General features: G+C 44.3%; 1 protein-coding gene across 1 annotated transcript; it reads right to left on the bottom strand.

Annotated features, from left to right (window-relative positions):
- Positions 1-12571: 12571 nt before the first annotated feature.
- On the bottom strand, positions 12572-63009 carry RGS5 (regulator of G protein signaling 5). The gene is made up of 5 exons (XM_060644467.3): positions 62862-63009; positions 36201-36311; positions 29239-29300; positions 19642-19808; positions 12572-17975 (listed from the first exon to the last, which is right to left on the bottom strand). The coding sequence occupies exons 1-5, from the start codon at positions 62903-62905 to the stop codon at positions 17814-17816; spliced, it is 546 nt and encodes a 181-aa protein (XP_060500450.1). The 5' UTR covers positions 62906-63009; the 3' UTR covers positions 12572-17813.
- Positions 63010-72089: the final 9080 nt, after the last annotated feature.

Raw genomic sequence — 72089 nt, 5'->3', positions numbered from 1 at the left:
TTATTTTTGAGACAGAGAGAGAGCATGAGCCTGGAAGGGGCAGAGAGAGAGGGAGCCACAGAATCCGAAGCAGGCTCCAGGCTCTGAACTGTCAGCACAGAGCCCGATACGGGCTCGAACTCACAAACTGTGAGATCATGACCTGAGCCAAGGTCGGACGCTTAACTGACTGAGCCACCCAGGTACCCCTTTCAGGAGTTATTCTTAAACTACATTAATCAAAGTAGAATGGATTATTAGCCTAGTGACATATGCAAATTGATCAAATTAGAATCCAGAAATAAATGCATGGTCCTGTGGTTAATGATTTTTTACTAAGTCATCAAAGGAATTCAGTGGGAAAAGGAAAGAATTTTCAACAAGTGTTGCTTGAAAGATTGGAAGTTCTCATGGGGAAAATAATGAACCTGACTCCCTACCTCAAACCACACCTGAACAATCTAGAATTATAACATTTCAGCTATTATGAAAAAGCGTTTCGCTAGTGAGATTCTTTGGATTTTTGAGGCCACGTATACTTTATTTGGGCATGTTACATAAATCTTTTCACTGAGTAACCCCCAAACCTACCAGTTTTGAATGGAGCCTAAAATAAAAGGCAGTTCTGTAATAAGTCTAGGTTGCTATGAATTCCAGGAATGAAGGTTCAGAGTCATCCCATATGGCTGAGACCCATAACTAATTGGAGTGCTTGTTGAGGGCAATGGAAATGTGGAGCGGAGAGTGGAAGAATGTAGTTACAAAGGCCAACTACAACCATGTGACTATCTTAGCTATCTTGGGTTCCTCTTGGGCCATATGACCCAGCAGCTTTGATGGTACTTGAAATGTCAGCGGTAGATAGAGATGCCGTTTGGAGCATTTGTTAGGCCCTTATGAGTGAATGGCAGAGAAGATGTTTGGGTTTGGATGCAGTCATGCCATCATCTGCACAAAACATTTTAGTTTGCTGCAAGGCCTTAGTAGACAATGAATGCTTGGCCCTGGCCACAACATTACCATGTGAACTAAGCTTCCCGTCATGACTTGGGAATTATCTGACCCCCCCAACCCGTAAAATTAGATGTGCATAGCAGCACTTCATCGTCAAATGGAAGTGACACATGAGCTAGCGCTCAAGCAGGCCCTGAAGGCACAAAAAAGGAACATGAGGAAGCAGCCTAAATGCTCAAGGCCCTTCTCCTAATACATTATCTTCTCGCCCTCTTAGCCCACATCGCTTTTCTCTTGGAGCTCTACCAATGACCAGTTGACGAAGGAAGAAAAAACTTGAGCCTGACTTACAGATGGTTCTGCATAATGTAAAAGTAACCCCCCCCCCCAACATGAGCATGGGCACTGGAGAATAAATATGACTCAAGGAGATGTGCATGGGAGCCAAGCTGACCAGGGGTGAAATCTAGTGGTTTTGCCATGTCTCACCTTGGTCAGGGTGAGCTACGTTTCTCAGAACTCCCTTCCCTGTGTGTTTCTGGGTAGAGGGGGCTCCGAGAGAGATCCTGTGTGGAAGGATGGAAGCAGAGAAGCAGCCACAGTGGCTCACACACATGGACGCTTATCTGCCGGCCTCCCTGTTTGGCTGAGACAGCAGGTGGGCCTGAAATTGCTATGCCAACCCCTGTAACAGGTGAAATAAAATGGAGTCACTTATGTCAAGGGGTTTTAAAACGGAGCCGAGAGGCCATTAAGGAGGTGCGTGTCCTCACCTGATGGAACCGTGAACTTTTGAACCGTGTCAAGTGGCAAATATTGCAAGGACTCTACACGGGCATCTGCAACTCGCTAGACCGGCAGACTTTTGCTTAGTGCGAGCCCTGGGGATCAATTACGTTTAGCCAAGATTGGTTTTCTGCCACCAACACCAATCAAAATTCTTTGCAAACAACATATACGAGCGTTCCCCCTTTGTCTTTAAGAACCCCTGGCTTTTGCTCCCGAGGAGGACACAATTTGGGTTGCTCCCCAAATCTGTGCTCCCCAAATTCTGAGATCCCAAATAGAGTAAAACCTTGGCTTGCGAGTAACTTGTTCTGCTAGTGTTCCACAAGAGGAGCAAACATTTCTGATACATTTTAACTTGATAAACAAGCGATGTCTTGCAACGCAAGTAGCACATGATGCCGAACGTGACATGATCACAACTGAGCCAATGGTTCTCTCTCTCTCTCTCTCTCTCTCTCTCTCTCGCTGCGGGTTGTGGGTGATCGTCTCCATGCTCAGATGCTCCGTCTCAGGCTGCGATGTTTGGCAGAAATCAGTGACTTTTCAGAACGTTGGAAGGTGCCCACAACTGGCACTTGTGTATTTTTTGTCACTTCAGAGCACCTATGGACAGTTCTTTGCTTTTCCATCCAAGAGTAAGCTTAAGAATGCTTTGCTTCCTGCTAGGTCGGGCTGCCTGCCGATATAGACCCTTTCCTTTGCTGCCCTATTGCCAGTTACATTAAATAGAGAATATGACAAGAGTTTATTAATACTGTGCTGTAGTCAACACCCGTGCGAGCGTATACAATGGCCCCCACCCAGAAAAGGATTCCGCTGAGCCAATAGATAGCAGTGACTCCATTAGTGGTAGTGAAAGTCGTCCTACACAATAATCCTCCTCTCTCGTCTCCCTCACACCAGCCATGAAGATTTTCAAAGGTAAGTGCAGGTTTATTAGTTTGTTTTTCTTTATATTTTGTATTTTTGTTATTATTTTGTATTATATTACAGTATTATAATCATTTTTGTGACTATTTTTGGGTCGTGGAACAAATCCTCTGAGTTTCCATTATTTCTTATGGGGAAATTCGCTTTGATGCACAAGTGCTTTAGATTATGAGCATGTTTCTGGAATGAATTATACATTCATGCCAAGGTTTTACTGTAAATGCTTTCATTTCAGTCTTCCCGGTTTTCTCCCCAGATCCTCCTTCTGCCTCGCTCCACTTGCTGAGTCAGGTGCTGGTATTTACCCTGTGACGAAAGGGCCTGGCTCCCACGGGACACCCTCACCACCTGGACCAGAAGCACAGGTTCCCGTCTTTCCCTGTGGACTTCTGCTTAAGTGTGTGGGATCAGCTTGATTTCATTCTCCTCCATTTTACATCCATGTCTAATCCCTAATACGACAACAACAAAATCCCCAACTCTGTTCTGTGCCATATATCTTATCTCATTATAGTGAAAAACAAAAGACTAACACAATCTGCCATCTGAGGTGCCAATTTCCGGGAATGACTGATGTAAACTTATTCCTGAATTACAGGAACATTTTAATTCTCTATAGGAGTTTTTGTGTAATAGGATTCGCCTTATCCAATGACATGGCTTTGAACTTCTAGTGCAACTTGGGGAAAATTTTGCCATAAAATTGGTAGACAATGATACAAATCCTTGAGCCAGTTGTCTGGGAGGAGCGGGTTGCCAATTATTACCTTCTCAAAGCCCACAGAAAGCAGTACAAGAGTTTCTAAACCTTCCTTTAGTTGTGACTTCGTGGCCAGAACGGGGTGAGGGGTGGTGTGGGGCAAAAGTGTTTTGATCTGCTGCCATTTACTCTGCACCAGGGGAATCCTTCTTAGCCAGGACTGTTTCCTGAAGACCCAGAATTGCGAGCAGTGTGTGACTGCTGAAGGTTTGTGATTAATGAACATCAAACTCCATGTTCTAGGGGGCAGGAGGTCACAAATCACGAATCCTAGAACTCAGCTTGGTTTTTAGCGTTGACGTGACTCAGCAGAACTCCACTCTGCACTGGACGTGTGGGAGGCTCGGGCAAGGGCATCCCAGGAGGTGCCGCTTTGAGCAGGGGGCGTGGAAGCGTATGCATCTTGGACCTGGAATCGTGACATGTGTGTGTGTCTCTTCCTTTCCGCTGGTAGGACCTGGGCAGATCACTGAATGTCCCTGGGCTGCTTCCTCAACTGTAAAATGGGGATAATTGTGACGGCTTTTCCTGCCTCACTAAGTTGCGGTGGAGATCAAGTGGACTTCACTTTTGTCATTCATTCATTCATTCATTCGTTCCACAAATATCTTTCGAGAATACAATGTAGCAGAAGCACTGTCCTGCCCTACCTCCTTGGGTTACGTAATTGAACAAGACCCGAGTTCATAGTCTAGATGGACACAAGAAACACCGCCACCTTGGGCAAGTCACTAACTCCCTCTTTTCTCAACAAGTACCTCGTGCTCATTTCTTGGGGTTATTGTGGTAATGGACAGAGAGTATGTGCCAAAACGTGTATCTTTTGGTACAAAGAATTATTATTTTCCCGTTATTACTTATGTTTATTAGTATGTTATTATTATTTTAGGGAGAAAGGACTAAGCAAAAGAAATGCATCTTATTTTGGAGGGAGTGTGGTCAGAACGTCTCCGTTCGTGAATGACCCTCCAGCTAAGTCTCGAAGGCTCACCCGGGTCAGAATGAGGCAAGGTTCTGCAGGCACGGAGGAGGGGTGGCACTTGGTAGTGAGGAGGACTGGGGTGGCTGTCTACGGTGCGGCATGTGGTCGCCGAACTCCTTCAGGGAGAAGATGAAAGGGTAGTGTGGTAGCAGAACACGATCACACTCTCCCACTGTGCTGTACCACACAGAGCTGGGATTCCTTCTGTCAATTTTTTTTAACGTTTACATTTATTTTTAAGAGAGAGAGAGGGGGAGACAGAGCATGAGCAGGGAAGGTGCAGAGAGAGAGGGAGACACAGAATCTGAAACAGGCTCCAGGCTCGGAGGTGTCGGCACAGAGCCGGATGCGGGGCTCAAACTCGTCAACCGCCAGATGGTGACCTGAGCCGAAGTCGGACGCTCAACCGACTGAGCCACCCAGGCGCCCCTCAGGTTCCTTCTAGAGCCCACATTTGTGATGCCTAGCATGCCACTCATCACCTTCTTTTGGAATTCTGTTTATGCAGTGCATCCCCCAACTAGATCCCAAACCCTTTGGGGACCAGGGACTAGGTTTAATTCATGTTTATATTCCTAACAGCAGAGGACTGGCACACAGGACTCAGTAAATACATGTATCTTGAACAACTGTCATGACTGCTGCAATCAAGTTCAGAACAAAGTGTTAACGTGCAGAGAACCAGGAAGCCCCTGACTTTGCCTGAAGTGCAACCGAAGGCTTCATAAGCAATGATGTTCGGAAGGATCAGGTCAGGATCTTTGTATTTATCCTATTAGGCTATCATGTTCTTTTATTCTTAAATGTTTTAGTTATTTTTGAGAGAGAGCGTGAGTGGGGGAAGGGCAGGGTGGGGGGGACAGGGGGTCTGAAGCGGGCTCTGCGCTGATAGCAGTGAGCCCGATGCGGGGCTCAAACTCACAAACCGTAGGATCGTGACCTGAGCCTAAGTCAGACACTTAACCGACTGAGCTACCCAGGCGTCCCGAGACCATCACTTACTAAGAGAAAATTTCTTAGACACTATGTGACTTGTTCGGGTGATCCTTCAGGATCTAGAAAATTCAGGTGTTTGGACTTTGATGCTTAGGAATCAATGTTGCTACAGCGGCTGTCGCCTTACTAGGGTTATACAAACCTGGTCTGTCGGCTGAATTACAGCTTAGCTGGAGTACATCTATTTTCTGAGCCCCAAACCGGAACACGTGGTCTGATGAGCGTACTTTTGGGGAAAGACCAAGTAGGGTATTTGGAATGGCAGCTGTCTTAGAAGATCTCTGTGACCTTGGGTTGCTAGATTCTTCCTTCCTTGTGTTTAAAAAAAATATGAATTCTTGGGGCACTTGGGTGGCTCAGTCAGTTAAGCGGCCGACTTCAGCCCAGGTCATGATCTCGCGGTCTATGATTTCGAGCCCCGCATCGGGCTCTGTGCTGACAGCTCAGAGCCAGGGGCCTGCTTCAGATTCTGTGTCTCCCTCTCTCTCTGACCCTCCCCCATGTGTGCTCTGTCTCTCTCTGTCTCAAAAATAAATAAATGTAAAAATATATATATATATGAATTCTTCAGGGCCCCAGGGGTGATGGTCTGTGGTTGATAAGAGAGGACTGGGGCAGGCAGGGTTCGCTGGGATTCCACAGCGGTGTGGCTTAACAGCACAAACCAGATGTTCCAGGGGAAGGGACACGGAGGCTGTGCCCTGCGCGTGGCGCCCCATGCCTCTGAAGACGTGAAGGAGAAAATCCGGGCCTCCTTTGGGGTAAGACGACCTGGACTGAAGTTAAAGGGAGAAGAAAGAAAATCAAGGGAGGGAAGGAAAAGGAAGACACAAATCCGTAGCCACCTTGCATCCTCTCTTGGCCCCTTTCTGGCTGCGTGGCCTTGAGCTCATCGCTGAATGTCTCTGAGTGTTAGTTCTTCATAAGACCAAATGGAGCAGGGCACCTCCTGGCTCAGTCGGTTAAGCCTCCGATTCCCAATTTCTGCTCAGGTCATGATCTCACAGTTTCGTGGGTTCGAGTCCTGCATCAGGCTCTGTGCAGAGTCCACTTGGGATTCTCTCTCTCTCCCTCTCTCTCTCTCTCTCCCTCTCTCTCTCTCTCTGCCCCTCCCATTCACTCATACACTCTCTCTTTCTCTCAAAATAAATAAACTTTAAAAAGAAGAACCAATGGGGAAGAAATTCTTGCATCATAAAATTACGAAAATTACGTGGGTATCTGCCAAAAATAGAAACAAATTATATTTGGAGTAAGAAGGAAGCTATATTATAAAAATTAGAAAGAAGTAGCAGAAGAGTTACAAGATAGCAAAGAAGAAGAATTAAAAAAAATATTTAAGGAATAAATCCAGGCATAAATGGTATAATTTAATCCCAAAATAGGATAGTGAGACACCAGAGACAGAATAGGTACAAAGATTCTGAGGGGAAAGAGATCAGAAGTGAGAAGCTAATGTAATCACACACGTGGAAACGAATTGAAAGTTTAAAGGAAAATAACAGATGGGAGAAGTCGCCAAAGCAATCGAACCAGACGCAGGACGAGCCAGTATCAGGCCCTCCCTGTGGACACGAAAGTATACAACCTCAGATACCAGTCAAGGATCGCAGGTTGGGGGAAAAGCCACAGAGGACCCAGCTGGCCGTGGTCAAACACCTTTTTCAACAAAGAAACCAGGCCGAGGCTTTGTAAATAGGCCAGACCACAGACTGAAGGAAAACCCTGCATCCTTCTCGTCTTCTCAGATAAGCTGTGACTTTATGAGGGTTAACGAAGAAACGAATTTTAAAAGAAAGATCACATTTCCCGGCACATAGATACACATTCCTCCGTGAATCTTCAATAAAGAGCCCACAGGCATTATTCAAGGTCATTTGCTCTTTGACCAAGCCTGACAAGATGCTTCAGTGTCGAGTTTGTTAACAGCGTACTGCAGTCTGGAATTAAAAAAAGGACCTCCAGGGACCAAAGCCGGAAGACCCATATCCTAGGCTCAGCTCTGCTGATGTTAACAGTGTGACCTTGACACGTCCTTTATATCTCATGAGGCTCAGACTTATCATATGTGAAGTGAATGTTTTAATCCTACCTACTTGGACCACCTCATGGGGTTATGAGGACATTCAGGTGAAATAAGGTAAGAAAAAGCTATACAAACATGAGTTAGTATTAGGTCATCGAGAAGACTGTGGTACTAAAGAAACCAGAATAGCTCAAGTAGATATTTGGTAGACCAGTTAACTGAACCTGATTCTGTGTCACTTGGCTAAATTATAGTCTAGACTCTCAGGACATAAGGACACCAAGGAATGAAAAGGGGCCCAAGCCTTTCTCCGTATCACAGTTCGAAACTGGCTGGGGAAAGGGCAAGGGGTAGAAATGAGGACATACTGTCATCTCGCTGTCTCTCTTGGTGATACGGAAGGAAATGCCTACTTTCTCTGATCATCCTCCTGATGATTCACATCAGCAAGATATAACGGGAAACAAATTGACCTGAATGAGGATCTGAGATTTTATTTTACAGGTTACAAAGTCATTTCATACATATGATTTCATTTACTCCTCATTGAGCCTCTGTTGGAAAATCTAGGTAGCCCCATTTTTGTAGGTGGGCGCACAGAGGCTCCGGGAATTATTCACGCTGCTCAAGATGGACTAGGGGAAGAACCAAAAGCCTACAGCTCAAATTTTGTGACTCTAAGCCACACGTACTGAACCGACTGGAGAGAAATGATGATTGTAACTAGAAAAGCCATTTTTTTCCCCCAGCTCTAAAGCCTAATATTATCTACACATGATTTTCTGAAGTCTGCACTTACAGTTCAAAGGGACATTGATTTAGTTTTTACCAAAATATGCCATCTGTATCTTTGGAATCTCTTATAACCCTGTTTCCTGTTGAGGAGCTAAGATCTGAATAAATGCTTTCATTTGGATTTCAAATGCCTTTATCGTCATGATGCAGACACTTTATAGATAGCTGATAAATAAAATAGAAGGCCCCTCACACAAGCTAAAAATATACCCTCTTTTTCTTCTTTTATCTATTCTTAGTAATTCTAGAAGGACAGAGCTGGGAAGATTTGTCAAGATAAGAGACATACAATCCCCAAATGCCATTAAACCTTTTTACAGGAATAAAGTGCAGTTTCAAAGGGGTAAGATTAGACCCCAGTACCTTCTTATCTCCGAAGGTGAGGCAGAAATTACAGTAAATGGTATTAGGATGGAAAGTCACAAGAGCTATCTGCCATAAAATAATCAAGAATAACTCTTTTTTTCCACCATTTTTTTAATGGTTAGCGAGATGGGGATGTGCAGGGATAAAGAACATGAGAGGTGTGTGACCTCCTTGTACAGAAAAGGAAGAAAGCCACAGAGCAAAGAAGTTCAGTGGATGGCTACCTTGATGAAGGTAGGGTAGGTGGCCACCTGCCTGGAGGGGTCTGAGGTAGGTGAGTTCCCACCAGCCTCCTGTCTGCCGTGGTGCCAGTCTGCCCCCCTTTCCGACTTGGCAGTTATCACATTGGACAGCAAAAGTTTTGGGATGTGGGAGGGAGATTGTTTCCTGCCACAAGAATTTAAATCTCCAGTTAACTCACCCTAACCCTGGGCCTACCCTAGGAACTTGGGAGAAGAGGGGTTTCTGGAAGTTTCCACGTCCAGACTTTTTCAGAAGTTACAGTAACAGAACTTTTTGCTTTCCCAACACTCTTCAAGGAAGAGAAGTCCCTAAGTCTTCCACACAATCGTCTTATCCAATTGGTAGGGACGCGTCTTTAGTGGAAGCACGCCAGATCAGAGGAATGTGACCCCCCTTTCGTTAAGTGGGATCTGATGGGTATGAAGAAAGCCTCCCTGGGGAAGATGATGTCTGTGCTCTAATTCTTAAATGCGTAGGTGTTAGCTAGGTGAGATAGAGCAGGTATTGTAAGAGGGATTGCCTCGCTGAGGTCTAGAGCATGAGCCGGCACGGTGCTCTTGGAGTTCTGCAAGATGGTGTGAAAGGCTGGTTCAGAGACCTTTATGTATTAGGCTGAGGATCTAGGATGCCAGCCTCTAGGGCAGCGGCAGTCGAACTCTTAGAGTCCAAACCAACTTCTAAGATTAAGAGTAATTTTTGAAGGCATCCCATACAAGAGTAGTGGTTATGTTATTATCTGTCAATTAATTAATCAGTTATTTTTTTAAAGTGTATTTATTTATTTTGAGAGGGGTGGGGAGCACGCATGAGCTGGGGAGGGGCAGAAAGAGAGGGAGAGAGAGAGAATCCCAAGCTGGCTCTACGTTGTCGGCGCGGAACCCAACGCGGGGCTCAATCCCACAAAACCGTGAGATTAGGACCTGAGCTGAAATCAAGAGTCGGATGCTTAACTGACTTAAATTGGTTAATGTCGAATATTGGAAATGACAAGCTGATAGACATCGAGGGATGCTTTAAGTGAAATTTGTACTTTGCCTTTCAAGACTCGAGTATTGAAATAATACATAGAAATATGAGATGTAAATCAATGGATGGTGAAGGGTGCACATAAGTCTTTACAAGCTCTACTCTTGGGCCAGGCGTTCTGGGAGGCTGAAGAGCATGAAAGGCCATTGAAAGGTCTTAAACAGAGAAATAACACGACCAGATAAATCCTAAGAGGAGTGACATGATCAGATAAGCTGTGTTCTCCCTTGACGTTAAAGCTGTTAAAGATTTTGTGTGTTATTCCTCATAGGAGAATTCGCATTTAAGGGAGATCACTCAAAGGATGGACAAAGCTCAACAAAATGGAATAAACGCTAAATGGTAGTTGAGATCTATAGCATGATGACCTTGACAGTTCTTCAAATCCAGGTAAAGAGTAAAACAATACATAATAGCTGCTAGAATATTTGGATAAAAGACTGTTTTGCGTTCGTAAATCTTGGCTTATTACCTCGAGCTGTCAGGGAATGGGGCCATGTAGAACATGGAGGGTTGGGCAGATTTCAAAAAATAAGATTATAAAAGATAGATCTCCTCCCTCAATCAAAACACTCTTTCCCTCTGGCTGTGTTCAGGAAGGTTTTGAGAAATTGGTAATGTGTCTCACCCCATTGGATTCATTCACATTAGCATTGAATAGCTGGTAACTTTCTAAGAGGGCATTTTGCCTTTTGATGAGCACTTTGTTAAACCCAAAAGGACATTTGATTGAGAAAATTATTATAGAGATAGAGGAAAGGTGGATATTTTTGAAAAGCACAGCTTTTCTGGGCCAGCCCTACATTCTCATTTCTCTAGTGTCTTACAGTTCTTTGATTTCAACTTTAAGAACACTCACTCTTATAGATATGTGAAGGAGGCATACCATGAATTTCACTCCATAGGAAAAATACCCCAGACTGGGAATCAGCCTATCTGTAAGATGCATGCTATTTATCCAGATGTGTAACTTCGGGCCAACCATTTCACCTCCATGGGCCTCAATTTCCTCATCTTTAAAATGAAGATTGGGAAGCACAATTTCTTAGGATGGCAGGGCAGTTTTTCGTGTGTGACAGCTGGACTGGACTGATCACCCAGGGCAATCCGACTTCCTTAGGCAAGTGGACGCCCCCTTTGCTCTCAAGGGTTGTCTCCCAGCTGCTGGCATCTTAGCTGAAGAAGAACTTTGCAGAGTGGGGAAGACCACACTTTCATCCTGAACATAAGACGGCATTTGTAATGTCTATTCCAAGGCTGACATTTCCTGAATCTGGATTCTTCCTTTATCACTCTCTGCTCATTCTCAGCAGAATTGTTGGAGAAACGCAAGTAGATACAAAAGTGATGGCTTTAGCTGCTAAATGAAAAGCGGTCAAAATAAATATTCACTTATAAGAAATAAGGGAACATCAATGAGCCCTGGCTACCAAAGATTAAGCAATGGCGGCCTCCTCATAAGCTTTGCTTTCTAATAACATTTTCATCCACAGTTTTTAACAAGTTATAACATTGAGAAGGTAGGACTTGACCACAAAATGGAAAAGCCTGGAAACTGGACCAGGAATTCACCCGATGAGACTCATTCAAATGAAAAGTGCACGGAGGCATTGGGAAGCTATCTGAGAAGGTGTAAGGTAAGATTTGGAAAGTGGTTTATGAGCAAAATGGTTTTCAAGATACTGCTGATTTAAAAATGCAAAAGTAGCAAAATGTGCTTGAGAGCTCATATAGCTTGGAGAACTTGGCTTATCTCACTGACAGATAAGAGCATGGACTCGCACTTGGGCAGTATTGGTATAGTCTGTTCTACTCAAGTAAGAACTAGTAACCTAATGCTGTGAGGGATCGCACGTGGTTCCTTTGGTCTAGTAGAACAAACAGGAGCCTGAGAGGCAGTCACCCTGTTCTGCCACTAATTCATAGTGATCTTGAGAACATCACTTCTTCTCCACGGGGGAAAAAACATATCAACGGTCTTTCCTCTAGTAATACTTCTTGATGGAAACTCCCAGAAACGCATCCCAGATAATTAAAGAGGAGATTAGGTGGTAATGCAATGACTCGGGGCCATTGCATCTACAGTAAATGGAGTTAGGCTTCGTGGGGACTTGGAAGACCGAGGAAACTGTCAGAGACCAGGACAGACATTCTCTTCAGTTTCTCTCCCAATCCCTATCATTCCCACACACACGGACTCTCGTCATTGTCTCTCCCTGCAAATCTTCTCCCGTTTATGCTTCTTTCTGTACACAAACTTTCCCCATTCCCCAGTCCCCATCCCTCGAGTTGATTAATTTCAGCCCATTACCTACACCATCCGAACACCAAGTCTAAGGTCATAGAATTGAGCTGCTTGCAAAGGCACCGGGATCTCAGCTCTTTCACGAGTGCAAGGGGAGAAAGGAATGATGATACTCACCCCAAACTGCAGGATCCAAACGGTATCATGGGCTTCGTTCTAACAGTGAACAGCAAGGTCAAGAAGTTGTCATTCGAATGCAAGGGAAAGTGGTCAACGGAGTGCATGGGGCTGGGTCACTTTGTATCTCCCTTTCTGAGTTTTGCTGGCAGGCTATATTAGAATCGATGCTTGTTAGGATAAGGATCATCCCAATGGAAGGAGTACTCCCCTGGGGTCAGGAGGATAGTGAACAAAGAAGCCTATCTTAAGGGGCAGGTTCACAGCAAACATACGCAGGAGTCAAGAAGGACTCACAGGAGGTTGCGATACAGATATACGTTTAATAAAATGTATGTGATCATGGTTACAGACACATATTGGGTGCTTTATTTATCAAGAAGTGTGAGTCGCATAGTACACAGCATATTGCATACAAACTCAGAAGATAAACACAACCGTTTCTACATGAAAAACCTAAGGGATAAATGCTGACAGATGCATTTCCAGCCTTTCATTTCTCCTCCTCTCTGTCTCATCCTGGAGATGAGTTGTAAGCTCCTGCAATTTTTAAAAATTCAGTTCTCCCATGCCCTGATACTATATGATATATATATATATATATATATACATATATATATATATATATATATAAAACTTTTGGCAAAAAATGATCCAGATAATTTCCCTCCATTGGAAAATTTCTCAGCATATCCCTTTGCTCACACATTTCCTTAGACAGGAAATTAAATGCTTTTAACGTATCGGTTATTACACGATTGTGGTTACACTCACCTATTTTAAATGTTTCCTCTTACGGGGGGGGGGGGGGGGAAGAAGAAGGGAAGGTATAGGTGTGAGGTGGGGAGGGGAAATACCTCAGGAGACAGCTAGTACCTGGCAAGAGGCTTCTTAAACCGGATATGAAAAAGTTTGATGCGTATCTTCTCTACTAGAAAAATCAGATAAGAAGATTATTATTGTTATTCAGCTGTGAGATGAGGATAATATTCCAAAGATTTTTTTTCCCCCCCTTCACTCTCTGCTCTGAGTCTCCATTCAAAGCTGCAAATGTCCCCTCAGTTGGAAGAATCTTTTCAGTTCCAGGATGGCTCATTGAGGCTGGGGAAAGCCTTTCTCTGGGTAGCGATTACTCTGGTCTACCAGATGCCCCATTTGCTTGAAAGTATGTTTGACACAAGCAGCAGTTTGGCCTCCTCCAAGAAAACCGTTAGGTACGTACTTGTCTCATAGAATGAGGAGACCAGAAAACCAGAGAAGTGTAATGACGATCCAGTCGGGCTGTAGTGAAGACCTCACGTCTGGAACCTACAGAGAGTTGCCTGGCTCTTGGGTTTAGACGTTTAGATGTTAGAAACCCAGTTCTCCATTCTCTGCTCCCTGGCGCAGGTGAGGCAAGTGGGGACAGCAGATCCGCCATATTGATTCTTCCCTCTAATCAAGACTGCCTCGGATTTGATTTTATTATTTTAAAATTTCTTTTAATATTTATTTATTTTTGAGAAAGAGAGAGAGAGAGAGCACGCGAGTATGAGCGGGGGAGGGGCAGAGAGAGAGAGGGAGACACAGAATTCGATGCGGGGCTCAAACCCACAAACCATGAGATCATGACCTGAGTCTGAGTCGGAAACTCAACCCACTGAGCCACCCAGGCGCCCCGTGAGACTCCCTAGGATTTTAAGAGGAAGTTTCTCATTGAGCTGCACTGTGAGTCAAGAAATGTCTTTCCGCAAATCGTGTTGATGACAGAAAGAAATGGTTTGGTTTTGGTCAAGAGGAGCTATTCTTAAATGTTTCCTAGGAAATGGATTAACTTTATAGGCCTGGGCACTTATCGCTTCACCGGCCCTCTGTCCTCTCTCCCTTTTCTCCTGGCCCTTTATCTCCCAGACTTGCTAAATTCCCAGGAAACAGGAAATGTTTGGATTGCTGGAGGGAATGATTTCAGGGATAAAAAAAACCTTTTCCCTGAAATAGAGAATTTCCCTTTAAACACTTTTTATTATCTAATCTGTGATGGGACAGATGACAAAGCCCTGGCAGAGAATTATTGTTGGTGGATCGGTTGATCTGCTGATGCTCAAGGTTTTATGGAAACTTCCAAACATTCCAAACACTTGTTATTCTTTGGGAGGCAATTGGTAACGCCATCCCACCCAAAGGGAGTAGAGAGAGAGCACACAGCAACCCAGCAAAGCTACATATTTGTAGAGGATAAAAATAAAAACAGTTCCTTTCACCAATTTTTTCTCATTAGGCACGAAAAACTGAAATCTACGGAGAGGAGAGCAGAGAGCTCATTCGCTAGAGAACTTGAGTCCCTCCCTCCCCCACCCTCCCTGGGTGTGGGGGGTGAGGCACAGAACATTTCCATACTATTGATGCTATTGCTGTGAAAGCACAGTGATTGAAATGTCTCAGTTCTGCATTTCAGAAGGTCTAGCCAGGAGAAGGAAAGGGTGTGTGTGTGTGTGTGTGTGTGTGTGTGTGTGTAGGGGGTCGCTTGCGTGAACAAGTACTGCTTTGGTAGATAAACACAGCCTCCTAATTTCCTCTAGAATCAACAGTCTATGTCTTTATTCTGGTCCGGTTGGGACCGTAATCTGACACCAAGCCCAAACTGTATCAAACCCAGGCAGAGAAAGTTAGGATGCGGGCTATTCCCTGGCCTCATCTTAGGTTTCCTTCAAGAAGGAGAGGCGTAGCTGCCTCTTCGCATTGACCACAATTTGGTTCCGCTACCTCTGTACATCCCAGATCACTTACAACTGTAGCTACATTTTCACAAGGGAGGGAGAACCGAAGCACCACAGGACTCCTGCATTAAGTTTCACGCTTTCCCAGCAATTTACTCAAGAAAAAGTGGGGAGGAGGGGGGAGGAGGGGGAGGCAGTGAGACACAGACATTACACACGTTTTTATTTTCCTGGAAGGATCATCCCAGTTTTTCTAAGTTCCCAGAATTAAACGAATTTTATTTTCTTTGTGTTACCATGGAAACTTCCAGTAACACTGTGGAGTTTTTTAAAATTTTCTTTTGTCTAAGTTTAAAAACACTTTTCAAAGGTTTCAAAGAACTTTTTTAGGGCAATTTTGATATGTTTGCTTTTCTCATTTGGGGCTGTGATACTTGCTTTCCTTTTAATTTTTTCATTTCATATGTTAGAATAGTTTCTATTGTGTGTGTATACTACTTTAAATTTAAAATAGTATATACAGATGTCTCTATTACAGGTCATTGTTTGGCTGGGAAGCATTCATTTTTATTTTCCTTCACAGCCCTGCCCTCATGGTGCTTTTCCTGCCCTCTGCCTCCTGAGTTCAGTCTCTGAAAAGGTGAAGGCCTCCCTTTTACCGTCCACAGACAAGTCCTCCCCACCGCCAGAGGGCGTGCAGTTTGTGAATCCAGTTGATCTGGGTCTGTGCAACATCAACCATCTGGGTGAGCTCTGTAACATCTAGTAAATTCTCTGAGTGTTTGCAACCACTTGGCTCTTTCAAATCATGCGAATCAAAAATTTTGAATTTTTAATTCAACGAACATTTTTCTGAAAAATGTTTTGGCATTCAAGGACAGTAACTCCCCTAGATCCTTGCGTTCTTACCATTTCTAGCTGCATGAGAAACTCAAGGGCTGGAGATTTTATGCTAATCTGGACAGTGTAGATGGATGCCGAGGAAGGCAGTACCAGGAATTTTTGATCTGAGTCGCCTGTCACTTCTACACAAACGCACATGGCAGGGATGTCTCCATGCTCACGGTGAGAGCTGTCGACTGCTTATGACAAGCTTCTTTGCAGTGAGCAATGTCTACACCTGTGAGTGGACTCTTACCACACTGGCAACTGTTGACCGTGGACCCACTTAGTCCAGCCCACTTTCAGAATGTGAAATAAATAGCAAGTATTCAGAAGTGCATATGGTATCCTTTGAAATAGCAAAATTAGAGAAAAGCCAACAAAAACAGCCAGTGTTTGCCTGAAGGATATGGTAACGATATTCTCAGGAAGTAATTGAATAAACAGGCTACAAACATCGAAAACTAGGAGTGTGTGGAAGAGAAAGGGAAATAAAAGGAGTAAATACGAGACTAAATGTAATCTTCTCCTTAAACACTTCAGAATTTTATTAATCCTTAACAAGTTCTTTTCAAATTAACTCAATATCCTCCTCCTGGTTAGCTTCAAATATAGTTTAGCTTGATTCTCCTTATTACTAAATTATGTAAATCATTACTTAAATCTACTAGAGATAAGAAAAAAAATCTAGTGAGACTTATAATAACGAAAGACGGAATTAAAAGTTTAAAACTGCTAAAAAATACCACGGCCTATCGATCAGCTGTGTGCAAGGCACGTTAGGATATAAATGTGCACTTTGAAGACGAGTACAACCCACTAACATGGGCAGCAAAACAGGGCAGGGAGAGATGGAGTTGGTAAAAAATCACATTGTTTCGCAAAATGTGGGGTCCTTCGGAATGCTATCTCAGAAAGCCTCCACAGTCGAATTAATTTTTCTACAGATAATTTGTTCTTTTGAAGATAATCGCCATTCCCTAAACAAACAGATGGCATCATAGGGTAATTAGCCATTTGTAGGCCTGACAAAGTTTTCCCATTTTAGTGGATAGCTCTCCTGATGTGGCGGTAAGAGAAATCGCGCTGGACGGCATCTGTTGTATTTTACGTGAGTGGAGTTGCAAAGTTTGGAATTTTATACTCACAGGGACTTAAACTAATTTGAAAATGGAAACTTTGGGCCTACGTACTTAGATGCATATATATATATATACACATTTATTAAATACTCCATTGTCAGGTTGTTGATTTAATACAACATTTGGTAACTTGGTGGGGGGTATGAGAGAGGTACAAGGAAAGAACCAATATGGATTGTGTTCAGCTTGACTTTGTATAAACATAACATATTTATGGTTATATCTCTGGCTAGTGATCTCCAGCCAATGCAAAGAGGCTCTGAAGGGAAGATTGATATTTTAAATAATGTATTTGCTTAGAAATCAAATAATGGCTGCCTCATAAAATTCTTACCACTTTTTAGTAACCAAGGTCAGAAATGGAGGGATAATTCCCCCTGGGTCAGAATGAAAACAACAAATGAGATCAATGGATCTCATTTGAAATCGGTCTTTCCACATCCACATTCTTTTTCGTACCAATCTGGGTGGATAGAGATCCATTACCTAAACCAAATGGACCCACATTCTACGGTATCATATTCTTTTCTTATGTCTCCTTGCCGTAAGCAGAATTTTCCTGCGACTGTGATTAGCGTTGACAACAACATCCTTAAGAATGGAGCAGGAAGAAGAAAATGGGAGAGGAAGGCGTTCAGACACTAGATAAACATCCAAAATAATGTGCACAGAAAGAGTCAACAACGCCACCCGGGATTTTCCCCTGTTTGGGTATCTTCGAACGAAGCAGCTATGGGAAGCTAATGTAGATTAGATTGCTGGAGAATGCAGGGTTATCACAGAGGAAATAACTCACTGGATGATCCACACAGCCTGACTAAATTACTACTTGATTAATTCCTGATAAAACTCAGAGCGCACAAAGCGAGGCAGTGAATCCTTTTCCATCAGGGCATAGATTCTTTTCTGGGCCACATCGAAGCTGCTCGGGGACGGTTCCACCAGGTTCTTCGTTGTGATGTCCTTTGTGAAGTGATCGATATTCACCTGCGGGCCGAGAAACAAGGTCACGAGTCAGCCCAGGTGGCAAGATTTGATGAGGGGGGGGTGGGGAGGGACAGGAATTGGTCACCAATAAACTCATAAGGGGAAGAGGCTCCTAAGAAGTGAGAAGAAATGTCATTTCTGTTTTATAGGCAGTGGGGTGAAGCAAGACAGCGGGCGTGAGCTGGGCTCCAAGCTCCAAGATAAAAGGAGTTGAGACTGTGGTAAGATTTTCCATGGTGAGAGGGGCCGGAGTGCTTTCTGCAGGAGGAAACGATGCAGCACAGCCTCAGAGCTGAGGTCCAGGGCCTGACTCTGCATGTGGGGACCCCAGCCCGGTGAGGTCAAGTTACATGCCTGCTAACGCTCAGGAGAGACAGGATGGAGGCGACACAGTAATGTAGACCTCTCTGTTCCCAGGCTTTTCTTCTTCTTTTTTTTAATTAAAAAAATGTTTACTTATTTTGAGAGAGGGAGTGCGATCAGGAGAGGGGCAGAGAGAGAGAGAGAGAGAGAGAGAATCCCAAGCAGGCTCTACACTGTGAGCGGGGAGCCCGATGCGGAGCTCGAACCCACGAACTGTGAGATCATGACCGGAGTCAAAATTGAGTGTCTGATTTTTTTTTTTTAGTGTTTATTTGTATTCAGAGAGAGAGAGAGAGAGAGAGAGAGAATGAGCAGGGGAGTGGCAAAGAGAGAGGGAGACACGGAACCCGCAGCAGGCTCCAGGCTCTGAGCTGTCAGCACAGAGCCTAACACCAGGGCTCGAACTCCCAAACTGCGAGATCATGACCTGAGCCGAAGTCAGAGGCTTAACTGACTGGGACACCCAGGCGCCCCTCCTTTTATTCTTCTTGTCACACTAAAGCAATGCTTCTTCCTCTCTCACCGTGAGTATATACTGAGCTAGGTAGGCAACCCTACACAGAATGGTTGAATTTCAAAAAAGTATAAAACGCTCTCCCAATCTTAATGTTTAAAAGAAGGGATGCCTTTACTTCTCTCTAACACATTGTATCCAGCAGCGTGCAGCCTCTACTGGTTTTATTACTTTTTTGTGAGCAGGCCCCCTCTAATGGATCGTTCTGATACACATTCACATGTTTGCTGAGCCAGGGAAATATTATCACAGTAACCAGGTATGATCGCCTGACGATCGGCAATGTGCACATCATCCACGCATTCAACTATGCGTGGCCATTTCTCTTTTTAAAATCTTAGTGCCAGGGGCGCCTGGGTGGCTCAGTCGGCTAAGCGTCCGACTCTTGGTTTTGGCTCACGTCCTGATCTCACAGTTCGTGGGATGGAGCCCCGAGTCGGGCTCTGCGCTGACAGCACGGAGCCTGCTTGGGATTCTCTCTCTCCCTTTCTCTCTGCCCCTCCCCCGCCCCCCCCCCCCCCCCCGCCAAATAAATAAACATTTAAGCATGCTCTAGGTACACACACACATACGCATACGTGAGATGTTTACAGAGAAGGGTACCGAGGATGGGAGAACCCGTCCGAAGTCACACGTGGAGGAAAGCCTGGGATTAGAATGTCCGCATCCATTCGCCTCACAAATGTTTGCCGACCACCGCCGATGAGCCCGGGGCAGGGTTCCCATCCTCCCTGACGTGCAGCTCAGCCCACGGTGACCACCCTCACTCACCTACCCATCAAGACCTACCTCTTTAGGAGCCTCCGTTTGGATGAATTCTTCATAAATCTTCTTCGCCTTCTCGGCCATCTTGGCAGGGGACTTGATCTTCTTGTAGTCTTCACAGGCCAGCCAGAACTCGAGGTTTTCCTCACTGAATTCAGACTTCAGGAAACTTTTGAAGCTGGCAAGCCCATCTAGCGAGGGGAAAGTTTGGTTGGATGGATAAATACATGCGTCCTTCATATTATCCATACATTTTTTAGAAGTTTATCCAAAATGGATTGTAAATGTATTATAAATCTGCCTCCTTGCTTACCAACACTGTATCCTGCTGTATCGCCTGGATTTATTTACTACATATTTCTGTCACTCATGTAAGAACCTTACACATGTTAACTCTCATTTATTCCCCTTATGAACCATGAGGCAGGTGCTATTCGTGTCCTGTGTTTACAAAATGACATGAGAGAGATCAAGGGGCGCCTGGGTGGCTCAGTCGGTTGAGCGTCCGACTTCGGCTCGGGTCGTGGTCTCACGCTCGTGAGTTCGAGCCCCTGGTCGGGCTCTGTGCTGACGGCTCAGAGCCTGGAGCCTGCTTCAGAGTCTGTGTCTGTCTCTCTCTCTGCCCGTCTCCCACCCACCCACACAAGAATAAATAAACATTTAAAAAATGAAAAAAAATAAAAGAGAGATCAAGTAACTCGCTCTTAGGTAACCAGCTGGTAGGTGGCAGAGGCAGGATTCAAATCCAGGAACCTGCATTTGGTGACAAAGGTTTACCTGTAAGACCATCTAGGAATATTAAGAACACTAACGCCACTCTGGATACTCTTCAGTCACCAAAAGGAAAAAGATACATTTGGAGCCTGATTTGGCACTGTAATACTGACGTTGATTATCGTGTGCATGACAATTCTTTCTTTTTTTTTTTTCTATCGATGATTTTTGGGCCGTTATTAGACTCCAGGCAGTACGATAAGTCACAACGGTAAGTAAAGCTGTCAAGGTTCCTGCCCTAATGGAGCTTCCAGATTCTGGGGGAAGTAGGAAGAAAAGGAAGAAACACAAGAAACATTGACACACAAAAAAGGAAAAACCATATGAAAGATAGTAACGGAGTAACAGGAGGGACTTAACTTTATTTTAAGTTGGCGGAAAGCCCCATGAGAAAGGGACGTTCTGTTTGAGACCTGAAGACAGGCAGGAAGGGACTGAATGAAGTTACCACCCGCCGAGGAGTTACTATGCCTGTCAATCATACGTCAGTGGTTGTTTTTTTTTTTTTTCATTGTATTTATTTTTGAGGGGGGCGGGGGCAGAGGGAAAGAGAGAGAGAGAATCCTAATCAGATTCCACACTCAGTGCAGAGCCCGATGCAGGGCTCGATCCCATGACCCTGAGGATCGTGACCTGAGCTGAAATCAAGAGTCAACGCTCAACCTCCTGAGCCACCGAGGTGCCCCAATACGTCAGTTTTTTAAAACACGTTAGCTTTAATATAATTACAACTACTGTGTTTTCGGTGTGCTGTTGCTCATGTGGACTCCAGCTTGTTTCAAAATATGTATCCATCCATGTAATATATATGCATACATTTGTCTGTTACAAATGTGTATATGAGAAGCTCTTAGGCCTGATGCTGTGTTTGTTTTTCCTCCCTACCCTCCATAGGGGGTGATATGTGGGAATTCACTGATTTCATAGAACACGCACCCAGCACCGGTGCCGATTAAACCAGGATACGTAGTTGTCTTTTTTTTTTTTTTTTTTTTCAATTTACCTTCAATACATTTTTATTGTCTGCACACCCCTTACCATCCCCTGCAGCCACATTCAATTCTAAAGAAACAGAATGGTTAGGTGATAAGTAACTTGGATTAGAGTCATTAGCAACTTCTGGATGCAAACAAAAACACTTTGCATTTTAGTCCCCTCTTTTTATACTTCACCTAAGATTTTTTTTTTTTTTTTGTAATTTATTTACTTATTCTGAGACAGAGAGAGAGAAAGAGAGAACATGAGCAGGGGAGGGGAAAAGAGAGAGGGGGAAAGAGAATCCCAAGCAGGCTCCACACTGTCAGCGCGCAGCCCGACACGAGGCTCGAACTCCCGAACCGGGAGATCATGACATGAGCCAAAACCAAGAGTTGGATGCTTAAGCGACTGAGCCACCCAGGTGCCCCAGACTTTTCCCTTTTTTATTGATCGACATCTAAAAATAAGCTGGGAGCAAGGGTAGGCATGATGAACAATTTGCTCTGGAAACCTCGCTAGGAGAGTTACTGTAAAGCCATTTGGTAACACATATCTAGATAAAATCGGGTGTGTTTTCCTTCTCTCCCTTTCCATATTTTGCACTCTATTTCTAGCACCATTTGTTATAATTTAGTGACACAGGAGTCACCATATATGCTGAAAGAAGAAATAAAGCCTAGATCTCTCTCTCTCTGTCATAGTTAAAGTTTTCACTGTTTCTTAAACAAAAGGTGCCAGGTAGCCTCTGTTGAAATGGAAAAACGCCCAGGACTTTCTAGGGGCCGGGAAATGATAGCAGGAGTGAAGTCTTACGAACACCCATGCAAGACTTTGGAAGAAACTATAACTTCACAGAATTAAGTCTGTGGCCAATGTATTCTCATCAGGCCCCTGTCCCCACAACCTATCGGTCTCTCTGAATCACCCATTCCAAGTCTTTATAAAAGGTACAGATAAAATCCCAGTCCTCCCAAGCATTGGTATTTATGACCTGAGGACGCACGCCAGAACTCCAGAACAATATTAACATTTACCAGGCATCCGGGGGCTGAGCTTGGAAAATAACTTTCCAGTGAAGTCAGTCCATTTCCTGGGCACTGGTTTTATCACTCTCACTGAATTCTACAACACTATTTCAGGGCTTTTTATCAATGCACACACTTTGATCAGAGACTCATAACTGGCTTTAAACTCACTCCATTGTCCGGGGAGATGCTTAAAGCTATTCTTTCTCTCACCTGGCTTTTGAGAATTCTCTGGATGGCCCCTTAGTAGGACCCTCAAATCACTCCCCAGATACCTTCTCCTCCTTCGCCTCTGGTTTTCCAGTGGGCCATTCCTTGACTCTCTGTTCAATTCCCATCAGCCCTGAGGAAGTCCTCTTGGGTCAGAGCCAAAGAGACTCCAGGAGAAATGTGTCTAGTCTTCAAGTAACGCACACATCATCTCTGGCCCACACCACTGCCCTCGCACTCCACACCCACCGCACGGGGCCCTCGGCACACATCCCTGAGAAATCCCTGCGTCCTCCCCTGCTGAGCCTGCACAGAATCCCAGGATACTTCTCAACACATGTCTTCGGGCATCCCCTACTAGGAAGCAGATGAAACCTCCTGATCGCCGGTCTTGTGGGAACCGTCTGGGTTTTGACCCACATTACGGCCCCAGAGCTGGCCCTAAGGAATGGTGTCACTTTTGACATCTAAGCAAAAGAACGTAGCAGCCCTACCAAAGGACGAAATGAGGCCAGTTCTAAAACCACTTGGAAAATAAAAGGAGTGTGAGACAAATCCAAGTCAGCTGGGTATATAAAGGAAAAATATTAAGGGCGAGGGGCGCCTGGGTGGCTCAGTCGGTTAAGCGTCCGACTTCAGCTCAGGTGAGGGTCTTACGGTTTAGGGGTTTGAGCCCCACGTCGGGCTCTGTGCTGACCGCTCGGAGCCTGGAGCCTGCTTTGGATTCTGTGGCTCCCTCTCTCTCTGCCCTTCCCCCACTCATGCTCTGTCTCTCTGTCTCTCAAAAATAAATAAACATTAAAAAAGTATTAAAGGGGGGAGATTAGAATAAATCTCCCCTCCTAGAGGAAAAATGGTGGAATGTCATGAGTGGATAGGTGACAGGTGTCATGACATAGCTTGCCGGTTCCGAGCACAGGCTCTGGAGTCAAGGTGCCCTCGGGTGGGTCCTGTTTCACCACATCACCACTCAGAAATGTCACTATTCGGTAACTGGGGCAAGTGACCCACCCTCTCTGAGCCTCAACTGCCTCCTCTGTTACACGGATATAATCATGGAACCCACGTGAACCCACGTGACAAGGTTGTCCTAAGGACTCAGCAACTCACGTCAAGCTCTTACCTGGTGTCGAACATAATGAGAGCTCAGGAAGTACTGTCTTTCATCATTTTTACTCATGCCTAATTTAAAATCAGTGTTTGCCATCATTCAAAAGCCAGCTCCCAGGTTGCCTCAGATGGGAGGTACACTGCCCTGTACTTGCTCTTGAAGATTTTTGGATGGTGATGGGAGAAGAGCTTTCTTCATCCTTTTGTTGCTGCTGTTCCCTGACATGCCTGTCTCCAGGAGGCCGTTCAGGCTTCGCGCTCAAGGTCTGAGTTTCACGTACCTTCGCCTCTCCTTCCCACCCACCTCACATCTGTGCCTCACATCGAATAGACAGACGCTGAGCCAAATAAGACCCACTAAGGGACGCCTTTCCTCCCACATCGCAGAGCCGAAGGACGGAGAGCTAAAAGAAAAATAAATCTACCACGGTAGTGTTTTATTTCATGAGCACGTTACCTCACCTCGCTTTCCTTTTCTGGAAAGTAGAGATTGTTATCGTATCGAAGCCCTAAAATTATTACGCTCCTTAAATAAAGCACTACATGGAAAGCGCGTTGGGCAGCGCCCGACACGTGAACAAACAGTACAAGTAACCTATTGCTGATACTATTATTATTATTGCTTTGAAGGAATTTGTGGCTGCCAGTGAGTCAGAGGAGGGCATAGATGAGCCAGACAAAAAAGGAGGGAGAATATTGGAAACCAAAGAGAGAGAAGCAGGAGGAGAAGGCAAAGATAGGGAAAAGAGACACAGAGAGAGAGAAGGCTAGATCTGGGCTGTTCCATTCCCCAAGGACGAGTCCAAATCTCAAGGGTGTCTCAGGAAATGCTCTGACATTTTGGAGCTCCTGGGAAAAAAAGAATTCACATATAAACTTTCCCGCTGCTACTGGATTGTGTTTCATTCTCCCTTGGCTCTTTTTTAAAAGAATTTTTTTAATGTGTGTTTTTTATTTTTGAGAGAGAGAGAGAGTATGAGAGGGGCAGAGAGAGAGAGGGAGACGCAGAATCCAAAGCAGGGTCCAGGCTCTGAGCTGACAGCACAGACACAGGGCTCAAACTCACGAGCCGTGAGATCATGACCTGAGCCGAAGTCAAGGCTTAAGCAACTGAGCCACCCAGGCGCCCCCTTCCTTGGCTCTTAAAGACAGTCAGGTGAAGGAATTTAATGTCACGGTCTTTTTTTTAAATTTAATTTTAATTTTATTTATTTTCAGAGAGAGAGAGAGAGTGAGAGATAAAAGAGTGAGCAGAGGAGGGACAGGGAGAGAGAGAGAGAGAGAGAGAGAGAGAGAGAGAGAGAGAATCCTAAGCAGGCTCTGCACTGTCAGCATGGAGCCCGATGCAGAGCTCGAATGCACGAACCACAAGATCACGACCTGAGCCGAAACCAAGAATCAGACGCTTAACGGACTGAGCCACCCAGGCGCCCCTAATGTCACTGTTTTATTTAAACTTGCGCGTGCAATCCGTGTTTGTGTTTAATGAGCAGCACACTGGTCATTTGTCCCATAGACCTAATGAATACAGGTGTCATCACCTGCAGAATTGAACACAAAACAGGTAAGACATTGACGTACTGTCAAAACAGAGTTAAATACACTGGAGGCTTAAAAATGATTTCTTAAATGAGGAAAAGCAAGAGAAAGCTTGTTAGTTGGGAAAGATTGAATAGGACCTTAACTGTCTAATTTTTAAGAGGTTAGGTACCAATTGACTTCATTTCTGCTCAAGAAAAATGTGGATTTAAGGAATACTGGGGAACCATATCAATTGTGAGGCAACCTCCTGCATGAGCAGAACAGAATGCCAAATGTTCTCTGTAAATCAACGAAGATGCCACTCCTCGAGGTGAAATGGTTTAGTTTATCCAATCAAACACGCAAGCAGAGATTGTGGCGTTTCAAACGCATAGATTTCTCAAACGTATCTTTCTTGGTTACCTATTTTGCATCATTCACAGCTAATGTTAGCTATTTCTGATCCCAGACCATGAGTTTTAGCAGATTCAAATAACATTTCCTGAGAGCTGAGTTGCTAAAGTTTGGCTTAAAGTTATTCACGAGGCACAACAGCGGGTGTTCGGGAGAATAGGTCAAATGTCTCTTCAGGTTTCTGGTGCCTGGTGTTCTGTTAGTCCTTCTCTGGGGAGAACGAGACAGCGAGAAGTGGAGAGCAGAGACAACATGGCAAGAGGGACACACAGAGCAAAAAGGGGAGTCATAGAGAGAAGCCGGGGGAGAGGGTGGAATGGAAAAATAAAGAGGAAGAGAGAGACACGGAGAGTAAGGGCAGAGGAATAAACTTCGAGAGAGAGGCAGTCTTATTTACTAATGGCACCCCCCCCCCCCCTTTTAGGGCATGGGTCTCCACTCTTTCTGCGAGATCTCTATATTCATACCAGAACCTCTCTTTTTCACCTGAGCTTCTTTGAATATAAAGAAAGACCCTTTCAAAGGAAGAATTTTGACCTGAATGGTTATCAAGTGCTTTTCCATTTATCACTAGGGGAAATTAATTTCCCCAGTCTTCAAATGTTAATTCCTGGGGCGCCTGGGTGGCTCAGTTGGTTGAGCCTCCGACTCTTGGTTTCGGCTCTGGTCATGATCTCAGGGTTGTGGGATTGAGCCCCGAGATGGGCTCTGCACTAAGCATGGAGCCTGCTCAAGCTTCTTTCTCTCTCTCCCCCTGCCCCCCTCCCCTGCTCGCTCGCTCTCTCTCTCTCACACACACATTAAAAAAACGAAAAAACAGAAGTGACAAAACACATTTAAAGAAAAACGTTAATGACTTAGGAGGATAATTACGTAGAACTTAAAGTTATACGTGCACACACGTATACACAGATACATACTGTGTAACACATCTATATGCATATGTAATTTTGGAACGTATATAATTAAATGAAATGTGAATATTATATATACATGTTTACACAACACTGACGTGAATGTATATTTTCTCCACTGAGAGGTAGCAAATATTACCGTGTGAGTCTCAGGCCTCAAGCTGAAAGGCTTCCGACCCTCAACAAACGCTAAGGTGTTAACACTGATTGCCTCTGATTTAACTTCTGCCCCTATCTTTCTTATACCAAATAGCTCCCCATCCCTAAAAGCCTGAAATATATGAACACGTGCCCCTAAGGATTAGCGGGACTGAAAAGGATTGGATATGGGCACACAAATATATATCCTTCTCCTTCATGGTTTTGTAAACATGAAAATAGGTCTGCTAATTCTCAGGTTTCTTGACCCTAGCAATAAATGCCTGGACCCAGGGTACTTAGTATTCTTAATGTAGCAATATATCATCTGTCTGGTTGCAATTGGCCCCAAAACCATTGTGTAAGACAATAAATAAGTCAATTGAGAAACATAAATATTTTTCTCTTAATCAACCTCGTGGAATTTCTGGATCCAAGAAGCAAAATGAATGAACTCATTCACCCGTTAGGTCAAGAAACATTTACTGAACACTTTATATGTGTCAGGGCATGGTATTCTGTTTAGCCGAACAGATAAAAAGAGAATCAAAGTGGATAAGATTAAGAAAGTTACAAAGAGGTAATGATTCTACATCAGGTAAGCAGAAGCTTGCCCTACTCAAAACAAGACATAATTTTTTTTAGGTTTATTTATTTACTTTGAGAGAGAGAGTGCGCGCGCGTGTGCGAGTGGGGAAGGGGCAGAGGGAGAAGGAGAGAGAGAATCCCCAGCAGGGCCCCACTGTCAGTGCAGAGCCCCATGCGGGGCTCGAATCCGTGAAACGTGAGAGTGTGACCTGAGCCAAAATGAAGAGTCAGAAGCTTAGCCAACTGAGCCATAAAAAATTTTCATATACGATTCAACATATGTTCTTTGTTATCTATGCTGTGCTTATTAATAATGATGCACCTGCAAGAAGCATTTTTTAAATCCTTATTTTTGCAAAGCATCCAACAGTTTCATATGCCATTCTTGGGGCAAAGATGAAGAAATACAGGCTGGATACCTTAAATTGAATCATATTCTCAAAATGAACTATTCCACAAATACTTATTCTCCCATATCGTGCACTTCTTATTGGGAAGTTGTTCAGATCAAAAGGCTAAGCCTTGGCTGTCCCTGAGTTTATAATCTATCATCGGAGGGAGACAGCGGTGAAGAAGTACTCGGTAGGTAGTATCAAGCAGCAGAAAAGATGTGCAGACAGGTTCTCTGGAAGCTCAGAGGGAGGATAAATCATTCTGGATGGCCAAGGAAGACTAGGCAGTCAGCATTCAGATCTGCTTTCATAGGAGAGGAAGTATTTCAACAGACAGAGATGGGAATACAAAGTATTCCGGCCACAGGGATTACATGTAGAAATCCCATGGTGGGGGGCGGGGGAGAAGACCTCAGTTTGACTGCAGACCAGCCATCTTGTTATCATGGGGAACCTTAACCTCGATACCGCAGGCCTTGAGGATCAGTAAGGATTTGGATTAGGGGAGAGGCAAGCAGTGCTCTGTTGGTATTAGCGTGGGAACGGGTTCTTGCTGGTGCTTCTGTCGTGTCTTGAAGGAAGGCAAGCACCAGAAGAGGAAACCAAGGCTGGGGGAGATAACAATGCATGTCAGGCCACCAGAGCCGTCAATAGCAGCTTGGACTAGGACGTACCTACCCGATCTTGGTTCCTAATCCACTGTTCTTCATGCTGTTGTAACCAGTCCTTACCAAGCCATGATGAGGCTAAGCTGGAAAAGGCAGTGTCTCTCTTTTACTGATGAAAATATTGAGGGGTGCCTGGGCGGCTCCGTCGGTTAAGGGTCCAACTTTGGCTCAGGTCATGATCTCATGGTTCGTGGGTTCGAGCCCCACGTCGGGCTGTGCTGACAGCTCGGAGCCTGGAGCCTACTTCCGATTCTGTGTCTCCCTCTCTCTCTGCCCCTCCCCCCACTCGTGCTCTGTCTGTGTCTCTCAAAAATAAATAAACGTTTAAAAAACTTTAAAAAATATTGAGAAACACACAGGTCAAGCCACTTGCTCTGGCTCATAAGAATAAGTAGGATAGATGGGAAAATAATCTGCGATCATGAGTCCTCAAGCCACTTTCTTTTCACATTCTCTCACAGTACAGTAGAACTTTGTCTTCTTGTGATCTGGGTAACCACACTCCCTGGGCATCCTTCCCTTGTTGAGTCCACACAGAAAAATTGAAGCGGGCACCTGGGTGGCTCTGTTGGTTAGGCATCTGACATTGGCTCAGGTCATGATCTCTCAGTACGTGGGTTTGAGCCCCACATCGGGCTCTGTGCTGACAGCTCAGAGCCTGCAGCCTGCTTCAGATTCTTTCTCTCCCTCTGTCTCCCTCTGTCTCTGCCCCAGCTCGTGCTCTCTCTCTCTCTCTCTCTCTCTCTCAAGAATAAACAAAATAAATAAATAAAAGAAAAAACGAAAAATTGAAGAAGTGTCAAAATTGGAGAAGGACACCGGCAACACAAAGGCGATTTTTGCCTCTGTTCCCTCCCCTGACCTTTGATAAAAGGCGATTCCAACTTACAGTTGTTCTGCAGGATCTTGTCCAGGGAGTCACGCCATTGCAGAGCCTCATCCAGTGGGGGTCTTCATCAAGAATTAAGGGGGAGAAAAAAAAAAAAAGGTGACCGCCATGAGAAGGGCACTAACCACATCCATTGACCATGTCCTGGATCCGCTTTTCGCAGAAAAGCTACAACCAGTGACCCATCCTCAGGACAAGGGAGTGTGAGTTATTTTCTTTCTAGCAATTGGGTTTGGTGGGCTGGGTTTGCTGTCCCTCATCTGTATTGTGTATTTTCATCTCTTTTTGAGCAATTTGTTTAGGTCTGTCTCTTTTTGGAAGTAAAGTCCATTCATCATGAAGCCGTGTCTTGATATTCTCGTATATCCGATGACAGTACCTCCAATTGTGCCCTTTGTGGCCCGAATGCAACAGAACGAAATCCAGTGGCCCCGTTATAGGGATTGAACTCATGTTCTCTGCCTCCCTGATGCTTCACTTTAACCACATAATTTAATCAGCAAAGGGCATTTGATTCCACATCCACATCCCACTGCCATCATTAAGGCTGGAAGGCGAAAGGTGTAATGCTGCCTCACATGGGAAATGGGATCAGAGTATGTCTACGTTTTTAAAAACCTGGGTGCATTTTTCCTGCCCTGTTAGGACAGATAGTGATTTTTGCAAGATTTCCTCCTGAGAAGAAAAGTGGTCTACATCATGACTAGGAATGTTGTCCATAAACGCTCCAGATGCTGACTCAAAAGGAGAAGGTGATAGCTAACATATGATTTCCCCTCTGGCTGTTTTTATTTTAACATTTATATATGCAGCAACCCTGCAGCTATTTCATTATAACCACTAATTCCCCTCTCCCCGCAGGATTGTGTCAAGTCCGGCTGGTGCAGTCTGGGAAATATGGCTGACTGTGCTCTCCCTGGGGCTCCCCTGCTCTCGCTCCTGCACTGTGATGGGAGTCCTTCCCCGTCAAATCAAAAGAAAGTAACAAGGCATTTTTTAGAATAGCAAGGCCAGTGAAGGTATTTTTCCTAAATTGGAACTTCCTTAGCTCTTCACTATTTTTATCTACTGTTCAGACAGTCCAGGACTGTTCCTGCTTCTGTTTTTTTTTTTTTTTTTTAATATTATCTTGGGGTTTCAAGTATTAAGATTAGCAGCTGAGCTTGATAAGACACTTGCTAATTCCACTCTTCATTTTGCTGCCCAGGCTTTGCTATATAGATACACTTTATTTACGTAGGGAGTCCAATATGGCAGTAGATTTTTTTGGCTAACGTGCTGTATTTCCTTCACTTCATTTTTTTTTTTTAAGTTTATTTATTCATTTGGAGAGAGACATTGAGAGCGAATGGGGGAAGGGCAGAGAGAGAGGGAGAGGGAGAGAATCCCAAGCAGGCTCTGCACTGTCAGCACAGAGCCCGACGTGGGGCTTGAACTCATGAACTGCAAGACCACGACCTAAGTCGAAACCAAGAATCAGATGCTTAACCGACGGAGCCCCACAGGTGCCCCTCCTTCACTTCTTTACTTTTCATCATGGAATATGGGCAGATTTGGGGTCTTAATTATTCAATTCTCCATAATGTTTTCTGTTTTTACTATTTGAAGATTAAACATGCCAAAAATAAGAATAACAAACCTGGTGAAATGATCTTAGGTGGTTTCTTTTTTTCCTGGTTAAGAACACAGGTGTCACAGATCAAGAACACCACACTAATGCCTCGGAAATTTATTTTTAAGATGTGAACAGCCTTCCTTCCTCCCATTTTCTTCTGGTTAGTGTAAAGGAGCTCAGGAAAGAGAAATCATGAAAAAGGGATTGCAAGTATGTCCCTATGTTTTGCTGCCTCGTTTTATTTCTAACCAGAAAAGGACCTGCTTTCTAGAGGTCGTAACTCCTTTTGGCTCTTCTCTATTACCCCCTACTGAGAACTTTTCCTATACATATGTTATTTCATACCTACATTTTTACCATAAGGCTTTCTGCCTCTTAATTCACTACAGTGGGTGTGATGTTCTGAAAATAAAAGACTCCCCTTCAAGTCTCTACTGATTGTTGACAGAAAGAGCAGGACATTAAATAATTGGACAAAAGAAAGAGAGCAAGGGAAAGGCCTGGTTCCCTCACTGAACCTCTTTCTCATTTCATAAATATTCTCCTAAAATGAAATCACCTTCCTCTCCCCGCTTTTCCTCTGGTTAGCACAGAGGAACACAGGCAGAAGAAATCACATAAGCAGGTGCACTTGACTTAAGCGTGCTACCCGATCCAATTTGTCCCAAATGGTCTTGTTAGAACCAGACTAATGACCAATATGAGCGGTACATCACAGCCAAGATTAAATTCCTGAAAAGGACATGTGCAGAGTCCGCCTGGGGGTCAAATTAGTCTAAACTGATTCAAGGACACAGTTGAGCAGGACACATACCCCACAGCATACAGCCCAGTGTTCTGATTACCAGCCTAGGAGGTAACGGAGGTTCATCCTGTCCCGATTCTCAGAATTTGCCAGCCCTCATTAAGTCTGACTTCTTTGGAAACAAGATAGATGCAGATCTAAATGGCCAATAAGTGCCCCGGTTTGCAAGGTCATAGCTGACCACAGAGAGTGGGCATGGTCTCGGAGTGTGCGTGTGGGGGAAAGGGAGGGAGCCAGTTCACATGAAAGGCAAAACAAACATTTACAGAGATGATGAACCGTGTGTTTTCTAACGCCCAGTGTAAATGCCACCTGGTCCAGGAAGTGACCATCTCGACCGGAAGTGTTCTCTCTCTTTTACTGTCCTCTTAGCCACTTACTCGTTGAGTCGCTTATGTGGCAACTCACTGCCTAAACGTAGAGTCGGTGAGTCATGGAGAACTTTTCCCATTCCACCTGTCCAATGGTGCATCCCCTACAGCATTAATCTACCCTGCAATAAGTGTGCATCAAATGAATGCAAACATTAGCAATGATTCAGCGTGCCCATAGTCAGTCTGGTTGATGAAAGCCGTAAATAACACCGAACCTTCGATTTCAAAAATGTTAGCCCCGTGAACCATTGCTACGACTGTTGGCAGCTCTGACACATCCTGGCTGTAACCATGGGAAAGTATTTTGACCTCTCTAAACACTGTGGGTTCCTCTTTCCTCGTTTTTTAATCCACACGGTCCCTGGCCCGTATTGGAACACTTCTGGCAATGTTCTCACATCCTCTTCTTCTTGACAAGGGACATGAAATCCCAGTTATTTATTGGCCATGATGTGCCTGCTCTGTTCTCCCTTCCTTCCCCCAGGGCATTGTGCTCATGACTCAGCTCAGGTCCTTTCATGGACATTTGTTGAGCCCTTACCCCATGGTAAACAGTGACCTGGGCGCCTACGATGGGGATGTAGATGAAAACATCTGGGGGCGCCTGGGTGGCTCAGTCGGTTGAGCCTCCAACTTTGGCTCAGGTCATGATCTCAAGGTTCACGAGTTCCAGCCCCACGTTGGGCTCTGTTGACAGCTCGGAGCCTGGAGCCTGCTTCGAATTCTGTGTCTCCCTCTCTCTCTCTCTCTCTGCCCCTCCCCTGCTCATGCTCTTTCGTTTTCTAGCTTTGGCCCAAACATCGTACATACAGCCGTAATCCTGGCCATGATGTTCACTCAGCAGCTCACCAGGTCAGAGTCTGCATATGGGAACACTTGGTAACTGTTCACAGCTAGAGCCTGCTTCTGTGTGGTCATTCTAGAGTTATAAAGTGGTCAAACAACAACAGCAAAGTGTAGTTTAAAATTAGTGGCAGAGGGAGGGAGAAAAGGAACATCTAGAGTATAAAATGAACTATAAGAATGTCTGTATCACATAAGGGAAGGGAAGCAAAAATAAGATAAGAGCAGAGAGGGAGGCAAACCCTAAGAGACCCTTAAATACAGAGAACAAACTGAAGGTTGCTGGCGGGGTGTTGGATGGGGGGAGGGGCTAAATGGGCAGTGGACATTAAGGAGGGCATTTGTTGGGATGAGCACTGGATGTCGTATGTCAATGATGAATCACTAAATTGTATTTCTGAAATCATTATTACACTACATGTTAACTAACTTGGATTTAAATTAAATTTAAAAAGAAGATTATCTGTATCAGCTGCTAAGCATTTTACAATTGATTATATGACAAGCCATGATAACAGTTATTGCAAACTAAATTTAGGTGTTGTGCTAATTTGTTTACTATTCATTACGAGGACCTACGGCACAGCCTGGGGAAATGCTCGCGTATGGACAGGATGAACAAAAGTGGGAGTCCTCAGAGAGGGAGAAGACCGTTGAGCAGAGTCAACCCCTGGTGATGAGTCAAAGGTGCGGCCTTTGAGAGGGTTCCTGTGGGTAGTCAGGTTTCAACCTGACCAGAAAGAGTGAAGAGAAGATCCTGGAAGCGGCGACTTTTGCGAAAGAAGATTCAAAACCAAGTAAGCATTGTAAGGAGTGACCCAGAATGGAGTCGAGAAGACGTTGAGGAAGCAGGTACATCTCCCGACACCATAAATGTGTGACTTTGGTCAGCGCACCTGGACCACCTCCCAGGACACATCCTTCTACTTTGGACCGAAACAGAGCTAAGGTCACACCTGTTAGCTGATCAGCCACTTGTGTATTAGTTAAAACTGTGCCAGCACCAATCACAATTCTTTCAAAACAAATTACGTAACCTTGTGGTTTTTGACTTCATAAGCTTGCACTTCACGCTGGCGATCGGGAGCACATTTTCAATTTGGGTAGGCTCTGTATCTCCTAGATTGCCATCCCTAAGACCCCAAATAAATGCTTTGGTTGTTTTATGGTCTTCATGATTAACCCTTTCTGTTTCTAGAATTACCCCCATGAAAGCAGGATAGGGATAGGAGTGGGAGTGGGGGACTGAGAGAGTTTTTTCAGAGTGGAACACGGCCCCAGAAGGAAAAGAGCAATTAAGAACACGAAAATGGTAACAGACGCCAGCTATGGGTGGTAGGGATGTGGGCGGCTCTTGTCTATTTTTCTTTTTCATTTCTATTTTTTTCGATTTCTGTTTTCTTAATGAGAAAAATAAAAACCTTGTGGGGCGCCTGGGTGGCTCAGTCGGTTAAGCGTCCGGCTTAGGCTCATGCCATGATCTCACAGCTCTTGAGTTTGAGCCCCGAGTCAGGCTCTGTGCTGACAGCTCAGAGCCTGGAGCCTGCTTCAGATTCTGTGTCTCCCTCTCTCTCTGCCCCACCTCCCCTCGTGCTCTGTCTCTCTCTCTCAAAAATGAATAAATGTTAAAAAAAAAAATTGAAAAAGAAAAAAAAGAAAAGGAAAAACATTGAAAAAGTAGAAATGCTTTTTTAAAAAGGGATTGCTTTTTTTTTAAAGATGAGGGGGTTAAAAATATCTTCAGTCTGGAGAAGGTTTATTTTCTTCTCTGAGAGAGGAACATGGGTACAAAAAGGCAGAGAAATTTCAAGTGGCGAGAAGAGAGATCGATCGAGCTCATGCAGAACACAGTCTTTTCATGATAATTAAAAGGCAAGGAAATTGGCCAAACATGAAGAGGTGGAAGGCATTGAGGGGTTTGACAGAGGGTTAGAAAGCCTTGCAATGGTCACCATGAAAAATGCAAGAGAGGCACACAATAGTCTCTAGGGATATGAAGGATTCCCCCCCCCCCCCCCCAAAAAAAAACCAATTTAAACTCCTGGAAGAAGAAAGGCGACAGAAGACAAGAGAGGAAAATCATCCAATAAATATCGACCCCAGGTTTTCTTCCAAAACTGCTTCTCTCTGAATCCCTGTTAAGCCAAATAGCTCGAGTGTCTGTGTGCAAGATTAAAACAGAGAATCAAAGCAGGAAATGTAGTACTATATTTATTTCCGAAAGTGAATTCCTACAGATCCATAACCACTACATTGTTTTCTTCAAAATAGATGGCTTTTTTGATCTGTCGCTGCTATGAAATGTGTTTCTCATTCCCTGCCAGTGCCTGGTGTGAGCCACTCCACCCTGAATTAGCTTCCCCTTTCTAAATGCAGAAAACCCAATTACGCCTCACTTCCGGTGTGGAATCACTTTGAAGTAATAAGAGGAGAATGGAAATATCCACTTAGGTTGAAGGAAAAAGATTTAAGAGGAATAACCCGTCTCTTCCTCTCCCAACCCACCCGGCTATCTTAGCTTAAAGGGCATTTGGACAAAGAAACGATTGGCCAATTTATACGTATGTTACGTTTAAGAAGAAATTCAGGTATAAAGGGGTGCCTGTGTTTCTACCACGTTTCTGCGATCTCCTCAAAGCTTTTAGATGGCAGAGTGAAGGAATTCGACTGCATCTGTTTTCTCTCCTACCCACTTGCCCTTCTTGACTTTCATGCTCGTGAAAATGTTCGAGGGGGTGGATGGAGATGAAAACGATGTGTGTGCTGTGAGGACAGTTCCTCCAGTGGTCAGCTGGACTCTGCCATGACAGCTTGAATCTTTAGAATTCTAGTGTCTCTCCATGCCTGAATCGATGGAAGTGGGGAGGTGGGGGAAAAGGAGAGAGAAGTCCAGTCAAGAATATTAATTTACGGATCGGGGTTAAAAACTCTTAATGTACATTAGAGTCGGCTGGTCGAGTGTTCCTTCCTTCCTCTGGCAGGGAACAGAGTCTTCTGTTCCTCTGTTGGACCCTGAAGGAATAGTATTTTAGAGAAGGAGCTATTTGGCTTAAATTGGCTGCCTTGGTATTGTCCGCCTCTCCAGCAGGGTCCCAAGGCAGGGCCTTATCTTTATTTTTTTAAGTCACCTGCCAATACCCAATATGATGCTCCAGACATGGAAGGGTAGAAAGCTTATTTATAAACCACCTCTTCTCCGAGGGATCTTATGACCTTCGGCAAGTGATCGAAGGTGGGGAGCTGTACACGGGAGGGCTGGTGCTGGACACCTGAGAAATAGCCATCCTCTGGAGGAAAAGGAGCGGAACCCATGTTTGTGACTCACTTCTGGGTCTTGGCTGGTTTCTCCGGCTTCTCATTGTATGGGATGACAAGGTCAACCGCTGAGTCTGGCTTCTGGAGGAGAATTCCCAACTTGGTCTTAATCTCCTTGGCCCTAGAAAAGATATAAGGGGCCATGGAAACACCATATGAGCACACAGATCTGGCACATAGATTTCTTTCTGTGTCAGAGAAACGAAAACGAACAACAGCCTGTTGTACTGTTGTGGCAGAAAGAATACTGGTGTAGAAACCGGGACACGTGAGTTCTAATAATTAACATTTATCAAGCTCTTATTATGTTCCTGGTTAATACGCATAATCTAATTTTGAGAGAGAGAGAGAGAGAGAGAGAGAGAGCTCAAGCAGGGGAGGGACAGAGGAAGAGGGAGAGAGGGAATCTCAAGCAGCTCCATGCCTAGTGTGGAGCTTGACATGGGGCTCCAAGAGACAGTGAGATCATGACCCGAGCCGAAATCAACACCTGACGCTCAACCAACTGAGCCACCCAGGCATCCCCTCATTTTATTCTTAATTACTGGTTTATATGCATCCTTTCATTTTTATATAAGACAGATACTATGGTATTATTCCTTTTTACAGATGAAGACACTGAAAGTCAGAGTGTTTAAAAACTTAAGGTAACCCAGCCAGTCTGGAGATGGGACAGGAGCCCACATGGTCTGGCTCTAGAGTTCACAGGTGAGCTACCCACTGCATTGCCTATCTGTCCTCCGAGGACCCTGGTCCCAGATCTGTCATTAATTAGATGTAGAATATTTGAAAAACTTATCGTTTTTTACCACCAGGCCTCAGTTCCCTCATCTGTAAAATGACAGAGTTAACCTAGATGTTTTCTTCAGCTATCTTGAGCTATATAATTAAATGATTCTGCCTGAAGATGTATTCTCTATAAAGTGTTCTTTATTTAGATGGATTTGGTTTCTCCCCAGCCACTTGCCCATTGTTCTATAATGGCTACTGGAGTATCTTACATGCAGTAAGCCTTCAGTAGATGATTATTAATTGCCAGTGGGCCAACCATAGCAGCACCATACCATTGCTTTCTATCCTCAACATTTCGGTGAGTCGATGAAGTCAGAATTCTGGGCATTCCACGACCATAGGACGCAACTGTTTTCATGCCGAGTTTCAAAACTAACCTTCTAAGTTATCGATTATCATGGCGAGTGTGAACTCCAAGAGCACCAGCAAATCGTAAGCATTAATCCGTAAGGCAAGCTGTTGTATATTGATAGACCCAAAAAACTGTTCTTTCACTGCTGTCTTGGTGCTTTGCACAGGCTCTGAAGATAGGATTGATCACATTGCATTATGGTTATTGATTCATGTGTCTGTTTTCCCAGCTGGAAGGTGAAGGTAAGCTCTGAGTCCTGAATACCTGTCAGTCCTATGGGAGCTTATTGCCCGGCCACCCAGTCAACACTCAAAAACATTACCCAGAGTGAACTGAAGAGATCTTGACTTTGTTCCCGACAAATCTGCTAACATTTCTCTCCCCATCAATGCTGGTCCTAACCTAAGTCTTCAAGAGCTATGATGGGATTCATCTTGTGGCCAGATGGGCTTTGGCTGCTCTAAATAAACTTTCTTCATCCATTCATGTGGAGACAGTGATGAGACAATTTAAGTAAAGAAAACGTGTGAGCCACCTGGGTGGCTCAGTTGATTAAGCAACCGACTCTTGATTTCGGGTCAGGTCATGACCTTGAGGTTCGTGAGTTTGAGCCCTGCATCTGGCTCTGTGCTGATGGTACAGAGCCTGCTTGGGATTCTATCTTTCCCTCTCCCTCTGCTGCTCATGCTGGTGTGTGTGCTTCCTTCCTCTCTCTCAAAATAAATAAATAAACTTAAATTTGTTTGGGAAAAAAAAAGAAAATGTGTGAGATTAACAATCACGGATATTAGATAGAAAAAATTAAGGAAATCTGTAACCTACCAAAAAAACCTATAAATGTTGAATCATATCATAGTTTCCTTTAGTATCATAAATACAATTTTGAAACTGTGATTTAGATTTAGTCACTTCAATGTCCTTTCCTTTGCATTTCTTTCTGCTTCCATTCTTTCCCTAGGACCCTTTCTCTGGCTGAAGCCAGCTCAGATCCCACAGCCCAGCACCCAGAACAGCACTTTGGTTGAAACCGGAAAGTTCCACGGGGGGAGCTTATATAAACCATGAGAATAAGTGTCATTTCGATTCCAAGCTCTTCACGTTGCTTAAATTAACCAATGTTTTGGATTTTTTGCCCAGAAAATGGGACCGATAAAATAGTACATCCTCTTTTTCGTGATGATTAAATATGCTAATGCATGTGAATCACTTAGCACAGTGTTTGGCATATAATACTGCTTCTTCAAAGTTAGTTCTAACTGCATAATTATTTTTCCAACTAAGCTCATCCATGTTCCCTAGCTTCAAGTACCAAATTAAAACATCCAAAAAGATTCCCACCAGTTACTAAGAATTACTACACCCACCACCTGCCATATTCTAGCTCTGGAGACAAGAATCACCAATTTAATATTTATCTGGAAAAGAAAGAAAATATTACGAAGGCAGGGGCAGGGGCGATGCACGCTATGTTTGTGGCTACCCTCTGCTGGCTGGTGTGCCAGAAACACCAGGTCCATTTTGGGGGTCAGGTCATAATATCCCACCCAGTTCTTGAAGAACTTCACCCATAATATGCTCTCCTTCTGGCCCCATATCCCCTGACTCCCCACCCTTGAGTAAACTGGTGCATGAAGCAGCTGTTTTCAGTCTCAACTTTGACTCAGTAGTTCACCCACCAACATTTAGAACATTTCTCATATGCTTGGTTTTTTTGTTTGGAAGGTTCTTGAGGTTTGGGGGTTGTTGTTGTTTTTTTCCCCCTTTCTGTTTCTGTTTCTTTTTTTTCTCCCTGTGTCTTTTGCTCCATTTGAGCCATTGCTTTTCGTAAAAGGAAGAGAGATATTTGTATGTGATTGCTGGCGAAAGAGCAGGTTGGACACGAAGGGGTAAGTTACAAGGAGTGGAGTTCTGTTAAATTTCATTTTTTAATTTCCTCCTTCAAAAAAAAATTTATTGTGTATTTATTTTTGAGAGAGACAGACACAGAGCATGAGTTGGGGAGGGGTAGACAGAGGGGGAGACACAGAATCCGAAGCAGGCTCCACGCTCTGGGCTGTCAGCACAGAGCCCGACGCGGGGCTCGAGCCCACGAACTGGGAGATCATGACCTGAGCCGAAGTCAAGAACCGGACACTTAACCGACTGAGCCACCCGGCGCCCCGTTAATTTCCTCCTTGGTCATGTTGACTGTGTCAGCAGCTCGCCACACACTTACAGAGTTTGGTCCTTGCCTTCAAGGTGCTTCTAGCCCACTGAAGCCCCAAACTTGTAAGCGATCACAAGCAGCTTTTCAAGGAGAGGCTCCAGAGGGCAGCAGATCTCTGGCCCACAAGGGCAAGTCGGGGCGAGGGGGGGCTTCTCCAAGGAGGCCAAGTGGGAGCAGCAAAGATGGGCCCTTCCAGGCAAAACGAGGGGGGTGTGCCCGTCCTTCGGAGGGAGGCCCAAGTGGGTCTGCGCTGCTGAGTGTCAAGGGTGAGTAGGGAGAGCAGACAGGCGGGTTAGATGAAGCCGGCTCGCTCTGCCTCCCCTTCCTGATGAAGACAGGGATGGCAGAGGAGCCTCTGGACGGCGCTCAGCCTGCCGCAGTTTGGGTAGGAAAACAAAAAGAGGTGATGTGATTGAAAGGTGGCTTCAAAGACTGTGTCTGTGTAGACAGGTGGCATCCCATCTTACAAACTCAATCTGTCTTGGGTTTTTCTTTTGTTAACTCTTTCAGGATGTACTTTCCCATAAAAATACATGGTTTTTTATAAAGGTGGTCAAATTTTTAAGATGTCCCACAAAAGCCTTTTAAAACCAGAATCAATCGGGGAGGGGGGGCTGGGTGGCTCAGTCAGTTGAGCATCCAACTTCGGCCCACGTCATGATCTCATGGTTCGTGGGTTCGAGCACAAGTCAGGTTCTGTGCTGACAGCTCAGAGCCTGGAGCCTGCTTTGAATTCTGTGTCTCCCTCTCTCTCTGTCCTTCCCCCGCTTGCACTCTGTTTCTCTCTCTCTCTCTCTCTCTCTCAAAAATAAACAAATGTAAAGATGAAATAAAATAAAAAATAAATTTAAAAACCAGAATCAATCAGAACCTTAGTACAATTTCATCTGCATCACTGCTTAAATAAGCTTTTCACCAGATGTTCTAGAAATCAATGGCCATTTATAACATTGCCTATAGAAAATTACATTCCATTTCCTCAGAGTTGATAAACATATACCAGAACGTCAGGTTACTCGTTTCCTCATATTTGCCCTGGGGATGTAAAGGAGAAAGGAAATGCAGGGCTTTGGGAAATACTTCTTCCCATAGCTTCAACTCTTGGCGTAATGTGTGTTCAAATATCAGACGTTAAAGAGAGTCCTTAAGTCAGGAAGTCCATTTGGTTTAATTAGGAGTTTGCAGGAATATGGAGAATGAATAATACGATTGCATGTCTTGCAAAACACTAAGAGTTTAAGGATGAAGCTGTTGGCAGATGCTGCAGTCGAAGCTATTTGAAACCTTCTATGTTTTTTTGCAAGGATAAACAATGTTACTACATTTGTTTTTCTCCCCAGGAGTTCCTGGAACAGACCGGACACAATTCCCCCTTGCCTCTTCCTCCCCACCATAGCTACACACACGTCTGTGATCAACATAAACCAAGTGGAAAATCAAACAAAACAAAAGCTCAACCCTATCATTTTACTCCCCCTCTTAAAAATCAACTTGAATGTATCTGACATTAACTCAATGTCAAAAACAACTCCATCTAGAGAAGAAGACATTCTAACACATTTATGATTTCTACTCATTCTCGGCTCGGTTTGACCGCCCTGGCTACATTACATTAATGCTGGTGAACACGAAGCAGTTTTTATCTCCTCCCATCTCACCCCTGTCTTGGCACCGTTTTGTTTTACAAAGAAAACCTTGTTTTGAAATAAAATCAGTTGGAAATGCCTGGGTGAGATTTTAATTAAAGGCTCAGAGGGAGATAATTCTTTCTGTAGATGACTCACGTTAGCAATTTCAAACTGAAAAGGGTTGGAATAGTTGTAGGGTTTGTGGTTTTAAATCTGTGCCTTCTGTGGGTATACTGGCCAGGAAATCAAATTTCCAAAGGCCCTGGGTCACCTAGGTCCTTCCTTCTTCTGGGTGAATTGAGTCAGAGATATTACCTTAAGGTGCACATATATGAAAAACAGTAGAAGCATCAATCAAAACAGAACTATAGCTGAATTTTTAAAACTACAATTATAGGGGTGCCAGGGTGGCTTAGTCGGTGAAGCGACCGGCTTTGGCTCAGGTCATGATCTCGCAGTTCATGAGTTCGAGCCCCGCGTCGGGCTCTGTGCTGACAGCTCGGAGCCTGGAGCCCGCTTCGGATTCTGTGTCTCCCTCTCTCTCTGCCCGTCCCCTACTCGCTCACACACTCTCTCTTTCTCTCTCAAAAATAAACATTAAAAAAAACCTTTTTAATCAAAAATAATAAAATGACATAGAAATGCAATTATATTCAAGTAGAATATAGGATATAGAATAGCCAACTATATATAAAGTCCTGTGCGAGGTGTTTCGTGGGTTACAGAGATGGTTCTTTGCTTTGGAGACACTTGGGATAGGTGAATGTAGGGCACATGTGTAAATTATATGGTCGATAATTTTCTAGTCACTGACCACAGTGCCTGGGATATACCAGTTAATGGACACAGGCCCTAACGTCAAGGAGCTCAAATGGGTACTCATGTGACAGCACGAAGACAGTGCAAAGGGAGACGAAACTCTTAACAGCTGCCCCTATTGTATTTGTAGAGCCTTCTGCATTTTTCCTTCTCGGCCCTTATCAATTTGCACATGCATCTCTGTATGTTTTTTGGGTCTTGTCTCCGTCTCCCCCTGGAGTGACAGGTCTCCAAGAGCAGGGTCAATATCTGTTTTGTTCACGATTCCGATGTCAGCACGTCATTGCTCAGGGCCTGGCACTTAATAGGTGCTCAAAAAAGAGGTGCCTGGGTGGCTCAGACGGTTAAGCGTCAGACTCTGGCTCTGGCCACGACCTCGTGGTTCCCAAGTTCAAGCCCCTCTTTGGGCTCTGTGCTGACAGCTCAGAGCCTGGAGCCTGCTTCAGATTCCAGGTCTCCCTCTCTCTCTCCCTCTCTCTCTCTCTCTCTCAAAAGTAAACAAAATTCAAACAAATTAAATTAAAGTAAAATTAAAAATAAAATTTAAAAAAATAGGTGCTCAAAAAAAAAAAATCTGCTATGTAAATTGAAGACCCAGTAAATGAATTCATGAATTGCTCAGTTAGAGTAAAACTGAATTTTGGGGTGGGGCGAGTGAAATACCAGGGTGTGGAGTAGAATATGTCCCTGAAACTAGAATTTTTTTTAATTTGCTTATTTATTTATTTTGAGAAAGAGAGACTGCGAGCGGGGGCGGGGCAGAGAGACAGGGAGAATCCTAAGCGGGCTCCGTGTGGTCAGCACACAGAGCCTGACCTGGGGCTCGAGCCCACAAAACCATGAGATCATGGCCTGAGTCAAAATCCAGGGGTGGTCGCTTAGCCGACTAAACCACCTCAGGTGCCCAAGACTCGGGTGTTTTTTAATTTGGTTAACGGGGAGAGGTGAAAAGCCACTGAATGACCACAAGGACTCTAAAGGAACGAAATTCCGTTTCTAGCTGTTAAAGAGGATGAAAGGCAAGTAAGGCTCAAACTAAGCATGCTCAGTCAGTTCTTAAGCCAGGTAGGGCCCACTCCTGGGAGAAGAGGCGGGGGAGGCAACCACAACCCCTAAGGGTCTGATCAGAATCTATTGTGAGGCCGTAATTTATCCGGACTTAAAAACAGAAGTAGCCCGGAGGCAGAGACCAGTCTTGCGGTTGGAAGACATGTGGTAACCACAGCTTTCATTCCAGACTCCAGACGTATGTTGGGAACGGTCAAGAGGAAAGCCAAGATAGGGAAGCATAGAACAGGGATTTTACATTTCCAAAAGAGGTGTCCCCAAACCATCCCCTCTCAGGGACAATCCAATGTAAAGTCAATTCAGTTTAAATCTGTGTCGTAGATGCCCCCTGCTGGCTGTGGGAAATTGATGCGCATCAGTGGAGAATCCTCTAGAGAGGCAGACCTGTAGATGATCGGAAGATCAGAAGGCAGTGTTCCAGGCTGCTGCTTGCTGAAGAAACACCACAGAGCTTGGTGGCACAGAAGTAAAAAGGACATGCGTTTTCTTGGCTCCTGAAAGTGTCATAAACACCCAGAAAAGATAAACAACAGTTTCGAAAACACTTGTTCGCAGCCAGTCTCCACAGCCTGAGAGTACTGCCTCCAGAGCCATCAGCTAATCTGACATGCAGGGGAAGAAGTGGGGTCCCCTGAGCTCCCGTGGTCAAGGTGGGAATCACACAGACAGAACCCAAGCCGAGGCTGACAGAGAAAAGGGAGCCCGGAGGGTGTGTGTTCACGAGGCAAGACCCATCTGGAAAGCCTCATCTGGCTGGAAAAGCCTTCCTGTTGGCGGCTCTTGTAAGAGCTTGAGATGAATGGACTTTGTTACTCATCGATGGCTCATGAGAGGCAGGGGTTAGTAAATGACCTTGAAAACCCTTAGCGGAATAGAAAGAAATACAGTGGAAAATCAGGCCAGTGCAGGAACTAAAATTCTGAACTCCCCAAGATGCTCGGAACATGGCCTCTTAAAATCAAGATCCACGGTGCCGGGTCATTCCAGTAGAGAGAAAATGTATCAGTTTGGAATCTACCATTTTCCTGAATTAACCTACTTCGATATGAACTACAGACAGTTCATGCCTTGCTTGTGTTCAAGCTCCTACCTCAACTACCCCGGACTGACTTGTTACTTTCAGGTCCCGCACAGGCAACGCACAGTAAAGGCTAGGGAGTCGACGCGGGTGCTTATTCAAATAAGCTGACCTTATTTCCGAGGATCATAGTTGAGATAGAAAAGACAGGCCTCCGTAGAATTCGCCTTTTGCTCACTTATTCAACAGATTATTAAATGCTTGTCCTATCCCATACACTATTACCGGTTTTGAAATCCCCAGTGAAACAAAAAGACAAGGTCCTCTCATGGAGTCTGTATTTTAGTTGAATAGGACAAACACAAAACAAGGAATCAAAACAATGAAATTAAAAATACCAGCCGGTTGGAATTGCTACGATGTGACATTGTGTGTGTGGGCTTTCGCTTCAGCTACATGCCCCAATAAGGAACTCACATTATCCTGGCGGTCAGCAAGCTTTTTACCAAGACCGTGCTGCAGAAGTGACCTCTGTAAGTGTTTCAGCTGTCCTTCCTGAGATCAACATCAGCTGCTTTGCCAGTTAGCAGAATATGTTAGCAATGAGTTTTTACATGCAGGTTCGTTCAGTAGATAATTGGCTCTTCCGGGCACAATAATGGCGTTCAAGTCATTTGGACAGGTGACTCATTGTGGGAACCCGCACCCATTTCATACAAACGTTATACAAATGTAATGATCTCTTCACCCTTAGAGACGGCACCCATAGCTTGATCCCTAAAATAGTCTTGCGTTCAAGCCTTGATTTGGAGATTTCTTGTTGCCTGATATCACCCACAAGGGCCTCAGGATATTGTCTGGCTGAATCTTTCCCGCCAGTTGTGGTCAGAGCACAAAGAATGAGGACTTTACTGAGATTGGAGAACAAGTTATAGAAACTTTTTTGCACCAGCTCGTTAATATTTATTCGCACAAATAAGTATGGCCCGTTTGGGTTTCACGTTACGAATGGTGGTCTTGTTTTCTTAAGCTGGTAGCAAAGTCGTAGGGAAGCAGGTGGCCGTCACCCATGGCTCACCATTAATGGCTATGTTTAGCTACCAAAACGAACCTGAGAGTTGGATATGAATAAATTGATTTAGGCTAGTTTTCAACAGTCCCTTACTCTCTGTGTGACCTTATACAAGTTCCGTAACATCTCCTGGCCTCGGTTCCATCGTCTGTTAAAAAAGGACAACGTTAGTGCTGCCCACGCAAAGCCTTCTGCGAAGAGTGCATGAGATAATGTATGTGAAAGTTAGCATAGTGCCTGGAACATAAATGTCATGGAATACATGGTGGTGGTGGTCGTCCTTCTCCTCATCACCACTACCACCATCATCACCACCATCACCATCACCATCATCATCACCATCATCACCACCATCCTGAGTAGGGAAAGGGTTAACATTAGGCAGGGATAGATAAGGGACCTCGGGGAGGCAGGCTGCACCTTCAAGTGGGAGGCTGAAGCTGCTGGCAGGGGTTTGGGGAGAAAAAAAGGATAGATACATCCCAGACCTGCCTGGGCTAAGCGCCGTGAGTGGAGTCTCAGACTTTCCGGTAAGGTCCGAATAAAAAGTCAGAGACAAAAATCTTTGCCGGCAACCCAGTCGGGATCCCTCTCATGCTCGAGAGCTTTGTACTTGCCCTCGACAAACTCTCTCACTTGGCTCACCCTCTGTTGTCCACGAGCTTCCTTCTTGGACTCCGTGAGACAAGGACCAGTGTCTCTCCCACCCTCCTGTAACGATCATTACCATCATCGTCACCACCACCATCACCACGGCCTTCATTACCTCTACTTAGGAAACTTCATCTTATACCACCTAGTATTATGGTTTGTAGCAGTTTCCTTTAACTTTGGGGATATTAGTATTTGATCACATTAAGCGCATTTTCTCTTGGTCGGATGAATGAACTTCATGCCGTGAAGGGTGAAATGGAAAGGAGTTACTTCTGTCCAGGGCTTTTAAAATGGAGCGGTGGACGCCATTAAAGTATTGGGCCTTATGCACGGTCACACAGGATGAAATCATAAACCTTGAACTAGCTGCAAATATTCCAAGGACTCAGCCTGAACACCTGCTACTTGCTATAGTAAGAGGTTTTGCTTAGTGATTGCCTTAGCAACCAATTATATTTGGCCAAGATTTGTTTCCTGCCACCAACACCAATCGAAATTCTTTGTAAACAACATATACAAGCATTGCCTTCCCTTTTGTCTTTAAAAACCCCTGACTTTTGTTCCCTGGCAGAAGGTGGGGGGGGGGGGGGGGAGGAGGAAATGACAATCTGAGTTGCTACCCGAATCTTTACCTTCTGAGTTGCAATTCTGAGACCCCAAATAAATGCTTTCATTTTATTTTAGCTTTGCCTCTTTTCTTGGTACCTTCAACATGACTTTCTTGGCGAGATAACAAAGATACCGAACTGAATTAGGAAAAGTCAGAAGCAATTTCTGGTGGCCCTACTCTGGGGAAGACAGGAGGGTCTTAGCAGTGACCAAAAACAGAAGGGAGGGCCTGACTCACCTACAGGTGGTGTGGAAAGCTCTATCTTTGTGGCATCCTTGTTTGCTTCCTACTGATCAAAAGCAGACTGGACGTGGGCAGGTTGATAGAGTCCGGCCCTATCTGGTGATGCATCTTCTTCCTCAGTCACATGGGGGAGAGACACTCTGTCTCCCCAGATCCCTGATACATATGAGTGTGGAAGACCACGCAAGGTCACCGGACTTTCCTTATAATCACACAATCTAGGTGTAAGCGTTCTACCTGGTCGAGAGCTCACTCCTCCCCACAGCAAACAGGCAGAAAGCAAGTGATCTGTAGCAACTCTTAAAGATAATAACAGTGATTTACACAAAATATTAATTTACCGAGGTGTTAGTTCGTGTTTTCCTCTCCATAGAGTTTTTCCTCTTACTTTTAAGAATCTGTATTCCCTAAATCATAGTTCTGAGACAATGCTTGAGGTACTCAGGCATTTGTGCTTTCTTACCTCTGACAAAGCTGTGCTGTAAGGCCAAAAGCAGATATTAATTGAAGGCAGGACTCCATTTCTGGCCTTTGTTTTCCAAGACCCTAAACTCACCAGGGAAATAGGGTGGCTTCTTCTCAAAGAAAAGAATTGCTTTTAATGAATGGTAAAGGAAGAGACCGAAAAACAGAGGGACAAGAGGGCATTCCTGAAGCAAGTCAGAGGACGGTTGTCCAGTGTTCTCCAACTCATCAAACCACCACCCTTGTCCAGCCCACACCACAGGACTCCAGGGGGGGTTGGTAGGACCATAGAAGGGCAAAGAAATAAGGTGCCCATGAGACTTTCCCTTAGCACCAGAGCTCCTAGCTTATCCAAAATGGTATCCAGACCCAAGCAAGGGCCCCAAAGCATTATGAAGCTTCAAATAAGAAATATAAATAATGATGTATCCATTTTAAAATTGTTCAAAACCAGTCACCTGTAAGTGTGAAAAAGTACCCCCCACACAAACACAGGATTGCTTAAATTAAAACAGTAGATGTTCGGGAGAACTCAGTAACCATATGGTGATGAAACCATAGGAATAGTGAACTATATGTGGCAAAGTTTCCATTGCTGAAAAAAAAAAAAAAAAAAAAAAAGAATCATCAAGAAAAGAAAAGCAACCAGTTGTTTTGGATAACTGAAGTCATATATAACCACCTGGCTCTGTCCAGAGGATCTCAGAAGACACTTTCCAGATCTCAATTCCATGATTACAGTGACAAATAGCATGTTGAATTGTGTTAAATCTCTTCTCTGCCCTTGGCAAAGAAGATGTCCGCCTCCCAACTGTGGTAAAAGCCCGTCTCAGGTTATATAACTGCAAGAGTTTGCAGAGCAAAGCGGAACGTTGAGCTCTTACCCACAGAATCAAATTAATACCAGAACTAAAAGGCAGGAGACAGAATAGCATGGTGGTTAGGGGCATGGATGTTGGAGCCAAACCATCCAGATTTACCCAACTACCTCTGTGACTTTTGGCAAGTTTTTAAACCTTACCTCTCCTCTGTTTTCTCATCTGTAAGATGGAAAATGGAGACAATAATGGCACCTACCTCAAAAGGTTCTTATGATGATAAGCTGAGTTACTCCATATGAAGCACTTGGATTAATGCCTGGCAAATTTACCACGCACTCGGCACATGGCAGGGATGAGGACAGTGACCATGATGATGATTTGCTAACACTCCTATGCCAGTGAAGAAAAATGTCTATCTTATTCCTGCTGGTCTCCCCGTTATCTCCCACGCACATGGTCTTGCTCTCCCACTGTCGAAATGGCAATTTACAGCTGTTCTAATACTTGAAGAGCCAAACGAATCTCACTTCTTTCCTGAAGAGTAACTACGCCAGCCTACACTGCTTTCTGCCTTCTCTGGTAACAAGTCACAAAATTGAGACATAGTTAAGGGGCCTTAGAGGGCTTTTAATTTACCCTTCCCTTACTTTTTTGTTTGTTTATTTATTTTAAGAGAGGGTGGGAGGGGCAGAGAAAGACAGAGAGAGAGAGAGAGAGAGAGAGAGAGAGCAAAGCGGCCTCTGAGCGGTCAGTGCAGAGTTCGATGTGGGGCTCGACTTCATGAACCAGCAGATCGTGACCCGAGTTGAAATCAAGAGTTGGTTGCTTAACTGACTAAGCCACCCAGGCACCCCACCCTCCTCTTATTTTAAAAGAAAACACAAAACACCAAGGGTTATGGAAATTAAAAGGTTTTTTATAAGATCTCACGAGATCTTATCCCAAGATCTCTAAGAAGTTCTGGAGCAAGGGATAGAACACATTGTAGTTTTGTTTTGTTTTTTAAATTTTTTAAATGTTTTATTTATTTTTGAGAGAGAGAGAGAGAGAGAGAGGGGAAGGGGCAGAGAGAGAGGGAGACACAGAATCTGAAGCAAGCTCCAGGCTCCGAGCTGTCAGCACAGAGCCAGATACGGGGCTCGAAATCCCAAACCATGAGATCTTGACCTGAGCCACCCAGGCACCCCAGAACACATTGTTTTCTGCAAAGTTGCAGGCGGCCCATTTTCACTCAATTACTCTAGTCCCTCACGAATGTACATCTCAGCTCCATATGTATGTACTTCCGGCGAGATAGCCGGTTTCTTGCGGGTGAGCCGGTTTCTTGCGTCCTTGGTCTCCCAGAGCACCTTGAAATCAACTAAGTACTTTAAAGTTGCTTTACCTCCTAAGCGCACAAGCCCACGTTGCTTGGGTTTATGTTCCAACTCTTTCTCACCAGCGGGGTGACTTTGGGCAAGTTGCTTAATTTCTGAGCCTCCATTTTTCTATGTAAAATGGTGATAATATAGCCTCAATCTCATATCTATGATACGAAGCTAAATAAATTAATGCGTTGAAATGTTTAGAATAGCACTTGGAGCGTAGCAAATATTCTGTAAGTGTTACCTATTCTTATTGCCGCCTAATTATATTTGCCCTCCTATCTCTATCACAGCATCTTGCACATGTTACTAAATGTTTATTGAATGGATGGATGAATGGAATGGAATGGAACAGAATAAAATATGTTCAACAAAGATCTGGGTGACTAACATGCCAGATAAGCCCCTTTTCAGAAGGCTTCTACCTTGGAATAGTGCAGCTAATTCTGAGGGTACAGCAAAGGCACACAGCTGGAGGACACTTCTATGGGGTAACAAGGAAAGCCAATCCAGAGACGTCTGCTGCTGCCTGGTGAGGCTCCGAGCTACGTGGCAATATCACCTCCCTTGTGCTATTTAAAAATGGAAGAGGGGCGCCTGGGTGGCTCAGTCGGTTAAGCGTCCGACTTCAGCTCAGGTCATGATCTCACGGTTCGTGGGTTCGAGCCCTGCACCGGGCTCTGTGCTGATGGCTCAGAGCCCGGGGCCTGCTTTGGATTCTGTGTCTCCCTCTCTCTCTCTCTGCCCCTCCCCTGCTCGCAGTCTGTGTCTCTCTCTGTCTCTCAAAAATAAATACGCATCAAAAAAAATATATTGTTTTTCCCAAGCGCTGGCTATATCCGTACCAAGGGTTCCCGTGGAAATTGAGACATTTCCCATGCTTTCATGGCCTGTGCCTGACACATCCATCATGCGGAGCAGGTTATTGGGGGTGATGAAAGAGGCCGTGGGGGGACGAGACAGACAAGATAGAAGCAGATTATTTCCCTTTGACCTTCAATTCCCTGCCTTATTCGAAATATTGTTGGCAGGATTTCTGGACTTTTGGTAATTCAGTTGGGAAGCCAGATAATAAGGAGTGGGAACATTGTCTTCAAGTTGAGGACGACAGAAATTTACGGTTTATTTTAATTCCCCAAGTAGAGGGGCCAACGACCTTCCCGCGAGAGCTTCTCTGAACACTAGCGTGAGCCGTAGCCTTCGAACATCTCCGTGCCATTCTGCTTTAAACTTTTATAATTTAAGGGACTTTACAGACTGAAAGTTTCTAGTTGCCCATGGCCCCTGCCTTATTTAACTTGTTTTATATATTACAAAAGAAGGACATAAGATGAGTCATAAAGAATATTGAAGAAGGAAGAAAGGAAACAGAGTGAAATTCTATTTATTGAGACCTTACTCAACAGTAACATGTGTCACATCACTTAATAAAATTATGGTTCCCACAATGTAACGTGTCTTCTCCCCGTGAATTTATGTATTGGATCCAAATGCATTACCTCAAATAATCAAAACCAGTTGGTTAACATTTATCTTTGGCAAATTATTAGGAGGGTTTGTTGAGCAAAATAATAACATAACTGTGAGGAACAGGACTATTTCTTTGTCTGAGGCCCGGAATTTGATTTCACGCCATTTCTTCTCTCCTGCCGCCAACATCCTGCTAACAGCCCCTTAATCTTCTCAAGATTTCTGTTTTCAGGAATGGTCTGCTCATGGATTCCCACGTTCGTTTCTATATTCATTCACTTCTCAGACTCTAATAGAGTTAACCCCAGTCTGTCGGGCACTGTACTAGAGCACAGGGGAATGTTCCACGCATTTGCTAAGAGATTGTCCCTCACCTTTCATCTGATGGAGCAGATGTGTCTATAGGATGCAGCTGTGATAAGCTGGCATAAGCTCTAGATGTGAAATTAGCACGTTGGGACTCACGCATGCAGAGTGTATTGTCTGCCCTTGGGCCCGACACCTAAATTACCATGCCTCTTTATTGGTAAAACAGTGATGTTGATAACACCTCCCTTCCAGGGTTAAGAATTAAAGTAGGTGCTGTTAAATACCCAAAAGTGGGGGAAAAAGTGGCATGAGCCACAAGGAAGATGCGAAAGTTCCGTGAGAGCTCAGAGGCTGGAGGGCTACCTTCCCCCTGAGGGAGAAACAGAGAAAGTCTCCCCAAGGGGTTGATGGTTGGGGGGGGGGCGGAGGTGGATGATTTGGCTGTGACCCTGTGTGATAGGGGGTCTGTGATAGGGGGTCTGTGACAGACCCTGTGACAGTATTGCTTTGCGTCCCCAAACAGGTACTCACTTCCTGTGCTTCCTCCAGCTCCCCAGGGATCCTTCCCCAAGTTTACTACAGACGTCCTCACCTTTCTAAGACGTTTTCCAAAAATTCCAAAGAAGCTTTCGAAGCGTATAGGGTGCGTTGCGGGGTCGCGATGCTGGAAACTTCTCTCCAGCGTGCTTATGGCGCTCCTTCATTTTCCTTCAGGGAGCCACGCAGTCTGCCTTGTGGTGCCCACACACCGGGAACCGAAGAATGGGATGCCCCACATTGTGTGGTTGCTGGGACTGGACGGGAGTGACTAAGTTAGAGATCTGGGATCAGGATAGACACAAGGTCCAGGAACCGAGCAGATGGTCACCAGCGAGAGGCAAAGTGGGCGCCCCTGGGCTGAGCACCCTCCTCTAGACAGAAGGCACAAGGGATCTTAGACAAATGCACCTGTCATTTCAGGTATCGCAAATGCAAGTCACGGCTGATAGGAGACCGTCAGATACAAAACACAACAAGGGACAAAAGACCCGAGGAAGCAGGGCCAGAGAGGGGCTAGGGCCATGCCACAGAAAGTAGATGGGAAGGACAGTGTCTTCTAAATGGTCGAGTATCTAGTTAAACCCTTGAGATATGGCCTGAGAAATGTTCACTGAAGATGCCAGAACATTCTGCAATGCAACGAAAGAGGCACAGACGGAGAAGGGGAACTGGCACGGGGAGTTGTCTCATTTAACTTTGGATGCTTCGCGGTTCTCTGTTGTAGCCCCATCCTGATACTTGGCGGCAAAGCTTTCCCAACGTGTAGGTGACTAAGAAAAATCGCACACTAAGACAAAGCACGTGTATGTCCACTAATTAAATGGTCTGACTCAACGCATCTAATGCATAACCTTGCCTAGCGCTTGTAACAACCCCGTGAAGGAAGTATCGATATTATCGCCACCTTACAGATGAGAAAACTGAGTTACAGAGAAGCTTGTCCAAAATCACCCGATCAACGACAATGGTAGGAGTCAAACTCAATCTCCTTACAGGCCCTGGGCCCTTAATCACTATGTGATAAGCCTGACTTGTCCTGTTTGGTCATTCTCGCTGGCAGCCGTATGCAACTGGCAAGTTGAAATGGGGAGACACGTTTTTTTTTTTTCTTAAAGACGACAGTTTATTTGGTAGCCAAAATCTTTTGAAGGATGGTGTCTAGGGAAGAAGAAGTATTTTAAAAGTGGAGGCGTACAAAACTCATAAAGTCCAACAGATAAAACAAAGGTGAAAAGTCAAGCTGCAGACCTTGAATTAGTTCCAACTCCAACCAGCTCTGTGACCTTGGACAGGTCATCAAAAGGTCTGGACCTGTCTTCTCATCTATAATAGAAGGGGTTTGTCTGTGACTCTGCTCCTATTCTCAGTCTCTGATTCTGAGTTGGTGGTAATAGAGGAGAGAGAAAAACATACCACACTCCCCTCAAGGAGCAGAATCCATCAATTCTGGGCACTTGGCTTTACTGCGTGCATCTGAGCAATGAAGATTGTACAAGGCGCTCATTTCTAGACGGTCATAACCATCCGTTGTCTCTGCTATTCTTGCCTTTTTCTTGCTCTTAAGCCAGTATGCATTTAATAAAACGTGTTCTATGAGTGGCCGACGAAAGTCACAGATTCCTTCCCTCCCTACCCTTCCAGCCTTTGGGACTCATTCTGGCTTAATTACGAAGGGCCCTGTGTGGCTCAGGAAGAGAGACAAAGGTTCAGCTATTCTCAGTGAATCTGGAAAATAAAAGTTGGGGGGCAATTCAAAAAAAAAAAATCTAAAGGCTTTCGAACCCTCAGTTGAGAATTTGGAGAAAATCCCAACTTACAGAGGTTTTCCCTTCACTACTGCCAGCTAAAGGAGGAAGTGTAAACGCTAACTATGAGGGTAGGAGACATGTTTGCTGGAAAAGGAAAAAATCTCCATCAATCTACACCCATCTCGGCGAACAGCTTTGCTTTCGATTTGTCTGCGTGGATCTCTGATTTCAACAAACAATCCGTCTTTTTGCCAAGTTGTACAAAATATCAGAGGGGTGTGTGTGTGTGTGTGTGCGCGTGCACGCACAGGTGCACATGTATAAATGTGCATGTTCAAGTTGACATATGTGTTTTTAGATTAGGGGGATTGGGAAATGAAGTCTAAGCCTCTGGAAGCTTGTCATTCCGAAAGCACCAGCACCAGGTCTTAGACGGTGGGCTCTTTGGAGAAAGTCTTCAGTGTGACCTGCACTGTTGACCTTGTCCCAAAGTGCATAGGTCATTCGGTCCCACAGTCTTGACTCAGGTATCTCTTGTTAACTGTCACTTCAAATATGTTGCCAAACACAACAAATGACTTTGTTAGTGGAACATCTTGATCCTTTCCAACCTTCCCGAATCCCCACAGACAAGGGCCTCCTCCCAAAACAGATGTTCTGCACAAGAAGATGTCAAAAAGTAGCAGCTTGACCAAAACAGCTCCACTTTGCTGCCAATAATAAGCACTTACAGAGGAGAGAGCACTTTACATTTTTCAAGTATTTTACTTCATGCTGCGTCTCCTCATCTGATTTGAGTGTGGTGGTTCCAACATCTTTCTGGAAGGCAGAGTCTGAGGATCTGAGTGAGATTCTGTCCAGACGGGCTAGGTGTCGTTTGAGAAGTGTCCCGGGAAGCAGTCCGATAGGAGAGAGAAGAGCGGGTAGAATATAGACCGATGGCCTTGGCCTCTTTTACTATTCAGGGAGCCATTGGGATGATCAGATATTGACTGCCCAAAGCATTTAGAGACTGCTTGGCTGAATCCTTTCAACCCTGCACTATTTCCTTGTTGAAGGAGAAAAAAAAGAATGTCAGGCCAAGTTCTTTTATCCTGACCTGGGAACTGGATAGAATGCTTTGCAAAGAAACAGCCTGTCCGAGCTTTCCAGGAGCCCTCTGGTCAGAGCCAATAAACCCAGTCCCATGTGCATCAGCTGTGCTGATGACACAGGCATCCTATGATTAGGTTGACTGCACCTTCAGATTTTCCAGGAAAGACCCAATTTCTAATGCCTGGGGTAGAGGCAAGCTGTATGTCCTCATGGAGGCAGAAATTGCAGCCATCGTGCACTGTATGCCTGGCGTGGATTCTTGGGGTCCAAAGCAGTCCCCAAGAACTGTGAGGACTCCAGGATCTACTCAGCTGGTAGATGAGAACTGGTTACAGATATAAAGGCCTAGAAATCCCGATTCAACCCTTCTCGTGCTAGCCTCAAGGATGGAAACTATTCCACTGTTAAGGCAAAGGGTGAGTCTTACTCCGGGCGGCATTTGGAAGGGCATGGGTAGGGCCACTCTTTCCACTGACTGGAGAAAAACATGGCACTGTGTGAAAGCAATTGATGGAACCACACCCCCAAGGCCAGGTGGGTCTGTGACTTCATATCACATTCCCCTCCCTGCCCTCCGGGAGCTTACAGTCCTTAGGTTAGCTGTAAACAAAGTACCGAAATCACAGACTGTTAGAATCCATGACCTTTGAACCTACATTACCCCTGGATCTGACAAGAGACTGAAACCATCTTTTCCTTTCATGGAATTCACCAAAATAAAAGAATCACATTCCACTGCACATAAATACAGATTTTTCACAAACCGAAAGTTTATTCTGGATGTGTCACGAGTATTTTTAAGAAATATGGGGTTCTTAATTTAGTCCATTGAGATCCAAAGTGGGTGGAAGAAAACTGCACATTTTAATTGATTGCTGCTTTCAAGCTACATCCCAAAGTTACTTCCCTGGCCTTCCTGCAGGACTTGGGAGGAGATGCAAAATTAGAATAAAAGTACACTCTTTCCTCAAAATACATGGTGTCCAAATTAAGCACAACAAAGTGATAAAGCTGGAAGAAAGGAAGAGGGTCATGTTAATTGCCTCATCACCATTCCAAGAGGCACCTGCCTCATAACTCACCCTCTGCTACTTATTAGAAGTGAAGGTTACAGCTCAGGACCCCTGTATTCCCCACCCAGTACCCTCTCCGTGAGGTGTAGAGCCTTTTGCACGTGCATCTAAAAATTCTTGTGTTCCACAAATAATTGCAAGAAAAAGAGAAGTAAAAGACAGGAAGCCTATTCCTATGACTCCTATGACTAAGGAGTGAGGTAAGGGTCTCTCAATCCATCCCAACGTGTGAGCCTGGGGTTTATGTGTCATCCGTGCCTGGGGGGAGATTTAGGGGTATCTGTTCCATCTTGGGGCAACTGCACGTGAGCTACTAGAGCAAACCATGGGGGAGAGGGCTCCTCACCCCGCCCCCCACCCCCCGCAACTGACAAGTAAAAGAGTAGAAAAAGGATCTAGCTTCCAGGTCTTGGCATGTTGAGCTGCGTGCAGTAGGCGCTTAGTTAACGTGATCTGAGCCCGGCAGGCTCTGTGACAAGGTTTCTGCAGTCCGTGAAGGGACAGGACAAACCCCTCACGTCAACGTTGTTTGTGAACCGTGCACCCCACCTCGCCACACCTGCTCTGTCAGATCGCTTCAAAATAAGATTTCTGGGGCGCCTCGGTGGCTCAGTCGGTTGACGTCGGACTTCAGCTCAGGACACGATCTCATGGTTTGTGAGTTCCAGCCCCACACCGGGCTCACTGCCTTTAGCTCGGATCCCATTTTGGATCCTCTGTCCCTCCCTTCTCTCTGCCCCTCCTCTGCTCATGCTCGTGCGCGCGCTCTCTCTCTCTCTCTCTCTCTCAAAAATAAAACATTAATCCCCACCAGCTCCCCCAACAATTGCTAATGTCTCTCCACCAGATAAAAGCGCTGGCCTCTCAGTCTCTAGGTGCTTCTGTGAGAAGTGCTTTTACATAACTGAGCCTGGTTAATTGTAGAAAGAACACTAGATCCATGGCTAGTGCTTATCCACATAATAATATAATTCAGTAATAGCGATACAAAAGTATGATCTTTGTTTGATCCCGATTCACACAACCCAACTGCAAAAAGACCCTTGAGGATATTTGGATGCTTCCTGGATATTTACAAATATTCAAGAGTTGTTCATGTTTAAGTATGGTCCTGGTTTTTAATGTCTTTTAATGTTCTGTGGAGAGTCGATCTGTTCTTAAAGGAGACACCTGCTGAAGGAGTTGTAGATGAAATGGTAAAAATACTGTACTAGCTGACAAATTCGTCTTTACTATTAAAACAAAAAAGAGGTGAGATTATGATGAGGAAGGATGAAAGTCAATAAGTTTTGTCAAAAGCCTTGGCCCATAATTGAGACTTAACTCCCGATCACCCACGAAGAGGGAAAGAAGGATGGAAGGCAATGAAGTCTTTCATAGGGGTTATAGCATCTCTCCCCAACAAGGAAAGTATCCTCATTTACAGATGAGGAAATGAAGCTCGGAGAGGTTTAGCGACTTTCTCGGGTTCACACAGCTAGGAAATAACAGAGGTAGAGTTACGAGCGCGGTGTTCATTTTACTCCACCTCACCACTGATGAGGAGGCAGGGAACAGACTGTGAGCTTGTGTCCTTCTCTGGGTTTACTTGACTCTGGTTTTTTTTTCAGCATTCCTAAAATGTGTAATCTCAGGCAGTCAAAAACAGGCTTTCACTGTCTTTATCCTCTGGGTGACTCAGCCTTTAAAATACAGTGCAGGCTCAATGTTATCTGCGAACTGATTGGAACTTTAAAGAAAGAGATAGGAACCTGCTATCTTCTGGCCTCCAGCCAGAGTCTGGTTCCTGTTACTAAGGATTGATTCTGACGGAACTAATTAAAGTTTAGTTCCTTTGCTTTCTGGCCAGCAGGACAGACAAAAGCCATGAACAGAGAGCCGCAGAAACATTAACCCCATCCCTAGATATCAGCTATCCCATAACAGTGGGTGGTGTTTGCGAAAGAAGGAAAAACTAGATAATTTTTAAAAATTTGTTAATGTTTGTTTACTTTTAAGAAAGAGAGACAGAGCACGAGCAGGAGAGGGGCAGAGAGACAGGGAGACGCAGAATCCGAAGCAGGCTCCAGGCTCCGAGCTGTCAGCACAGAGCCCAACGCGGAGCTCGAACCCACAAACTGTGAGATCATGACCTGAGCTGATGTTGAATGCTCAACCAGCCGAGCCACCCAGGTGCCCCGGAAAAATTAGATGACCTTTCAAGGATCCTTCCACACTGAAGGTTCTGGGATCCAAGCGTGTTTTGAGTTGATGTCTGGTGTTTCAACATAGGCCAGGCTGACCGAAAGACGAGGAAGAGGTGCCTCCTTTAGGGAAGGAAGCTTTTCATCAGAAAAGCTGGCGTAGTAACTGCTCGAGAAAGAGCTGAAGTTATAGGATGTTAGAAGCTTCACCAACAGCTGCACCTACCCTCACTAGAAACAAGAACACTCACCTCTTTAAGACAGTTTTCCTATGGAAGTTGCAGAAACGCTGGAGGGAGTCTCCTCCCCACCCTCTTCCCTCTCCTACTCCTCCCCTCCCACTCCCTGCCATCCTCGCCACCCCGGAAATCCCTCTTTGTTTTGGAACATGCACACTCTGTCCCCTGGAAGCCCCCGAATATCACTGTTGTTCTTCCCGATCCCTTTGGAAGAAGAGGAAACACCAGGCCACCCTGGGAGCAAGTCTGTCTCCACTTGTAAATTTATTCATGCGTTCTCTAGACAAAAATATTTATTAAGTACCTATTATATGCCAAGGGCAGATTGTCTTTTTTAGTAAATAAACTCTTTAGGCAAAGTGGTGGGGATATCTTTCCTCTGAGCAGATCTCTTCAATCTTCACAGACAGGAGGGGATGGGAAATTGACAGGTCCCCAGGAGACAGTAAAAAAGGGCATGCTGCACAGGAGGGTAACTGATTAGAAATTCAAAGTTCCCTCTGTGCTTGTCTCAGGGGGATAACACCAAGAGTACAAAGGAGTCCGAACAGCAGTCACACTCCCTGGGCCCTCTCCCCTCCTTGACTTTGCCCAGGTAGGTTCCGCAGATGGCCTTGGAACACCTTCTTCCTCTGGGCTCTTCCCATATAGGCCTGGCTAACTCCTTCCTGAGACTCAGTTCATGAGCCTGGCCTAAGTATCGTTTCTGGCAACTTCCTGCAAATTTTCCCTGACCACCGAAAGCTGTTGTGGCGTTGGGGGGGAAGCGGGAGGGGGGTGCTCAGAGAGCTTTTGGGGGTCAGGGAAACTCCGTGCAGTTACTCCTTCATAGTGGATCTCAGCTAATTTCCATACGCTTTCTTGTTTATTTCCCTAACTGGGCTGCAGTTTCCTTGAGAGCAGGGTCTGGGTCCTGTGTCCTTACGCCTAAGGCAAGTATGGAGGTTTGAAAGGCAATCCAGAGAACTGATCAATACTGTGGCATCAATAAGAATCAAAACAAAGTTATTCTTAGTGATTCCCCACCCCTCAACTTTATTGAACTATTTAGTTTATTGAAATTTATGAACAATTTAGTTCATTTACTTCCTTAACATTATAGTGTTTCAATTGGCGATTGATATTGGCGATTATATCACAAGACGATGAGCTACAACAGGGTTCAAATTCATACTTATTTGCAGAAAGCATGATCCTAATGTTAACTGGAGGCTCCACCCCTATCTCTGTAGGCTTCTTTGGTGATCTCTTACTGGTTCTGACTGAGCTATGACTTGTTGAATTTCACTGCTACAGTGTTCTTTCCACCGTTGGCCCAAGGGTGTGTTCATGCCTTTGAAAAACCTGAGTTTACTTAATCCTGCAGACCCAGGAGCCTTGGCCCACTCAGCAAGGTGTTTCCACATGGCTTGACAACCTTAAAAGATTAGTTGATTAATGGCCCTGCTTATTAGATGCCTTTCTATTCTAAATTATCCACACCTAGACCCATATAAATCAAAGAGGAGGAAAAAATGGAATGTGTAGTAAAAATAAATATAAACAAAAAGTACCAAAATATCACCTTTGTTATTAACCCTGCACAGCTCCTGAAATTCCCACAAACTGGAGATGACCAGAAGCTTCCCTGTGAACTGTGGATTGAAAATATTTTCACCACCTTAAACAGAAATCAGGGGCGCCCAGGTGGCTCAGTTGGTCAAGCGTCTAACTTCAGCTCGGGTCACGATCTCCCGTTTCGTGAGTTTGAGCCCCGCATCGGCCTCTGTGCTGATGGCTCGGAGCCTAGTGCCTGCTTTGGATTCTGTGTCTCCCTCTCTCTCTCTGCCCCTCCCCTGCCTGCACTCAGTCTCTCAGTCTCTCTGTCTCTCTCTCAAATATAAACATTAAAAAAAGACAAAAAGAAAAAAAAAAAGAAATCAGATCTACAGCAGACGCTGGCAGAGGTAAGGAGTTCATGACACTTCATTAATATCCCAGGGAAAACTCTCTGTCAGAAGCCAAGTCTTCATTATTTGTTTCCTCCCCTCTTGGGTTGGTGTGAACCGTGAACGTGGTGACAGGACTAGTCAGCACTGAGGGAGAACGATTATAACAATCACACCAGCTGCTTATATTACACTAACAACTTTTTGGGAATCATCATAACACTTTTCATTTTAGAATATTTTTGTCTTCTTCCAAAGAGCCATATTTATTTTTTAATTTTTTTTTTAAGTTTATTTATTTTGACAGAGAAAGAGAGTGGGAGCAGGGGACGGGGAGGGAGAGACAGAAACAACGTGTGCATGGCCAGCATGGAGCCTGATGCGGGGCTCCAACTCACAAGCTGTGAGATCATGACCTGAGCCGAAGTCGGACGCTTAACCTACTGAGCCACCCAGGTGCCCCACTGGTCTCGTTAAATATATAAAAATACGTGAGGTCAACTTTGAGCTTTAATAAGCAGTGATCTTAAAGATCTAAAGAAAGAAAGAATAGCTTCTATCATTATGTAAAAGTTGACTCTGGTTTAATGCTTCCCTCCACGTTGAAAAAAGAAATATGTTCTGGGATTAAATCTCCCGGTACACGAAGTAAAGTTTGCTTTCTTATGAGCAGGTTGTTTCTGCCACAGCCATGATTTCAGCACAGGGTTCGGTTCTTGATGATTTTTCATTAATTGAGTCTTTTCGGCTCCCAAATGTTTAGAGAGAAATCAATTTGATAAATTTCCCTTTAATTGCATCTCTTGCTAGCCACAGAATTCAACTGTGCTTTGAACATACTGAAACTATGTTTGAATGGAAAAGGATGTTAGAGAATGGCAAATCCAAGTCTCCTTGATTCAATAAGAAGATAGAATCCCGGGGCAGTGAAAGAACTTGCTCATGGGTGCAAATGTAGATAATGACAAGACTGAATCTGCTCCTAACTCCTTCACCGGTCCTCTTTCCACCAGGATAAATCACAACACGCTAATCTGGTTTTGGTAAACTGAATTTTATTTCCAAAGCAACTGAAAGGTGCAATTTCACTCTTCAGCAGAGCTTTGTGTTATAAACAGATTAGTTTTGTATGCATGTATGTTGTCCTAATTTCTTATGTATGAGTCTTCAGATATCTTTATCTAAGCATTGAGACCTACCCACGTTCCTCTTGTAATGTGGAGAGAAATGGGGGGGGGGTGGGCATCTGGTGAAGAAGGAGGTGAGAGACAGAGAGGAGAGCAAAGGTGATGGGTTTGGATGCATTCATTCAAGCAATAAGCTTCCCTTAGAATAGATAGTCTCAGGCTCTTTTTTTTTTTTTTTTTTTTTTGACATTTATTTATTTTTGAGAGAGAGAGAGAGAGAGAGAGACAGAGCATGAGCCGGGGAGGGTCAGAGAGAGAGAGCTACACACAGAATCTGAAACAGGCTCCAGGCTCTGAGCTGTCAGCACAGAGCCCGACGCGGGGCTCGAACCCATGGACCGCAAGATCGTGACCTGAGCTGAAGTCGGACGCTTAACCGACTGAGCCACCCAGGTGCCCCAATAGTCTCAGACTCTTTCCACGAACGTGTGCTAACAGTTGCACAATCCCATTCCTCTAAAAACTCCTCTCAGCATTGTCCTTGGAAATCAGACTCTATTTGCAATGGAAATGGACCACAAAAAACAAGAATGAGTAGGACACAATTCGAAGATTCTACCACATGCCAGTGAATGAAAAGGTTCAGGCAATCCAGGAAAACATGCTTGCTCCTTGGCCACCCTCAAGTATCCCACGTGCACATTAGTTACATCCTGGAGCATAGGATGTCACTGTGCACTCAAAGATACAAAAAGGGATTCAATATTAAGGTTGATCATGAATCAGATATAAAACAGTAATAGGGGTCAGACCTGAGCTTGTAAGAGACGAGAGAAATCATAAATAGCCCATGGAACACAACCTTCTTAGGCAAACACTGCCAGAGCCTTTAGAGATGGAGTTAAGTTGCACACAGATCACTTTATTTCCTTTAAATAATGAAGCCTCGCACCAAATGTGATCAAATCCATGCTTAAGAAATAAGAGGAAAATACACATCCCTACTTCTGTGCGTCAGGTAGGGTTGTTGGGTTAACTTTTCTAACAAGTCCGATATTTGTTTTCTTCTATTTACTTGGCCCAGATGCTTAGGGTTCCCTCCAGAATATTGTCTACCTTAAGGATAACCAGAGAACCTCAAAGGTATTTTCCCATTTATCTAAAAAGGAAGGCTAGCTAATAAATAACCTCTGTGTCCCAACCGCCTTCTTCTCGCCAGGATTCCGGCTAATTTTATCCAGTGGGATCAAGATACACAGCCCAATGAGAAATCCTCTCTTCCTCCTGGCACACCTGCCTCTCTCTCAGTCCACGCACATTAATCAATGAAGGTTAACATTTACACAGTTCTCCTAGGTGCCAAGGAGTGGGCTGAGGGTTTAATATACAGTAACTCATTCGATCCTCATAAGCAGCCCCCGAGGTAGGTTACTGGCATCTCCATTTCAGAGAAGGAAGCTGAGATACGGAGAGTAAATAAACTGCCCGACCCCACAAAACAGTAGGACCGGGATTCAAACACAGGCGATTCGATATTGTATTTCTTGCTCTTAACCATACACTTCTGACTCTGAGCAAGCACCCTATGGACGAGGCATCTCCTTGGAGGAAATGAAGTTCGAGATCTTAAATGATGCACGAAATACCCCATGGTGCCTCTGTCTCCTATTGCTCAGATCTTACAAGCCTCTGTGCTGTTACTGTTAGCAGAGAGGAGGCGAGCCCAAATCTGTAATCCCACACCTGTTTCCGCACAAACAACAACTCTCTATCGCCTCTGGATATCCACCCCTGCGCAAAGATTCTCCGTATCTCCATCTCTTAAGCCAAAATAACTTGGTTCTCACCTTTCCAGGCACGAATGGGGCAAAGCCGCGAGTCCTTTGCACATTGTGGCAAGCGGCTCAGCGTCTCGGTTTTGAACACGCGATTCTGCACAGCAGAGCGAGTCTTTGAGAACTCCTTAACTGTCTGGGACTGCCTTTCCCTCCGAGAAATATATAGAGGCTCTTTGCCAGCCCTCTGCTGCTCCCTGGACCAATCCAGACCTCAGAGGAAATCGCTGGCTGGGGCACAGCCGTTGGAGGAGGAGGCTGGAATCCCGTCTCTGCAGCGTTAGCCTCCGGCTGCTCCAGCAGGGGCCTCCCCGGTGCACTGGTCATTCAGGTTTTAACACGTGAATGTGAGCCCACCGCGGAGCAGAGTGCCAGGGGCCACCCCAGATCTGCCCAAATCATAGCCTGTTCGGACTGCAAGGGCCCTGGAGAGCAGTTCGCCCAACTCCGAGTCACGGTGCAGAAGGCGAGACTTCGAAAAGCCCAGGGGACGCGTCCTGAGTATCTCCGTGTGCCAGGCTGCCAGGCGCTTAGCGGGATGCTAGCGGTTCAAAGAAAGGCACCCCCCCTGCTCTCGAGACCCCAAAACATCACATCAATGCAACGTAAGCGAGCCATGGAGGAACGGCCAAAATGTGCAAGCTCTCAAGGGCAGCCAGACAAGATGTGGGGGAGGAAATGAGCCTCGAGCTTAGTGACATAAGAGATAAAACACCCGACGCCGTTCTATCCGCCAGCTGTTACCCCCAAGTCCCCCTGATTCTGTAGTTGGTCTTCTGATTATTCTTTACTTTGATAACGTCTTCAGGTAATTCCGTGGACCCAGCCCCCACTACCCGTCCCGAGCCCGGCTGCCTTCCCTTGCCCTTCAACCTTTCCCTGCCTCCTTTCACTCCAGGATTATTTCCACCAAAAGTTACCGTACTTGTGTTTCGTCCTGTCAGGACCCAGGGGGTTGATAAATGAACACAATGCCCTGAGGGGTGGGCAGGCGTCCAAGCTAAAAATAAACAGCACCATTAGCATCTGGAAGAAAAGCTCTACATTTAGAGTTCAAGATGATTCTCACAGTGTTCCCTGTTGTCTGAAATCATTTGTTTTACACTGTTGGTCAGGGCCCGTTGTTGGCTTGTAAAATCAATATAAGCGTATTGTGATCTAACGTTCTAAATTAAATAAATAGATTATAACAGACACATATGCATTGCATTCTACATTGCATGAAGAAACTTAAACATTGTTTCCTGAAAGTTTTGCTTTAATTATCAATGTGGGTGTATGAACAAGGTCGTTAGATAAGCTGTGTTTCTGACTATACTTTGTAATCAAAAAGGCTTGAGGACCACAGCTCTACACCATATATTTTATTAGCAAGGAACCCTGTCACCTTCACCTTTGTAACCCCAGCACTTAGCACAACATCAGGCATGTCAACATTTACAGCTATTGCTTCTGCTAAATGCAACTGTCCAGATTCTGCCATTTCCTGGCAGCGCAGACACCTGCAGGTCAACTCATCTGCGCGATGGAACGCAGTGGTCCTAGAGATTATGAACAGTGTTGTTGACCTTGAGTCTCAGGTTGGGAGTATCTAGACTAGCAGAGGAGACTCCTTGGGGCAAGAGCTTAAGTTACCGCTTGCTATTTAAGGATCCTCGAGGAGAGCATAATACGAAAAACAAGCGATGTAGAGCAATGGAGGGTGATGTCTTAGCCAGGGCTGAAGATCAAAGCAGGTTTCTGGCCGATCCGGAACTCATGTGATGAACGGGTGGGCTATTCAAGAATCAAAACGATCTCAGTCATACTAAAAGGTGGGCTGGAACCCAAAACACAAAAAGATGCAAAACGCAATAGAAATAAATAAGAAGCCAGTCCCTTTTTGTTTCTAAAACTCCGTAAGGATGGCATATCCTGAGCGCGTGCAACTGAGCCTGCTCATTGTATTAGTCAGGGTTCTGCAGAGAAACATGGCCATATATACACATATATAAATATACACGTATGTTATTGCAAGGAATTGGCTTATGTGATTACGAAGGCTGAGACGTCCCAAGACCTGCCGTCCTCAAGCTTTAGGCCCAGGAGACCCAGTGACATACAGTCCTAGTGCAAAGGCCTGAGAAGGAGAACCTGTGGTAGACTTCCAGTCTGAGTCCAAATCTGAAGACGTGGAGAAGACCCAGGGCCCAGCGAAGATAGGCAGAGAGAATGAATTCTCGTGTCCTTAGGGTTTATTTTGTTCTACTCAGGCCTTCAGTGGATTGGATGAGACCCACCCACACTGGGGAGGCCAAACGGGTTGGCTGGTTCAAATGTTAATCTCTTCCGGGGGCGACTGGGTGGCTCAGTCGGTTAAGCATCCGACTTCGGCTCAGGTCATGATCTCATGGTTCATGGGTTTGAGCCCCGCATCGGGCTCTGTGCTGCCAGCTCAGAGCCTGGAGCTTGCTTCCAATGCTGTGTCTCCCTCTCTCTGCTCCTCCCTTGCTCACGCGCTGTCTCTCTCTCAAAAATAAAGATTAAAAAATTTAAAAAAACAAAAAACAGATGTTAATCTCTTCTGAAACCACCCTGCAGAGACACCTAGAATCATGTTTCCTCAAATATCTGGGTGCCCTGTGACCCTGTGTAAATTAACCATTACACTCATGTGAAATAAGTTTGGAGTTCCTTGTAAAACAAATAAAACAATGTTTTTCTCTTCTCCCTCCTGAACATCCCTGAAAATGATAGTAAATGTATGAAAAATATATAAAGCTATATAATACCACAGGGAAAGGGAAACAGGGAGTCACATTCGGAGTGGTTTCGATGTCTTTGTAAAAGGCTGAAAGGGGTGGTTAGGAGTGGTTACTAAAGAAGCAGGGAATAGAATTCAGAGAACAACTCCAAAAGGTATCCGTGTGTTTTGCAGGATGCCACAGAGTACAGACCGCAAAGCGCTAGGTACTACAGAGGGAGGAATTAGCTACGGAACCGGAAGTAGTGGGGATAATGGCAAGTTTTCCCGCCTACCCCACAGAACCGCCGTGATTCATTTTCTTAACTAAATCATGCATCTGGCTATTGAACTATTATGATTATTATTTTTTAGAGATGCATCTTTTTTTTATTTTCGAAAGAGAGTGGGTGAATGAAGGAGAGGGGTGGGGGGAAAAGAGAGAGAGAGAAAAAGAGAGAGAGAGAGAGAGAGAGCATCTTAAGCAGACTCCACGCTCAGCACAGAGCCCTCTCCAGGGCAGGATTCCGTGACCCCGGGATCCTGACTTGAGCCGAAATCAAGAGTCTGACGCTCAACGGTTTGAGCCACCCAGGTGCTCCTGTGTAACTATTATTGATAACACATTTATTGAGATGCCTTTTTTTTTAATTTTTAAAAAACATTTATTTATTTTTGAGAGACAGAGAGTGTGCAGGGGAGGGGAGAGGCAGAGAAGAGAGGGAGCCAGAGGATCTGAAGCGGGCTCTGTTCTTACAACGCAGAGCCTGATGTGGGGGCTTGAACTCACGAACTGTGACATCATGACCTGAACTGAAGTCCGATGCTTCCCTGACTGCCCGAGATGCCTTTTGTAACCCATGATGGTGCTTGGTGGGGAGGATCTCTGATCTGGAAACCTCTGGGCTCCTGTGGACGGTCAACAGACATCCACCCACTGATCCACCTCTTCTGGCTTCTGAGTTTCTCCCTAAGGGCAGCTAAGAGCGCCCGTAATAGCTGTTTGATTTCTTTCTGACAAATTTTTTAATTGATATACTGGTTCAATTTTTAAATCTGCCACCCAGAAGTACGCCCTGTCAACAGGTTGTTATTTTTTTTAATTTTTTTTAATGTTTATTTATTTTTGACAGAGAGACAGAGCATGAGCGGGGAAGGGGCAGAGAGAGAGGGAGACACAGAATCTGAAGCAGGCTCCAGGCTCCGAGCTGTCAGCACAGAGCCCAACGCGGACCTCGATCCCACGAACTGAGAGATCGTGACCCTAGATGAAGTCAGATGCTCAACCCACTGAGGCCCCAGGTGCCCCCACTCTGATCTTTTAAATGAAGATGAAGTTGTTGAGGGTTAAAAAGCATCGATACTAACATAGCAAGTAGGAGCTCACGCTCTACCTCCAGTTTATCTCTTACAATTGCTGGAGAGAATTTATTATATGCGTACGTAGTTGCATTTCTCTGCAGACCTACTATTGAACACTTGGGTCATTTCCAAGTGTTTGCTTCTGGCAAAAGGACTTCAATTAATATTCCTGACTATGTCTCCTGGAGGAGTCGCTCTACAATGTATTCTACAAAGTGTAATTGGTAGATGTTCTACTACAAAACTATAACGCGGTCAGACCAATTTGGACCCCCAGCAGGGAATGCACGGAAGCATCATTTTCCTCTCACTTTCCCCAATATACGACATTTGCCAGGCTTTAGTTTTTTGCCCCCCCCCCCTTTTTTTTGGCTAGGCAAAACCAAAAAACAAACAAAAACCCCGTACCATTCTAATTTGTACCTTTCTAATGCCTAGTGGATTTGAGCTTCTGTTCATACTTGTGGCTGCAACACTTGTTTTCTTCCTGTAGTTTATTCTCGGTTTTAAAACAATCTGTTCTTTTGCCGATTGGCTTTTCCATATTGCTGTGCAAAACTTCTTTATACAAATGATGGAACTGGAAATGGGAGAAAGGAGACGAAAGAGAAAAGTAGAATTGGGTCACTGACTGTTGGCTAGGCAACGGGTCAGTGGTAAAGGATCCCCACAAAATCTGGTAAGCGAAATAGGAACAGGTGAAATAAAGAAACGGAATGAAAGCACCAAGAACAGTATGCATACAAAGGTAACCATTAGGACAAAAATGCAAACCCTTCTACATACCAAAATGAAAAGAAAGATGATAGATTAAAGAGCAGAGAATAGACATTTCACAGAGAACGAAAAATAGAAAATGCCACAAAACACACATCATCATACAATATCATGACAGAGTTAAGACCAAAAATTTAAGTTGTATCAGTAAATGTGAGTGGGTGTCAATCTCCTATTAAAAGGAAAGTTCTCATTAGACTTACAAAGTAAAACCCAACTATATTCTGTAGTCGAGGAACACACAAAGTTATTGAGAAAAGTTAAGAACAAAGAGAAGGACCAAGGCCTAAAGGGAGGTACGAAAACAGGAAAGAAGGAGAAGTGGTTCTGACCTAATACAAAGAATTCAAGCCAAAAAGTGTCAAACGTGGCAATAGAAAATACTTTTTAAGGCTTAACAGCCACAATTCATGATGGAAATGCTAAAATTATAGATTTTTTATACCAAATAACAAACTCAGCAACCACCCTTCTGTTTGATAGAAACACCTTAATCATCAGAGACTAATACACCATTCTTAGCACAGGAGACAGAGAAAAATAAATACAAAGATAGAGGTCCACATCTGTTCTGTAAAAATGTAGTAAATAAAACTTGAAGAGCTACTTGGTCTTCGGGTTTTTTGAAAGAGTATATTTTACATTGCCATTTTAGTTTTACTAACAGCAACAAATTTAATTTAGTCTTCTATTTCTTCTTGGGTCAATTTTGGCAATTTGCATTTTTCTGGAAAATTGTCCATTTCATCTAGGTGTCCAAGTTTATTTGTACCACGTCTTAATTTTTAGAAAATCTCTACTTTGTGTTTTTATGCCTCTCCACCCTGGTATTCTTTGTTTCTTTGTTTTTCCTCTCTTCCTGTCTTTCCAGAAGTTTATTCTATCTGTTAGCCTTTCAAACAACTAATTTTTATTATGTTTTTGTTATGTCTTTTGTTTCCTATTTTATTACTCGGTGTTTGTATCTTTATTGTTTCCTATCTTCTATTTTTTAAATGTTTGTTCTATTGAGTATGTTTTATTTATTTTTTTAAGTTTATTTATTTTGAGAGAGAGAGAGAGCATGCGAGTGGGGTAGGGGCAGAGAGCGAGGGGAGAGAGAAAATCCCAAGCAGGCTCTGCACTGTCAGCACAGAGCCTAACGCAGGGCTTGAACTCACGAACTTCAAGATCGTGACCTGAGCTGAAATCAGGAGTCAGATGCTTGACCGACCACCCGGGCACCCCTATCGTGTACGTTTTAAAAATTAGTTTATAATTTAAACACTTGGCTAGATTGCACTCAGTTTTTTTTTTCTACTCAAAGGCATAAATTGTCTGATCTTTAATATTATTTCAGTTGCACTATGCAATGTTGATATATTATTTAGTTCAAGTATTTTATATTTTTAAGTATACTATCATTTTAACCAGGATTACTAAAAAAAAAAAAGTGTGGGTTCTTAGTTATTGTATTCTACTTTCTTTCTTTTTTCTTTTTTTCAAAAAATTTATTTATTTTGAGAGAGAAAGAGAGAGTTTGGAGGAGGGGTACAGAGAGAGGGAGAGAGAGAATCCCAAGCAGGCTCCTTGCTCAGCAAAGAGCCTGACACAGGGCTCAATCTCACGACTGTGAGATCATAGCCTGAGCCACAATTAAGAGTCAGATGCTCAACCGACTGAGCCACCCAGGTGCCCCCTACTGCATTTTACTTTCTAAAAGTACAATTTTTAACGTAAAATTTTTTATTATGGACTTTGATTACATGGAGGTTGAGATAATATGGTCTTTGATTTTTAATTCTGTTAAAATCTGTTGCCTATAGGTCAAGTTTTAGTAAATATTCCTCATACGCTTAGAAAAATATATGTGCTCTTTTTATTGGGTGTACAAGGTTCTACACATCTTTCTTATAATTAACCCTTTTATTCAAACCTTCTCCATGCTTACTCATTATGTCTCTTTATCAGTTCCTGATGGAGATATTTTAATACTTCCCAATTGAACATGGATTTTTCGATTTCTTCCAGTGACTAAGATAGTATTTGCTTTGTATGTTATGCAACTGTATTGTTAAATGCCCACCAGATCATTAGCACTATACCTTTTAATTAAAAAACAATCTGTTTATAAATCTGTCACTGTCTCTCCCAATTAATTTTGCTCTAAAATCTGTATTGTTTGATATTAACATTTCTATCTCACCTTTGTTTGGTTACTACTTGCCTTTGTTCGCCATTTCTGGGTCTTTATTACTTTATTTTAAATTAAATAGCATATCTCTTTATGTTTCAAATCTGATAACCTATGTCCCTTAATAATTGGTAAGTATAGTTTTTTTCCATTTGATCAATAATATATTTGAATGTGCTTTTACAATCTTATTTTGCATTGACACTTTCCTTTTTTCTAACCTTCTATTTGAGACAGAGTTTCTTGATTCCTTTTATTATGCTTTGCTCATTTGATAATTATACATTTTATTATTTAATGGCCACTCATAGATTTTTAATACACAGTCAATTAATTTTAACAGTCTCAACATTACTCATTGTCTCTATCCTCCCTCCAAATAAAACAAAAACCTTACTTGGGTATCATTCCTCCTTCTCACCTGTTGGTATTTTCCAGCTAAAGGAAAAAAAAAAAAACATGAAAAGATGCTCAACATCGCTCATCATCAGGGAAATACAAATCAAAATACATTGAGATACCACCTGACACCAGCCAGAGTGGCTAAAATTAACAACTCAGGAAACAACAGATGCTGGCGAGGATGTGGAGAAACGGGAACCCTCTTGCACTGTTGGTGGGAATGCAAACTGGTGCAGCCACTCTGGAAAACAGTGTGGAGGTTCCTCAAAAAATTAAAAATAGAATTACCCTACGACCCAGCAATAGCACTACTAGGAATTTATCCAAAGGATACAGGAGTGCTGATGCATAGGGGCACTTGTACCCCCATGTTAATAGTAGAGCTATGAACAATAGCCAAATTATGGAAAGAGCCCAAATGTCCATTGACTGATGAATGGATAAAGAAATTGTGGTTTATATACACAATGGAGTACTACGTGGCAATGAGAAAGAATGAAATCTGGCCATTTGTAGCAACGTGGATGGAACTGGAGAGTGTGATGCTACGTGAAATAAGTCAGGCAGAGAAAGACAGATACCATATGTTCTCACTCATGTGTGGAATTTGAGAAATTTAACAGAAGACTACGGGGGAAGGGAAGGGAAAAAAAAGTTACAAACTGAGAAGGAGTCAAACCATAAGAGACTCTGAAATATAGAGAACAAACTGAGGGTTGATGGGAGGTGGTGGGGGAGGGGAAAATGGGTGATGGGCATTGAGGGGGGCACTTGTTGGGATGAGCACAGGGTGTTGTATGTAAGTGATGAATCATGGGATCTACTCCCGAAGCCAAGAACACACTGGATACACTGTATGTTAGCTATCTTGACAATAAATTATACTAAAAAAAAATCCATGAATTAGTAAGTTAATGGAAGTTTACCCTTTCAGTACATTCTTACGTCACACTGATTTTCTGTTGTTGTTGCTTATGTTGCTTTTTGTCTCCCACTCTTTGTCAGCTCATTTTCCTTCTTGTTTTAGTAGTTTTTTTCAGCAAGGATCTATGGGAGTGCATTTTACAAGTTTTTATATTTCTTTAAAAAAAAAAAGTTGGGCTGGTTATAGAATTTAGTTCTTTTGTAGAATAACCTCCCGTGGAAACTTACAACAAATTTTTTTCATGTTTATTTTTGAGAGAGAGCGAGCGAGCATGAGCGGGGAACGGGTAGGGAGGGGGAGACACAGAATCCGAAGCAGGCTCCAGGCTCTGAGCTGGCAGCACAGAGCCTGACGTGGGGCTCAAACCCATGAAGTGCGAGATCATGACCTGAGCCAAAGTCAGATGCTTAACCGACTGAGCTACCCAGGTGCCCCCTGTGGGAATTTTTAACCAGGTGTCTTGGGTTTCAGAGGCCGTAGGATGGACAGGTTTCTCCGTTGTCTGCCAGGCTATGCTAGATGCACTAGCCTTCAAGCATGTCTTGTCTTGTGCTGGTGGAACATGGGGGATGGGATGGGGAATAAATAGTTTAAATCTGGATTGTCATATGGAAGGCCTACAGGAAGAGCACCAGGATTCCTGGCCTGAGCCGGGACGAAGCGGGAGGAAGCGGGGAGCACTTTGTCACACGTTTTATCCCCGCTGGTTGCCTGATCCCGAAGATCACAATGTCTGCGAAGTTGTATGTGCAGAACTCCAGTTTTAAGAAATTTGCTCACGAATGGGAGTTGAGGGAGTTGAAGCCAGGAGTAAAGCCTATTCTTTCAAGAGGTTTGGGGGTGATTGGAAGGAGCGAAGTGTCTGTAACTTGAGCAGCA

Source organism: Panthera onca, chromosome F1 (assembly GCF_046562875.1).
Source record: "Panthera onca isolate mPanOnc1 chromosome F1, mPanOnc1 haplotype 2, whole genome shotgun sequence".
Lineage (NCBI taxonomy): Eukaryota > Metazoa > Chordata > Mammalia > Carnivora > Felidae > Panthera > Panthera onca.
This window is presented reverse-complemented; position numbering and strand designations above follow the sequence as displayed.

Bases quoted from the DNA above. Each gene is read 5' to 3' on its own strand.
- RGS5 (XM_060644467.3), bottom strand. From the start codon at position 62,905: ATGTGCAAAGGACTCGCGGCTTTGCCCCATTCGTGCCTGGAAAG. The intron at 19,809-29,238 runs GTAAGTTGGAAT...TCCCCTCGCTAG, and splicing joins CAAGATCCTGCAGAACAACT to ATGGGCTTGCCAGCTTCAAA. The intron at 17,976-19,641 runs GTAGGTCTTGAT...CTCGGCCCGCAG, and splicing joins AAACGGAGGCTCCTAAAGAG to GTGAATATCGATCACTTCAC.